Consider the following 60,197-nt stretch of genomic DNA (forward strand, 5'->3'; position numbering starts at 1 on the left):
TGTACGTTTTTGTTCATTAATCGATTCTCCATCTTTCTATCTTTCAAAACTTGGATTTCATCCATGAAATCACCAAGATCTAGGTGTTCTTGGGTGATGTCATCATGTGTTCTTCAAGAACACTAAGTTTTGACATCATTCCACCATGAATAGCTTAGATCTAACCGATTTCCACATGAATAACCTAAAATCTACCAAAGATCTTAACATTTCACGGTGGAAAAGGATTGGAAGATGGGTTTTCATCTATCTTTCAACTCTTTTACACTCAAACCGGTGAAAACGAAGCTTGAACCGATTTACAAATCAATCTAAACAAACACATGGTTCAAGATTCGGGTTCTACCGAGAGATATACCGATTTCGGGTTAAACGTTAAACTTGGGTTCCAAACCGTCTCTGACCGAGTTTGGGTGATTCCTGCTCGAGTCAGTAGGCTAAATGGGGACTTCAGTTTTGTGGTTCAACTCGTAGTCAAAATATCTCTAAAACATCAACAATTAACGGGAATAACCAAGTGTTAAGTGAAAGGTTAACCGAATCGAGAAGCTGGCCGAACGGCTAGGCTGTTCGATCGAACAGCCCAACCGAACGACTATGCCAGCCGATCGACTAGGCTAACCGATCGACTAGCACTTAGTCCCACAAACTCATGAGGTGTAATATTGACGAGGTACTGTTCGATCGACTACGCTACTCGATTGTAATCATTACTACTCGAATCATGAGATACTACACTTCAACACTTAGACTTTTCGAAACATTGGAATGTCACCCGATCGAACATGCCAACCGATCGAGTGACATATTTGAAAACAATGAAGTGCTAGCCGATCGGTTGGGCTAACCGATCGAACAGCTGTTCGATCGGCCAACTTGAAAGGTAGTACAAACCATCATACACAAACACATCCTTCTCATCAAAGGAAGAAACAATCCACTTGAAGAAACCAGCCGATCGAGCCAGCCGGCCGATCGAATGGATGTTCGAACGGACTTTCAAACCAATCGAACAGCCCACTCGATCGAACTGCTGTCCGATCGAATGACCTACTCGATCCAAGTACGTTGTTTACCTTTCCGCGTTACTCATCGTTGTGTTATCAAACTATTCAGGCTAACCTATTCTCAGTGCTCCCTTCAATCCACAATCAACCACTGTGAGTATACTCGATCCCTTTTTGCTTTCAGCACTTTTGGGTGTTACATACGTAATCTATCAAAATCACAAACAACACAAACTATTTGAACGCTAACCTACTTGCATGTATTACTTGTCTAAATGATTGCTGTTTATTATGTTTACACGTGGAGTGCTATCTGCCTGCTTTAGCAACGTAGTACTATAGTTTGGACTCAGCACCCGTTCACACGGGGGTTGCTAAGGACAATTACTTGCATGGATTACGGTGGTAATCATGTATCGCGAACTGTCTCGGACAGTCAACCCGAAGTCATTGGTATCGATGGTCCCATGTTGATAATTTACATGCATCGTTTGCCCTTGTGTACGTGCTTGGTTATGCGTAAACTTTCGAACTTTATATGCTATATCAAACTTGTGTACTCACCTTTACATTATATGTATTGACTTTTATTTTAACGTATGTGACAGGTGTTTAAGCTACTAGCGTGCTAGGGAAGCGAGGCAATAATAAGCTTCTAGGAGCCAGTGACCTTAGGACAGTGTCCATATACCTGCTCCAGGGCCATAATTATCTGTAGATCTTGTACTGGCACCTGTAGTCAGTGAGATCTATAGTTAGCCGTCTAGAAGTCTTAAAACAATATTTTAATTCGGTCTGTAATAATTGAGAATCCGAGTTGTCGGAACAGTTCCCATATTGTTTAGTTGATTTCTATGATAACTTGTTATTGTTTGGGACACGGTATGGGACGTGTTATATAACTGAATTGTATGATAGTTGTTGTGGAAACTTCTGGACAATCTGTTTCGCTCAGTGCCGCGCCCCGATGATTCCGCCAATGGTTGGGGTGTGACAGATTGGTATCAGAGCCATAACTATAGGGAATTAGGTTAGACACGATCTAGTCCGGATCGCTGTCTTAGAGACCTAGACTATAGTTAGGAACCAAGAGACCAAGTTTATGTGCTTATTTTATGTTGTTTCCTTCTATTCTATCATTACATCCGAACTCCGAGCCAAATTTTGTAATTTGGACGGGATTAGGAGTGGAAAAACCGCAAATTCCTGCCTAAATTACAAATTTTTGCCAATTATTTTGTGCAATTTTCTATCAACAAACGGGGGAAAATTATACCAAATCAGGGCTGAAACCCATAATTTGATGAAAACTTTCCCCTAAATTTTCTTAAAACAAGGAAGAAATTGCTGAGCTAGGGGTGAAACCCTAACCTTGGCAGTTATTCCGACTTTATTTTATCTCGCCAAGGCAATTGACGGACTCCAACGACCTGAACTCACGAGTATGGCCTAGAATGCGCATGCATAATGCCCAAGAATCGAGGCAGAAACATGTCCCCTAGAGTCGAAAGTGACGACAAGTCAACTGCGAATAGTTAAATTGCCGTGGTTAGTCAAAGTCTAGTAGCCGCAGACAATCCATTTTCCGATTTTGAGTGTTGCTTTGTTGATTTTATATGATTTACCTGTTTACGTGTTCTAAGATTCGTTGGTTACTCCATTTGTTATCAATCTGCGTGACCTTTGTTGCTATCCTATCTCGGTTCGAATCCCTGTTGATGTGATCTAAACGAAACCAGTGTGCTATGCTACGCTATACGACTAAGTTAGACGATACAATGTGATGCTATCCGATATGCAAAACGAACGACACTCGACTTGTGGTTATAGGTTTCTGTTTTCTGAAAGCCTCTGTGATAAAAATTTCGTACGTGCTTAGGGAATTAAGTGCTCTATTTGCTTAATTGCTTATGTGCTCTAATTGCTTCTGTGCTTATGTGCCTCTATGATTATGTGCTTATGTGATTATATGTGTTACGTGACGTGAGATGCGACGTGATTCTAAGCTTTAGTAAACTAAGACGTGTGAGATTCGAATTCGTTGTGTTGAGCCCTATGGCGATGTCTATTGCAGACCATGTCGTCATCATCAAGGCCTCGCCAACCTCTTACCCGTCAGGAAAAGAGAGATCGACGTCTCGCCGCGATCATCTCAAGGTCTGTGGCAAAAGCCGTCAGTGATGTGTTCGAGAACGCGAGCAAGTCATCTGAGGAATCCCGAACCCTCACGCCCAAAGACTCCAACAAAGCTACTTTTAGTTTCAAACAATTCAAGGCATGTGGGCCAAAAGAGTTTACCGGTGAAGATGGCCCTACGGCTCTGTTTCATTGGTTTGACTCGGTAGAAGTCACCCTTCGTCAAAGCGGATGCCCAGATCACCTCCGTACTCTCAATGCTACCGGTGTCTTCCAGTCACGAGCTTTGGACTGGTGGACCGCAGAAAGGAACAAGCGCGGGAACGACGCTGCATACGAGCTGACGTGGAAAGAATTGAAAGCGATCATGATGGACGAGTTCTGTCCTCCCCACGAACGCCAAAAATTGGAGGATGAGTTCTGGAGTATCAAGCAAAAGGAGGGAGACAACGCTGGTCTCACCGCCCGTTTCAAGCAATTGAGTATCATATGTCCCGACCAGGTCAAGACTTCTGACATGACCATCAAGAAATACATCCGTGCTCTTCCGGATTGTGTCGCAGATTTTGTTCACGCCTCCAAGCCCGCAACGATCGAGGAAACCTACCTACTCGCCGCTGAGATTAACGACAAGCGGGTGAAGGCTGGTGTCTGGGATAAACAAACCAAGTCTCTGCATCAAGTCACCGCAGCATCAACCGATAACACCACTGCCCAAGCCTCCAAGTCTTCAAAAAGGAGAAAGAAGAACAAGAGTTGCGCTGCCGCAACCACTGCTGCTCCCATTCAGTCTGTGCCAGCACAACAGCAACAACCACAGCGCACTGCACCAGTGATCAATGCGCCGCCAGCGAAGCGTGCGTACACCGGCCCCCACCCACTCTGTGCTACGTGTTCTTATCATCACCCGGTGGGTGTGGCCTGCCGTTTCTGTGTCCACTGCAACGTTTACGGGCATTTCACTGCGAATTGCCGCTATGGTCCCCGTCAAGCTCAAGCTCAAGCCGCTGTCCACCAGGCTCTACTCCCTGCTCCTCAAGCTCCTCAAGCTCCTCAAGCTGCACAGGCCCCGGCAAACAATGTTCGGACCTGCTTTGCATGTGGTGATCCTAACCACTTCGCAAACCGGTGCCCGAACAGAGTGGTGAAACAAGAAGCCCAACAACCCCAGCAACAACAACAGCAGCCTCAACAACAAGCCGCTCACGCCAGAACTTTCAACATCAACGCACGCCAGGCTCAAGCTGATAACAACGTGGTCAACGGTACGTTCCTCGTGAATGGTATATATGCATCATGTTTGTTTGATACTGGAGCCGATAACTGCTTTGTGTCATTTGAATTTGAGAAGCTTCTTAGACGTAAGCGCTCTTATCTTCCGTCACCTTTCGAAGTAGAAGTCGCTACCGGAAGAACCATTGCTGTCAATTCTGTGCTCCGTGATTGTACTCTCGAGCTCAACAATCATATATTCCCGATTAATCTCATTCCAATGCAGCTCGGAAGTTTCGATGTCATAGTAGGCATGGACTTTCTTCGTGAAAACCGTGCTGAAGTTGTGTGTTCCGATAAGATGATTCGTTTTGTGCTAGCTAGTGGTGATATTCTATATGTTTATGGTGAAACTACTGCCAAAGATCTCAAGCTCATGTCCTGTCTTCAAGCTCGCAAATATCTCCGCAAGGAATATCGAGCCTTTTTGGCCAACATTGTTGTAGCAGAGACGGACAAGAAAAGGAAAGTTGAAGTCAAGGATGTACCCGTTGTCCGAGAATTTCCTCAGGTGTTCCCTGATGATCTTCCTGGATTACCTCCAAGTCGTGATATCGACTTTCGAATCGACCTTATTCCAGGAGCCAACCCAGTGGCCAAAGCTCCGTATCGACTCGCTCCATCTGAGATGCGAGAACTCTCAAACCAACTCCAAGAGTTACTTGAAAAAGGCTTCATTCGCCCGAGCACTTCTCCATGGGGCGCACCAGTCCTTTTCGTCAAAAAGAAGGACGGGTCGTTCCGAATGTGCATCGATTACCGGGAATTGAACAAGCTGACCATCAAGAACCGATACCCCTTACCAAGAATCGATGACCTGTTTGACCAATTACAAGGTGCTCAGTGCTTCTCCAAGATTGATCTACGTTCAGGCTATCATCAGTTGCGGATTCAAGAGGAAGACATACCCAAAACCGCTTTTCGAACCCGATACGGCCACTACGAATTTGTTGTCATGCCTTTTGGTTTGACCAACGCACCCGCGGTCTTCATGGATCTGATGAATCGCGTGTGTAAACCGTTCTTAGACCGTTTCGTCATTGTATTCATCGACGATGTCTTGATCTATTCCAGATCGAGGGCCGAACATGCGCAGCATTTGCGATTGGTTCTCGAGTTGCTTCAGGGAAACCAACTCTACGCCAAATTCTCCAAGTGTGAGTTCTGGTTGGAGGAGGTTCAATTTCTGGGTCACATTGTGAATAGTCGGGGTATACACGTTGATCCTGCAAAGATTGAGGCAGTCAAGGGATGGGTTACGCCAAGGAATCCGTCAGAAGTTCGCTCTTTTCTCGGATTAGCTGGTTACTACCGGCGATTCATCGAAGGATTCTCAAAGATTGCTGTACCGCTTACCTCCCTTACTCATAAAGACAGGCCTTTTGTGTGGGGAACCGCGCAGGAGACTGCTTTCCAAACCCTCAAACACATGCTGTGCCATGCACCAGTTCTTACACTGCCGGACGGAAGCGATGACTTCGTTGTCTATTGTGATGCTTCAAACCTTGGACTTGGCTGTGTTCTCATGCAACAAGACAAGGTTATAGCTTACGCATCTCGACAGCTCAAAATCCACGAGAAGAACTATACGACCCATGACCTTGAGCTAGGCGCAGTTGTCTTTGCCTTAAAGATTTGGCGACACTACCTGTATGGTACAAAGTGTACGATCTTCACCGATCACAAGAGCTTACAACATATCTTTAACCAGAGAGAACTCAATATGCGTCAACGCCGATGGGTAGAACTTCTCAACGATTACGACTGTGAGATCCGTTATCACCCAGGCAAGGCGAATGTAGTTGCAGACGCCCTTAGCAGAAAGAATTACGTGATAGGTGTTCGAAACATCCAGGCTCAGTATAACCTCGAAGCTCTCATCCGCGAAGCACAACACGCTTGCTTTAACGAGCGTACGTTGAAGAAAGAACGAATCTATCACGATGGAACTCAGCTCGTGAGCAAAGCCAACGGGATATTCTATTATCTGGACCGAATCTGGGTTCCGAGGAGGACAGATTTGCGAAAGATCATCATGAACGAAGCCCACAAATCCCGATATTCCATTCATCCCGGTGCGGACAAAATGTACCAGGACCTTCGTTACAAGTACTGGTGGCCTGGGATGAAAAGGGATATTGCTCTATATGTTGGTAGCTGTTTAACTTGTGCAAGAGTCAAGGCTGAACACCAAAGACCTTCAGGCTTACTCGAACAACCGCCGATACCCGTATGGAAGTGGGAGAGCATAGCTATGGATTTCATAACTAAGCTTCCGACCACGCCATCAGGTCACGACAGTATTTGGGTTATAGTCGACCGTCTAACCAAATCAGCCCACTTTCTGCCAATACGAGAAGACTACAAGGTGGCCAAGCTAGCCCAAATCTACACCGACGAGATCATTAAGAATCATGGTACGCCTCGAGACATCATTTCTGATCGCGATGCTCGGTTTACATCGAGATTGTGGGAAACTTTTCAAGCAGCTCTTGGTACGACGCTGAATTTGAGTACCGCATTCCACCCGCAAACCGACGGGCAGACTGAAAGAACGATTCGTACTATTGAAGACATGCTCCGTGCGTGTGTTATCGATTTTGGTGGTAGTTGGAGCAAACACCTACCATTGGTCGAATTTTCGTACAATAATAGCTATCACTCCAGTATCGAAATGGCACCTTTCGAAGCCTTGTATGGTAGGAGATGTCGCTCGCCTATTGTATGGCACGAGGTCGGTCATTCACAATTGACTGGGCCCGAGATTCTGCAAGAAACGACTGACAAGATCCACCAGATAAGGGAAAATTTGGTGAAGGCCCGGGACAGACAAAAGATGTACGCCGATAAACGACGCAGGCCCCGCGAATTTGCAGTTGGCGACTACGTGCTCCTAAAGGTATCACCTTGGAAGGGAGTAGTCCGATTCGGCAAAAGAGGGAAACTTGCGCCTCGATTTGTTGGACCTTTTAAGATTCTGGAAAGGATCGGTAAAGTTGCCTACAAACTCGAATTACCGGAGGAACTCAGCAATGTCCACCCGACTTTCCATATTTCGAACCTTCGAAAATGCGTAGCCGACCACGACGCAATAATACCACTCGACGATCTTCAGGTCAATGAGACGCTACACTTCGTGGAAAAGCCTGTCGAAATCATGGACCGACAGACCAAGCAACTCAGACGCTCTCGCATTCCTATTGTAAAAGTACGATGGGAAGGCAAGCGAGGCGCGGAGTTCACTTGGGAACTCGAAAGTGACATGAAGGCCAAGTACCCGCAGTTGTTCAGATAGATCTGAAGCATCAAATTGGTAAAATCATACGGCGATGTACGGTTCTCGGCCTAATTTCGGGACGAAATTCCCTAAAGGAGGGGAGACTGTAACACCCCGTGTTTTCCAAAAGTCAAAGTCAAGAGTTGACTGTTATTGGAATTAAAGATTAATAAAGATTAATTTCATTTTAGTTTCATTTTGATTTTCATATTATTTGGAGTAAGTGTTGTATAATCAAACTAATCGGCCGATAATCGAACTGTGAATCAACGACCGACTGTGAATGATAGGAAGTAACAATGCAATAAAGCTAGTCAATCAATAATCAAGCTAGTCAAATCCATCATCAAACTCAAGTGTGGGGATTTTAGTACTTTTTATACGTGTGTGTGTGCCTTATGTGTTACTTGTGCATGTTTACTTTTATGTTATGTTAAAGTGTGTGGTGAATCAATCAAAATCAATCAAGACTCAAAGGTGAATCAAACTCAATGGAAATCGAACCCGAAATGGTTGTAAGGATGCTCGTATGTTAGATATAGTAGTTGAGACTAAAAGTAATTTGATTAGGAATTCTATCATTCTCAAATCATCGTTCTAAGTCGAAATATCAAAAATCGTCGCGAAACACTCAAAACCAGGCAAGCCGATCGAACAGGGCAACCTGATCGAACAGGCTAGCCGATCGAACAGGCTGTTCGATCGGACAGCTGCTCGATCAGGGATGCTGTTCGATCAGCTGGCCCTTTCCTCTTTTGGAAGCCTATAAATAGGGCTGTCCTTGTCAAACTTTCCACTTTTGGAAAAGCTCTGACCGACCAGCCTCTTCTTCTCACTAAATCCCAGATTTCTCTCAAACCGGTAAGTATTTCGCTCTAATCTTTGTACGTTTTTGTTCATTAATCGATTCTCCATCTTTCTATCTTTCAAAACTTGGATTTCATCCATGAAATCACCAAGATCTAGGTGTTCTTGGGTGATGTCATCATGTGTTCTTCAAGAACACTAAGTTTTGACATCATTCCACCATGAATAGCTTAGATCTAACCGATTTCCACATGAATAACCTAAAATCTACCAAAGATCTTAACATTTCACGGTGGAAAAGGATTGGAAGATGGGTTTTCATCTATCTTTCAACTCTTTTACACTCAAACCGGTGAAAACGAAGCTTGAACCGATTTACAAATCAATCTAAACAAACACATGGTTCAAGATTCGGGTTCTACCGAGAGATATACCGATTTCGGGTTAAACGTTAAACTTGGGTTCCAAACCGTCTCTGACCGAGTTTGGGTGATTCCTGCTCGAGTCAGTAGGCTAAATGGGGACTTCAGTTTTGTGGTTCAACTCGTAGTCAAAATATCTCTAAAACATCAACAATTAACGGGAATAACCAAGTGTTAAGTGAAAGGTTAACCGAATCGAGAAGCTGGCCGAACGGCTAGGCTGTTCGATCGAACAGCCCAACCGAACGACTATGCCAGCCGATCGACTAGGCTAACCGATCGACTAGCACTTAGTCCCACAAACTCATGAGGTGTAATATTGACGAGGTACTGTTCGATCGACTACGCTACTCGATTGTAATCATTACTACTCGAATCATGAGATACTACACTTCAACACTTAGACTTTTCGAAACATTGGAATGTCACCCGATCGAACATGCCAACCGATCGAGTGACATATTTGAAAACAATGAAGTGCTAGCCGATCGGTTGGGCTAACCGATCGAACAGCTGTTCGATCGGCCAACTTGAAAGGTAGTACAAACCATCATACACAAACACATCCTTCTCATCAAAGGAAGAAACAATCCACTTGAAGAAACCAGCCGATCGAGCCAGCCGGCCGATCGAATGGATGTTCGAACGGACTTTCAAACCAATCGAACAGCCCACTCGATCGAACTGCTGTCCGATCGAATGGCCTACTCGATCCAAGTACGTTGTTTACCTTTCCGCGTTACTCATCGTTGTGTTATCAAACTATTCAGGCTAACCTATTCTCAGTGCTCCCTTCAATCCACAATCAACCACTGTGAGTATACTCGATCCCTTTTTGCTTTCAGCACTTTTGGGTGTTACATACGTAATCTATCAAAATCACAAACAACACAAACTATTTGAACGCTAACCTACTTGCATGTATTACTTGTCTAAATGATTGCTGTTTATTATGTTTACACGTGGAGTGCTATCTGCCTGCTTTAGCAACGTAGTACTATAGTTTGGACTCAGCACCCGTTCACACGGGGGTTGCTAAGGACAATTACTTGCATGGATTACGGTGGTAATCATGTATCGCGAACTGTCTCGGACAGTCAACCCGAAGTCATTGGTATCGATGGTCCCATGTTGATAATTTACATGCATCGTTTGCCCTTGTGTACGTGCTTGGTTATGCGTAAACTTTCGAACTTTATATGCTATATCAAACTTGTGTACTCACCTTTACATTATATGTATTGACTTTTATTTTAACGTATGTGACAGGTGTTTAAGCTACTAGCGTGCTAGGGAAGCGAGGCAATAATAAGCTTCTAGGAGCCAGTGACCTTAGGACAGTGTCCATATACCTGCTCCAGGGCCATAATTATCTGTAGATCTTGTACTGGCACCTGTAGTCAGTGAGATCTATAGTTAGCCGTCTAGAAGTCTTAAAACAATATTTTAATTCGGTCTGTAATAATTGAGAATCCGAGTTGTCGGAACAGTTCCCATATTGTTTAGTTGATTTCTATGATAACTTGTTATTGTTTGGGACACGGTATGGGACGTGTTATATAACTGAATTGTATGATAGTTGTTGTGGAAACTTCTGGACAATCTGTTTCGCTCAGTGCCGCGCCCCGATGATTCCGCCATCGGTTGGGGTGTGACAGATTGGTATCAGAGCCATAACTATAGGGAATTAGGTTAGACACGATCTAGTCCGGATCGCTGTCTTAGAGACCTAGACTATAGTTAGGAACCAAGAGACCAAGTTTATGTGCTTATTTTATGTTGTTTCCTTCTATTCTATCATTACATCCGAACTCCGAGCCAAATTTTGTAATTTGGACGGGATTAGGAGTGGAAAAACCGCAAATTCCTGCCTAAATTACAAATTTTTGCCAATTATTTTGTGCAATTTTCTATCAACAAACGGGGGAAAATTATACCAAATCAGGGCTGAAACCCATAATTTGATGAAAACTTTCCCCTAAATTTTCTTAAAACAAGGAAGAAATTGCTGAGCTAGGGGTGAAACCCTAACCTTGGCAGTTATTCCGACTTTATTTTATCTCGCCAAGGCAATTGACGGACTCCAACGACCTGAACTCACGAGTATGGCCTAGAATGCGCATGCATAATGCCCAAGAATCGAGGCAGAAACATGTCCCCTAGAGTCGAAAGTGACGACAAGTCAACTGCGAATAGTTAAATTGCCGTGGTTAGTCAAAGTCTAGTAGCGCAGACAATCCATTTTCCGATTTTGAGTGTTGCTTTGTTGATTTTATATGATTTACCTGTTTACGTGTTCTAAGATTCGTTGGTTACTCCATTTGTTATCAATCTGCGTGACCTTTGTTGCTATCCTATCTCGGTTCGAATCCCTGTTGATGTGATCTAAACGAAACCAGTGTGCTATGCTACGCTATACGACTAAGTTAGACGATACAATGTGATGCTATCCGATATGCAAAACGAACGACACTCGACTTGTGGTTATAGGTTTCTGTTTTCTGAAAGCCTCTGTGATAAAAATTTCGTACGTGCTTAGGGAATTAAGTGCTCTATTTGCTTAATTGCTTATGTGCTCTAATTGCTTCTGTGCTTATGTGCCTCTATGATTATGTGCTTATGTGATTATATGTGTTACGTGACGTGAGATGCGACGTGATTCTAAGCTTTAGTAAACTAAGACGTGTGAGATTCGAATTCGTTGTGTTGAGCCCTATGGCGATGTCTATTGCAGACCATGTCGTCATCATCAAGGCCTCGCCAACCTCTTACCCGTCAGGAAAAGAGAGATCGACGTCTCGCCGCGATCATCTCAAGGTCTGTGGCAAAAGCCGTCAGTGATGTGTTCGAGAACGCGAGCAAGTCATCTGAGGAATCCCGAACCCTCACGCCCAAAGACTCCAACAAAGCTACTTTTAGTTTCAAACAATTCAAGGCATGTGGGCCAAAAGAGTTTACCGGTGAAGATGGCCCTACGGCTCTGTTTCATTGGTTTGACTCGGTAGAAGTCACCCTTCGTCAAAGCGGATGCCCAGATCACCTCCGTACTCTCAATGCTACCGGTGTCTTCCAGTCACGAGCTTTGGACTGGTGGACCGCAGAAAGGAACAAGCGCGGGAACGACGCTGCATACGAGCTGACGTGGAAAGAATTGAAAGCGATCATGATGGACGAGTTCTGTCCTCCCCACGAACGCCAAAAATTGGAGGATGAGTTCTGGAGTATCAAGCAAAAGGAGGGAGACAACGCTGGTCTCACCGCCCGTTTCAAGCAATTGAGTATCATATGTCCCGACCAGGTCAAGACTTCTGACATGACCATCAAGAAATACATCCGTGCTCTTCCGGATTGTGTCGCAGATTTTGTTCACGCCTCCAAGCCCGCAACGATCGAGGAAACCTACCTACTCGCCGCTGAGATTAACGACAAGCGGGTGAAGGCTGGTGTCTGGGATAAACAAACCAAGTCTCTGCATCAAGTCACCGCAGCATCAACCGATAACACCACTGCCCAAGCCTCCAAGTCTTCAAAAAGGAGAAAGAAGAACAAGAGTTGCGCTGCCGCAACCACTGCTGCTCCCATTCAGTCTGTGCCAGCACAACAGCAACAACCACAGCGCACTGCACCAGTGATCAATGCGCCGCCAGCGAAGCGTGCGTACACCGGCCCCCACCCACTCTGTGCTACGTGTTCTTATCATCACCCGGTGGGTGTGGCCTGCCGTTTCTGTGTCCACTGCAACGTTTACGGGCATTTCACTGCGAATTGCCGCTATGGTCCCCGTCAAGCTCAAGCTCAAGCCGCTGTCCACCAGGCTCTACTCCCTGCTCCTCAAGCTCCTCAAGCTCCTCAAGCTGCACAGGCCCCGGCAAACAATGTTCGGACCTGCTTTGCATGTGGTGATCCTAACCACTTCGCAAACCGGTGCCCGAACAGAGTGGTGAAACAAGAAGCCCAACAACCCCAGCAACAACAACAGCAGCCTCAACAACAAGCCGCTCACGCCAGAACTTTCAACATCAACGCACGCCAGGCTCAAGCTGATAACAACGTGGTCAACGGTACGTTCCTCGTGAATGGTATATATGCATCATGTTTGTTTGATACTGGAGCCGATAACTGCTTTGTGTCATTTGAATTTGAGAAGCTTCTTAGACGTAAGCGCTCTTATCTTCCGTCACCTTTCGAAGTAGAAGTCGCTACCGGAAGAACCATTGCTGTCAATTCTGTGCTCCGTGATTGTACTCTCGAGCTCAACAATCATATATTCCCGATTAATCTCATTCCAATGCAGCTCGGAAGTTTCGATGTCATAGTAGGCATGGACTTTCTTCGTGAAAACCGTGCTGAAGTTGTGTGTTCCGATAAGATGATTCGTTTTGTGCTAGCTAGTGGTGATATTCTATATGTTTATGGTGAAACTACTGCCAAAGATCTCAAGCTCATGTCCTGTCTTCAAGCTCGCAAATATCTCCGCAAGGAATATCGAGCCTTTTTGGCCAACATTGTTGTAGCAGAGACGGACAAGAAAAGGAAAGTTGAAGTCAAGGATGTACCCGTTGTCCGAGAATTTCCTCAGGTGTTCCCTGATGATCTTCCTGGATTACCTCCAAGTCGTGATATCGACTTTCGAATCGACCTTATTCCAGGAGCCAACCCAGTGGCCAAAGCTCCGTATCGACTCGCTCCATCTGAGATGCGAGAACTCTCAAACCAACTCCAAGAGTTACTTGAAAAAGGCTTCATTCGCCCGAGCACTTCTCCATGGGGCGCACCAGTCCTTTTCGTCAAAAAGAAGGACGGGTCGTTCCGAATGTGCATCGATTACCGGGAATTGAACAAGCTGACCATCAAGAACCGATACCCCTTACCAAGAATCGATGACCTGTTTGACCAATTACAAGGTGCTCAGTGCTTCTCCAAGATTGATCTACGTTCAGGCTATCATCAGTTGCGGATTCAAGAGGAAGACATACCCAAAACCGCTTTTCGAACCCGATACGGCCACTACGAATTTGTTGTCATGCCTTTTGGTTTGACCAACGCACCCGCGGTCTTCATGGATCTGATGAATCGCGTGTGTAAACCGTTCTTAGACCGTTTCGTCATTGTATTCATCGACGATGTCTTGATCTATTCCAGATCGAGGGCCGAACATGCGCAGCATTTGCGATTGGTTCTCGAGTTGCTTCAGGGAAACCAACTCTACGCCAAATTCTCCAAGTGTGAGTTCTGGTTGGAGGAGGTTCAATTTCTGGGTCACATTGTGAATAGTCGGGGTATACACGTTGATCCTGCAAAGATTGAGGCAGTCAAGGGATGGGTTACGCCAAGGAATCCGTCAGAAGTTCGCTCTTTTCTCGGATTAGCTGGTTACTACCGGCGATTCATCGAAGGATTCTCAAAGATTGCTGTACCGCTTACCTCCCTTACTCATAAAGACAGGCCTTTTGTGTGGGGAACCGCGCAGGAGACTGCTTTCCAAACCCTCAAACACATGCTGTGCCATGCACCAGTTCTTACACTGCCGGACGGAAGCGATGACTTCGTTGTCTATTGTGATGCTTCAAACCTTGGACTTGGCTGTGTTCTCATGCAACAAGACAAGGTTATAGCTTACGCATCTCGACAGCTCAAAATCCACGAGAAGAACTATACGACCCATGACCTTGAGCTAGGCGCAGTTGTCTTTGCCTTAAAGATTTGGCGACACTACCTGTATGGTACAAAGTGTACGATCTTCACCGATCACAAGAGCTTACAACATATCTTTAACCAGAGAGAACTCAATATGCGTCAACGCCGATGGGTAGAACTTCTCAACGATTACGACTGTGAGATCCGTTATCACCCAGGCAAGGCGAATGTAGTTGCAGACGCCCTTAGCAGAAAGAATTACGTGATAGGTGTTCGAAACATCCAGGCTCAGTATAACCTCGAAGCTCTCATCCGCGAAGCACAACACGCTTGCTTTAACGAGCGTACGTTGAAGAAAGAACGAATCTATCACGATGGAACTCAGCTCGTGAGCAAAGCCAACGGGATATTCTATTATCTGGACCGAATCTGGGTTCCGAGGAGGACAGATTTGCGAAAGATCATCATGAACGAAGCCCACAAATCCCGATATTCCATTCATCCCGGTGCGGACAAAATGTACCAGGACCTTCGTTACAAGTACTGGTGGCCTGGGATGAAAAGGGATATTGCTCTATATGTTGGTAGCTGTTTAACTTGTGCAAGAGTCAAGGCTGAACACCAAAGACCTTCAGGCTTACTCGAACAACCGCCGATACCCGTATGGAAGTGGGAGAGCATAGCTATGGATTTCATAACTAAGCTTCCGACCACGCCATCAGGTCACGACAGTATTTGGGTTATAGTCGACCGTCTAACCAAATCAGCCCACTTTCTGCCAATACGAGAAGACTACAAGGTGGCCAAGCTAGCCCAAATCTACACCGACGAGATCATTAAGAATCATGGTACGCCTCGAGACATCATTTCTGATCGCGATGCTCGGTTTACATCGAGATTGTGGGAAACTTTTCAAGCAGCTCTTGGTACGACGCTGAATTTGAGTACCGCATTCCACCCGCAAACCGACGGGCAGACTGAAAGAACGATTCGTACTATTGAAGACATGCTCCGTGCGTGTGTTATCGATTTTGGTGGTAGTTGGAGCAAACACCTACCATTGGTCGAATTTTCGTACAATAATAGCTATCACTCCAGCATCGAAATGGCACCTTTCGAAGCCTTGTATGGTAGGAGATGTCGCTCGCCTATTGTATGGCACGAGGTCGGTCATTCACAATTGACTGGGCCCGAGATTCTGCAAGAAACGACTGACAAGATCCACCAGATAAGGGAAAATTTGGTGAAGGCCCGGGACAGACAAAAGATGTACGCCGATAAACGACGCAGGCCCCGCGAATTTGCAGTTGGCGACTACGTGCTCCTAAAGGTATCACCTTGGAAGGGAGTAGTCCGATTCGGCAAAAGAGGGAAACTTGCGCCTCGATTTGTTGGACCTTTTAAGATTCTGGAAAGGATCGGTAAAGTTGCCTACAAACTCGAATTACCGGAGGAACTCAGCAATGTCCACCCGACTTTCCATATTTCGAACCTTCGAAAATGCGTAGCCGACCACGACGCAATAATACCACTCGACGATCTTCAGGTCAATGAGACGCTACACTTCGTGGAAAAGCCTGTCGAAATCATGGACCGACAGACCAAGCAACTCAGACGCTCTCGCATTCCTATTGTAAAAGTACGATGGGAAGGCAAGCGAGGCGCGGAGTTCACTTGGGAACTCGAAAGTGACATGAAGGCCAAGTACCCGCAGTTGTTCAGATAGATCTGAAGCATCAAATTGGTAAAATCATACGGCGATGTACGGTTCTCGGCCTAATTTCGGGACGAAATTCCCTAAAGGAGGGGAGACTGTAACACCCCGTGTTTTCCAAAAGTCAAAGTCAAGAGTTGACTGTTATTGGAATTAAAGATTAATAAAGATTAATTTCATTTTAGTTTCATTTTGATTTTCATATTATTTGGAGTAAGTGTTGTATAATCAAACTAATCGGCCGATAATCGAACTGTGAATCAACGACCGACTGTGAATGATAGGAAGTAACAATGCAATAAAGCTAGTCAATCAATAATCAAGCTAGTCAAATCCATCATCAAACTCAAGTGTGGGGATTTTAGTACTTTTTATACGTGTGTGTGTGCCTTATGTGTTACTTGTGCATGTTTACTTTTATGTTATGTTAAAGTGTGTGGTGAATCAATCAAAATCAATCAAGACTCAAAGGTGAATCAAACTCAATGGAAATCGAACCCGAAATGGTTGTAAGGATGCTCGTATGTTAGATATAGTAGTTGAGACTAAAAGTAATTTGATTAGGAATTCTATCATTCTCAAATCATCGTTCTAAGTCGAAATATCAAAAATCGTCGCGAAACACTCAAAACCAGGCAAGCCGATCGAACAGGGCAACCTGATCGAACAGGCTAGCCGATCGAACAGGCTGTTCGATCGGACAGCTGCTCGATCAGGGATGTTGTTCGATCAGCTGGCCCTTTCCTCTTTTGGAAGCCTATAAATAGGGCTGTCCTTGTCAAACTTTCCACTTTTGGAAAAGCTCTGACCGACCAGCCTCTTCTTCTCACTAAATCCCAGATTTCTCTCAAACCGGTAAGTATTTCGCTCTAATCTTTGTACGTTTTTGTTCATTAATCGATTCTCCATCTTTCTATCTTTCAAAACTTGGATTTCATCCATGAAATCACCAAGATCTAGGTGTTCTTGGGTGATGTCATCATGTGTTCTTCAAGAACACTAAGTTTTGACATCATTCCACCATGAATAGCTTAGATCTAACCGATTTCCACATGAATAACCTAAAATCTACCAAAGATCTTAACATTTCACGGTGGAAAAGGATTGGAAGATGGGTTTTCATCTATCTTTCAACTCTTTTACACTCAAACCGGTGAAAACGAAGCTTGAACCGATTTACAAATCAATCTAAACAAACACATGGTTCAAGATTCGGGTTCTACCGAGAGATATACCGATTTCGGGTTAAACGTTAAACTTGGGTTCCAAACCGTCTCTGACCGAGTTTGGGTGATTCCTGCTCGAGTCAGTAGGCTAAATGGGGACTTCAGTTTTGTGGTTCAACTCGTAGTCAAAATATCTCTAAAACATCAACAATTAACGGGAATAACCAAGTGTTAAGTGAAAGGTTAACCGAATCGAGAAGCTGGCCGAACGGCTAGGCTGTTCGATCGAACAGCCCAACCGAACGACTATGCCAGCCGATCGACTAGGCTAACCGATCGACTAGCACTTAGTCCCACAAACTCATGAGGTGTAATATTGACGAGGTACTGTTCGATCGACTACGCTACTCGATTGTAATCATTACTACTCGAATCATGAGATACTACACTTCAACACTTAGACTTTTCGAAACATTGGAATGTCACCCGATCGAACATGCCAACCGATCGAGTGACATATTTGAAAACAATGAAGTGCTAGCCGATCGGTTGGGCTAACCGATCGAACAGCTGTTCGATCGGCCAACTTGAAAGGTAGTACAAACCATCATACACAAACACATCCTTCTCATCAAAGGAAGAAACAATCCACTTGAAGAAACCAGCCGATCGAGCCAGCCGGCCGATCGAATGGATGTTCGAACGGACTTTCAAACCAATCGAACAGCCCACTCGATCGAACTGCTGTCCGATCGAATGGCCTACTCGATCCAAGTACGTTGTTTACCTTTCCGCGTTACTCATCGTTGTGTTATCAAACTATTCAGGCTAACCTATTCTCAGTGCTCCCTTCAATCCACAATCAACCACTGTGAGTATACTCGATCCCTTTTTGCTTTCAGCACTTTTGGGTGTTACATACGTAATCTATCAAAATCACAAACAACACAAACTATTTGAACGCTAACCTACTTGCATGTATTACTTGTCTAAATGATTGCTGTTTATTATGTTTACACGTGGAGTGCTATCTGCCTGCTTTAGCAACGTAGTACTATAGTTTGGACTCAGCACCCGTTCACACGGGGGTTGCTAAGGACAATTACTTGCATGGATTACGGTGGTAATCATGTATCGCGAACTGTCTCGGACAGTCAACCCGAAGTCATTGGTATCGATGGTCCCATGTTGATAATTTACATGCATCGTTTGCCCTTGTGTACGTGCTTGGTTATGCGTAAACTTTCGAACTTTATATGCTATATCAAACTTGTGTACTCACCTTTACATTATATGTATTGACTTTTATTTTAACGTATGTGACAGGTGTTTAAGCTACTAGCGTGCTAGGGAAGCGAGGCAATAATAAGCTTCTAGGAGCCAGTGACCTTAGGACAGTGTCCATATACCTGCTCCAGGGCCATAATTATCTGTAGATCTTGTACTGGCACCTGTAGTCAGTGAGATCTATAGTTAGCCGTCTAGAAGTCTTAAAACAATATTTTAATTCGGTCTGTAATAATTGAGAATCCGAGTTGTCGGAACAGTTCCCATATTGTTTAGTTGATTTCTATGATAACTTGTTATTGTTTGGGACACGGTATGGGACGTGTTATATAACTGAATTGTATGATAGTTGTTGTGGAAACTTCTGGACAATCTGTTTCGCTCAGTGCCGCGCCCCGATGATTCCGCCATCGGTTGGGGTGTGACAACTAACACCTACAAATGAAGTTGTGCAATAAATAAATGAAAGATTGCTTGCGAAGAACTCGAGTATTTGAGCTCTGATAGCATCTGTCAAACTGAGGAAGCAAAGAATCCATCACACGATAAACTAATATTCTCCCGATGTTCTTAATGGTCTTAAAATATCTGATTTGCCTAATCATCGATTAGTCCTTAAAGTTGGTGTCCTGTAATGTTGATTCGTAATATTGATCAACGGAATGGTTTATGCAACGGTACGAGATTGCGTATTACTAAACTTTATAAACGTGTTATAGAAGCTGAGATTATATCTAGAGGAAACATAGGGACAAAAATGCATATTCCACGGATCAATTTAACGCCATCAGATGAAAGAATTCCTATCAAGTTTCAACGGTGCCAATTCCCCTTATCTGTATGTTTCGCAATGACGATAAACAAAAGTCAAGGACAATCTCTATCAAGGGTTGGATTGTATCTCAAATATCCAGTTTTCTCACATGGTCAACTTTATGTTGCATTGTCAAGAGTAAAAAGCAGAGCCGGTGTCAAGTTGCTTATACTAGATAAAGATAGTAATGTTACAAATAAAACAACGAATGTGGTGTACAAGAAAGTTTTTACCGGAATTTGAATCATTTGTTATGTGTTTTTTATATGTATGTGTTTTTACACGATATTAAATTTCAACAAAAATAATTTGTTTTTTTTTTTTTTTGAAACCGCGTTTAACGCGGGCATTAGCCTAGTTGTAGCTAACAAAATAAATAAATATTAAATGTTTTAAGTGTTCAAGTTTCTATAAAAAATTAAGTAAATATAAATCAAAACCACAAATGCAAACAAGTTAAAAAGACAACAACTCTTTACCACCATTGTCTATGAAGAATACAAAGAAATGAAGAATATGTATAGAAACATAAAAACAAATATAAATCCTAATTCACAAAAACAAAAACAAAAATAATAACATCAAGGAAACTGGAAAGACCCTCCAATTTCATCAGCACCAGCAGGTGGGTTAATAGCAACCCAAAGAAGAGATATTGTGATGGCAATAAGCCCAGACCAAACAAAAACAATAGTGGGCGTCCTCCCTCTTCGGCCCATTAGCCCTTTTGCAAAAGGATACAAATGGGCCAAAACCCAAAAGCTAAAAAACACCCCGCCCAATAACCGGCTCCACTGAGGTATAGCACTGTATATTGTTCTACTCACCCCAACTGCAATAGCTATAAGGTTTGTCATCATGATCACTATTGGTGGGATCATCAAAGATGTCCATTTCAGTATGTAAAGATCTGCAAACTCATCATCGTTGTCGTCGCCACCGGATTTCGATGTCAGCGTGAACGAGATTTCGATACCGGCCACTACTTTTAGCAGTCCTTGAAGAACTGCAGCAAGATGTGCACTTGTACCTCCTATCAGCCAAAACTGTTCATTTCTCCACCATTCTTCTAGCTCGATACCGGACCATTTGATCTCGAGGATAGCGAGTAAGGAGAGTGTTATGGTAATGGAGAGAAGGTAGACAAGAAAGGTGACGTCAAGGCTTTGAACGATGAATTCACCGGAGAAAAGCGAAAGAGCCGGGAGGAAACAGTATACGATTAGGAAAATGGAGGTGAACGGGTAGATACCGACGTTTAAGTAAGCGACTCGTTGAAGGAGGTTCATTTTTGAACTCGCTAAAAGTGCATTGTTTTTGGAGAAGAATATTTCGACTGAGCCGGTGGCCCACCGGAGCACTTGGTGAAGCCGGTCGGTTAGGTTGATCGGGGCGGTCCCACGGAAAGCATCTCGTTTAGTCACGCAGTATATCGACCTCCATCCCCTGTTATGCATACGGTAGCCTGTCACCACGTCTTCAGTTACTGACCCGTAAATCCATCCAACTCGGTTTCCCCATTCGGTTTTATCCTCGTACCAACACGAAATCACGCTGATCGCTTCGGCAACGGTAGATGCATCTAGAAGCTCTCGAGGAATCATGAGTGCGCCAGGTGGACGCCCGTTTTTAACAGCAGGGTGGTCAGCGAGTGGTCGACCTTGGAACTCTGCTATCGGTATTGTGTCTATTAATAAACTCGAATTACCAAACTTTTTTGGGAACAATGAAAGATTCATCTCTTCATCATCCGAATCTCCCATTCTCAAAGCACGGTTTTCGTCAGTTGAAGCAACAGAACCAGCGCTTTTCTTGCGCCGAGGGAAACAACAACTGCAACAACCCGAATGGTAATCCTTGAACCGGGGCGGGTCGAACCCGTAAAGCGCGGTTCGACGAAAGAGGGTTCCGGTCCCAACATAAACCGGGCCTTGAAGCCCATCGAGAGCCCGCATGTTTCCATCGAAGAAAACAGTGTTGTGATTGGCGTAACGATCAGAAGGATCGATCCCTTCGAACCTTTGTGGAAACTGCACGTAACAAATGCGGTCCCCACCTCGGTCCATCATAAAACACATTCCTTCTCTTATGGCTTGTGAGTTGTAGATATAATGATCACAGTCAAGGTTAAGCATGAACGGCCCGTTAGACATGATAGCCGAGGCTCGAACGAGTGCATTCATGGCTCCGGCCTTCTTGTTATGATCATAACCAGGACGTTTTTCACGAGAAACATAGACTAGAAGCGGAAGTCGTATATCAACTTCAGTGAAATCAACCAGATTCCCCTCGTCATCCGTGCCATTAAGAGGAACATCACTCGGTGGCTTCAGCATCACTTGTATGATACCCGCATGATCACCTCTCGAGTGTTCGGGAGATGAAATCATCCATGTGCCGGGCCAATGGGTAGCATCGGCCATCCATGTTGCTTTCGGGATCTTAACGGGCTGCAAAAGTTCATCACCGGCAGTTTCTTTTTGACGTTTCATGGCTTTAATTTCTGCTCTAGCATTATAAGCATCCGAACGTCTCCTAATGGAATCAGGAAGCCCGTTAATCCGGACCTTAAACTCATCATACTCCCTTTTAACCCGCCTGCGATCCTTCACAAAGTCCTGTCGCACCTTGTTCTTAAACGGATCTTTTTTCAAACTAAAATACGACTCCGGATTCCTCGGCTCAATATCATGTTTCCGACAAAACGGGACCCACAAATTAGCAAAGCTTGCAGCTTCTGCCATCGCTTCAAAAGTTAAAAGCGCACCACCATCATCGGAAACGTAACACGATAGCTTATCAACAGGGTAATCTGCAGCAAGAATTGATAAAATGGTGTTTGCGGTAACCAACGGTGGTTCTTTTTCGGGATCCGCTGTAGAAACAAAGACATCTACCCCCGGGAGATCAGACTTTCCCGATGGGTTTTGGGGGCTCGGGGTTTCAAACTTCTCTTTTAACACGTTGAGGTCGGTTGCGCGGTTAACAGGCGCGAGTTTAGGAAGTTGATCAAGAAGCCAAGAGAACGCAAACCAGATTTCGCAGATAACTGACATGAACCAGAGCCATATTGCGTCTTCGTTCGGGTGCGTGATTCTCCAGTGAAGAAATAACCCAAGAACCACCATCCGAATCAAGGCTAGCAGCCTGCAAGCACAGTCGTAATGTTATTACAACGCCTCACGTATTGTACTTTTATAAATGAAAATGTTTCAATTCTTGTGTAACATAAAAAGCAGATAAAGATAAGTAGATAACATGTATAAATGGTAATTTCGAAATTCAATCAAAGAAGGAATATATGAGGCACCCAAAAACGTTAAAAGGATCGGTAACTCGGATTATAGCAAAATAAAATAACATGATGTCATAAATGTACATACCTATAAGGACTTATGATAGCAGCAGGTATCTTGAGTTTGCGAGTAAGAGGCCGCCACGGTTTGTTAAGAAGTTCCAACTGTTCAGCCGGGGTAACCCCTGTTCCATCTTCACTAATTCCTTCATCTTTCGGCCAAAACGCATTGCCATAACCGTAGGTCCCGTTGGTCTCAAACAACCAACGGTTATGATCAAAGTCCCCTGTTTGGCTCCTAACCATAGCCGACTTAGTTGACTTCATCATCGACAACCTCCTCTCCATCTTGGACGACAACCGTCTCTCCATTTTAGAAAAATTCGACGGCAGAGATAAAGGCTGCCGCGTGTCAACGCTATTCTCATCAAGATCCGTTTGTTTATACGGCTCTTTACACCCCGGGCACTTCCCATCACCGGTTTTCACAGCGTCAATATAACAATCCCGACATATTTTAAAATCACATTCACAAGGAAGAATATCCACACCCCTCTCATCACTCATCACACTCTCACCACATCCCGGTACTTGACAACAAGACCCTTTCGCACCAGCCATCTGAGGATGGTTAATCTCGGAGTCAATCACTTTGTCCATCAAATGCGCTCGTGTCACACTATTAAACCCGCCCGTAAAAAGCGAATTCGAGACGTATTGTTCCTCCACCCTTTGTGAAATCGAAGGATCCATGGGCTGGTTATCGGGTGTGGGGGGTATATGAACCGTATAGTTCATAAACTCGGTATTGTCGATTTCACTATCGAGATCTTCCCTTGAGCGGCTGACATACCGGCCCGAAGACGTCCTTCTAGCGAAAGTCACCTGTGGCGGAATCGCGCCACGTCGGTTCTGTTGCTCTACGGATTTCGGTGATCTTGAAGTCATGTTTCACTACACTTTAAGCTGTAAATATATAAATAAACACAAATTAATTAGATTGATGAAAAGCAAGTTAAATGAGTAATTAACACAGATAAAGTAAAATTAAACAAACCTATATATCACCAACCATGAAACAAACCCTAATTTTCTCTCACTTAACAGAGAAAACAGATGAAGGAAACACCAGAGACTGCTTCATATACAAGAAGACTAGATACTTATTTATATATATAACTATTATTATTATAAATAATTTATAAAAATAATAAAGCCGGTTCTTCAAGAGCGTGTGAAATTGTCAAACCAAACACTTGAAAGACTTAAATATATGTTATGACATGTTCCATATTACAACTGTAATTAACGAAGCTTCGAAACATATCCATATATATGTAATATGTATAATAGTCAATGAGAGAGTATAAAGTCAGCTAGAAAGAAACTAAAAGCTGAAGGGCGTAGCGATGCAATTGCCGGCACCGGCTATGCATTTGTAAGGATAAAAGGGCTAAAAACTAGTGTGTGGGAGGGAGATTTAGTTGATTAAAAAATAACCTGAAGATTTAAAATAGTTGGATTGTTTTGGAGGATGAAGTTGACAGATCTTGTCCGGATTCTAGTGAGAGAGAATAAAGAATCTTACACGCGTCGCCGGTAGAAAGGAGTGTTTTGCCGGAATACTGTCCGAAGTAAGTGAATGTGTGTTGTGTGTGAGAGAGAAGATAAAGCTTGGGGTGTGATAATGGCGAAATTGGGGGTAGTACTAGTAGTAGACCAGTACTAAGATGAGGGATACTATTTTCATAATTGTTTTAAACGTTAGATTTTACCTTTAAAAATATCGTATTTATTTGGAAAAAAAATATTATCCAAATTCATTTTCCTTTTTTTTTAATCTCTTGAAGCACAAGTTGTACTTGTTACTGATGACTGTCGTAAGGGTCATGCAAAAACCTAAATAAGCTACGTAGATAGCGTAAGTAGGGTATCGTATCCACGGGGAATTTGTGGTCAGTGTCGCGTTTTTAACTAAGAACTAAATTAACTAGATTGGGAGTTTTGTGAATTTGATTATAAAAACTAGAAAGCTGAGTAATAAAGTTGTAATCAATACGAGAAAGAATAACCTCTACCCGGAATCCCAATTACCCGTTTAACATCAAAACCTGTTTACCGATTCAAAACACCACATAGACATGGCCTCGGAATTAATGAATCTGATTAGTTATCAAGGATAGTTTTTAAGATTCACTATGCAACCTAATGACCCGTTTAATTGTATCAACTACCCACCGATTTACTAACCCGCTAACAACGCAAGGAAGTTGCCAATACGCTTAATAAATGACAAATAATTCAAACACAATAAACGTTTACCAAGAATCCAACACGAGTGGTCAAGCTGTACCAGTTATACGAATCCACAAACAAGAATTAATGCCAAACAATGTAAAAGTTCATCCGAGTAGAAGTTATAAGAGAATTAGCCGCGCATCATGGTCATCGTTGCTTCAGGATTTGTTAGAAATTGATTGAACATGAACAAGTTGCTTGGAAGATGGAAGATGATGGAAAGTAATCGCCCAAAAGTGCTCCCAATCGTCCTCCGGCGGCTGTGTAATGAATCCCCTCATGTTTTCTTCGAAATAGGTTAAAAACACAATTTTCCACGCTGTAACCCTTTCGCGCCACGCTACAAAATCTCCTCACTCCCTCGCGTGGCGCGAGGGAGCATGTTCTGACCATTCCGTTGACTTCAATCTGTCGCGCCACGCGACACCTCACATAGCCTCCCTCGCGTGGCGCGAGGGAGCATGGTTTCCAGCATAACTGCTTTCTCGCTCCGTATTGCCTTGTAACACCCATTTTCCAGCTTGTATGATCATTGTACTGCATTTAAGCGCTGTTAAGCCTGAAAAACCCGACAACCAATAAGTACAAAAATCACTATGAATAAACACACTCAAACGCTTAAAACCGACACAAACTATACATAATATGACGTGTTTACATCCGCATATTACATCCCCACACTTATCTTTTTTCGTCCCCGAAAAATTATTCGCAATGGAATCACAACTAAAACAAATGGCTTTCAATATATTCAATTATTTTATTAAAATAAATCTAACCACACGTTAACCACGATTGTGAATATACTGTCCACTTAAACCCAATCGCCGGTTTCCAAGCCCTTATTTTCGATCTATTAAGTTCAAGTAGTGTATAGTCATCTATGGATCCCACACTCAAAAGACTACGACTCCACCTATTCCCGTTTCAAGCTTATGAGATTAAAGGATATTATATCTACCGTCTTATATAAAAAAACTCTTATGTTAGTCCGCTTAAACTTTATGATGGAAGAATGGATGATATTGCGAGCTTACATGCTTTTGTATACGATCAGTTTAGCGGACATACGCCACACGAGTCACCATCCCCATGGTTAATGCCATAAACTTCACTTTTTTTTTTACATGTGCTCAGATGAATGGATGGATGGAATGATTTTTTTTTCTTTTCGGGCGCCACACTGTTTCGGATTTGTTTTCACAAAAAGAAACAGGTGTGCCAGTTTAATCGGAGAAACTTATAAGTTTCTTACTTATGACGTACCTCTTATACCTTCCACAGTTTCAGTTTTACCCTAGCTCCTAAGGCGGGAACCCACAAGACTCCTATTTTAAGTTATTTTATATCAAGCCTAAGGAACCTTTCAACCGGCTGGGCCTACCCACATATCCTAAATTAGATGTGTGACCGATTTTTTTATTTATTATCTCATATATATAATAATTGAAAAGCCACTGATTTAATTACACCTATCATTTTCCATTTTTATGCGAAAACCTTTACAGGACATTTTCTACTTTTTTTTTATTTTTTTATTTTTTTTTAACTATGACAGAACTACAATGACACGACACCTAAACTAAACGCTAGTTTCCCCCTCCCCACACTTATTTCCTTCATTGTCCTCAATGAGGAAGGAAACTACGACTCAAACAAACTGAAAAATAAAAATAGAAATAAAAATACAACAACAACAAATGGAACAGACTCCCCTGATTTCCTTGCCGCTCTGCATCTGTCTAGTTCCATGCTTTCCAAAACGCACTAGTACTCCAACCACAGTTCCCAGCCGAATACGACCCATTACTAATTCTAGCAACATCACCAAACATAATCATAGCATAATAGATATATATATATATATATATATATATATATATATATATATATATATATATATCAGCCCAACCGGTTAACCCTTACAATTTCCCCAAATATGTCAAATATCAAGTTAAGTACAGACCATCATCAGCTAAAAACAAAATAAGAGGAAAAAATACAAAAGATAACCAAAATCACCGGCGCTGATACTGCTAGAACCATCTACTCGTCATCCCCTCCAGACTCCTCATCGCCCCCAGCAGCCTGCTGTGGTGGTGGAAACCAATCCGGCACCTCTATGTGCTGACGCTCCATAATGTATCTCAATACGTTATTTTGAACCAGCAACATATCCCTCAACGACTCCAGTGTCACTGGTGCTGACGCATGCGCACGTACCTGACGTTGCGCACGAGGATGCGCAGACGGAGGACGCTCGGACTGCAAACGCACTCTCTGTCTGTGAGGAGGACCCTGCTTTACCGCCTCCCAACGAAGCGGCTCGTCCAAACAAATCATATGCGCTCGACGCAGCTCTTCAATCCCAAACTCAACTGTAACTGGACCAGGAGTCAACAAACGCTCCTCATATATATCAGTAACCCCCAAATGCCTTGCCAACCTAGTCACATAAGTACCCAATGGCAACCTGGCTTGACCACCCTTTCGACGACCCCGTGCGAATGATGCCAACATCACTGTCGCCAAATTCACTTCTTTCCTATTCATAATGCAATACAAACAGAACAAATCATTCTGACTCACCTTATCTTCTCCACCCTTCCTACCCATGACTGTGCAGGCGATGATCCTATGAATATATCTGACAAACGGGTCCCGAATCGAAGATGCCACCGCACGTGTAGACCATTCTGAGTCCGCTATCGTCAGCCAAAACTCAGATAACTCTGCTTCCGTCACATGATAATCCTCTCGATTAACTGTAACTCCCCGTAACGACCTCCTAAAATCCACTACGCTTGACTCCTCCCTGGTGTACAACCCAATCGCCTCTGCGAACTGGGGAACACTCATTCTAAACGCTTGACGCCCCAACATAAACTTAACTGTATATGGTTGCATGAACCACTCAGGTGAGTACTTAAAAGTAGAATGAAACTCAACAGTGAGTTCTGCATACTGTGGCTCTGCGCACCGTATCGCCTCTAACCATCTACGTCCTAACAACCCTTCCAATCTCTCCCGCTGATCCATAGCATCAATCATTCCCCAATTCACGGTCCTGTGCTGAAATAACTCCATTTCCAAAAACTTTTCGCATCTCTCATATTCTTCGGTGCCCAACATAAACTGTAACAGTGTGTGATTGCGCAACTCCCGCTGATCAAGAGGCACTGCCACGGCATTGGGTTCCGGACGCTCCTCAGGCATCCTATATTGGACCGGTTGACTCTTTTTCGTTGCTTTGCGCTTGCGTTTTCCTCCTGCGCTTGATGCACCTTCGTCCGACATCCTGAAAGCATGCAAAGATTTAAGTTAGTCTAATGCCGGTGACATTCGTAACCGTACAGCATTTCATTCGCGGTTACGAAGTCAATAACAAACAATAGTGATGACATTATGATGCGAGTCGGAGTATCATGTAAATTGGTCAATTCGTTCGTATGGAGTTTGAGGACAAACGAATCGACCAATTGACTCGAATTACAATTCATAACTAGTGTTTTGAACAGTGTAGAACACTTTTTATAGCTTTTCAGCTTTTATATATATATATATATATATATATATAGAAATATATACATATACACGATGTGCCCCGACTAAACCACCCAAGCTGACTCCGCGCTCAACTTACTCGCCTCGACACTATTATCCCTTTTTCACACCTTACCCTTCCAAATTAGTGCGCACGCTTTGACTATCCGCAACGTACTTACTAGTTGAACTTGCCATGTTAAACCAATACACCTTATGCCTATGTCCGACATAATGTACTAAACGATTATACCGCAATAACTACCAACCCAACTTGACTTAACAGTCTCCCTTCAAAATCCTGATTAACACGGATATCACCCACCTCAAACAACCGAGACAAAAGTCATACCACATATTGTCTATTAGGTCCACAAACTTCACCTATTCCATGAATCGCTTAACCATCTTAACACAGCCCTAATATACACAGCTCACCCTCGTTACACACACAACCCTCAACTGTTCATCACTCAACCTTCTTAATTCTAAACTCCTATTTTTGCTGCATTTGTCAACCCAAAACAAGCCTTGTACCACAATATTTAATACCCTCCTAATTATCTTCACAATTTTACAAACAAATTCGAACCAAACCCCAAAAATCCTCATACTAACTTAGCCTGCATTGAAGTTCCTATCTCTGTACTCTCACACATATTATTATTATTATTTTTAATAATAATCAAATTCAATATCTTCAATCGAACAATGATAATAAGAATTTGCATTCACTAATGAAAAATTCAACTTACATACCTGGTTCAATTGAGACTGAAAACGACAAAAATTATGAAGCTTTTGATCAAAACGGTCTAGTCGTTGTTCGGATGGTCGCTGGCGATGGTGATTGTCGGTGTTTTCCGATCTTTAATCGGAGATGGTGAGTGGTCGGAGGTGGTTGTCGGCGACAAGAGAAGCAATGGTCGGGCGGTGGATGATTAATCGTCGGCGGCAGTGGATGACGGAGGTGGTGAGTGGTCGCCGACGGTCGATGGGTGAATACGGGTGGTTGGTGGTAGTAGAGAGGGACGGTAGTCGGAGGCGATTAGGGTGGGAAGTGAAAGTGGGTAAGAGAGGAGACGGTTCTGGAGAAGGGGTATGAATGATGTTGTGAGAAGATGACTGACCTTTAGGTTAAACAAATTGGGGCCGGAAACACGGACCTTCGCGTGGCGCGCCAGGGAGTGTTACACTCTCGCGTGGCGCGAGGAAGAAGGGTTTCCAGTGAGCGCACTTTTTTTATGGCTTCCATGCCTTAGAAAAAATTTTGATTTTTCTTGTTTTCCTTTCCTTCACCCCCCCCCCCCAACGAATTTTTATGATAATTTAGCAATAGAAACGTACCTGGGGCTCCTCTTCTGATAGTTTTCTTTCTCCGAATCATCTCATATCCTGAAATACTCCGAAAACATACCGAAAACAACCGAAAATTGTGCAAAAATGCTCCAAAAACTGATTTTCCGGCCGTAATTTTTATGTGATCATAAAATCTCTTCGAAAATCACCTTAAATCACATTGTCCTACCCCCCAAACGAGTGTGCGTTGCCCTCAACTTCACTAAAGCTTAACCAAACCACCCGAGCTTCCCCACACTTGATTAATGGCACGGTTATACTCGAAAACTCACTAAAAACAATCTAACTAACTACGAAAGCAAGAAAAATAATTACAAATGAACCTTAGGCTGCCTCCTAAGAGCGCTAAGTTTTAGATCTTCAGCCAGATCGTACCTGTGCGATTACTCAACATACTCGCGGACTGTGCTCACGTATAGCAACTCCACGTTCTTCCCAGGACCGTTATGTAACAACCCGCACCTTCGTGCGTTGTTACTACTCGATACACTCGTTACGCCTAGCACCGGAGATTCGGATCATAATGTAACTATATCAATTATATCGCTAAATCGAAGTACAATCGAATAATTACGCATATTCTATCATTAGTACAAACCTATTTTGCATAACACTCGCGATGATGTCGAATATGGGCCTAAACTACCCTTCTCGATGAGCGTGAGGTGTCAAAATGTGAGTAATCAACGCTAACGAGGGTTATCGGGTGAGTACTATGACTATAACCGTCATGACGATGATGGCAATATGAGTAAGTGGTGCCCCGATAATCATCGTGGCACATCACATCGAAGAACGCACTCGAAGGCACGCGTAACTTGATCACCGCACTGAGAATTGGATACATAAATACGTATATACGGCCCTTTTGTGATTAATTATAATAAATAAATTAATAATTATATAAATATATAAAAATATGGCTTAAACCGTCGAAATCGCACCAAAAACGGGATCAAAAGGCTTCCGAACGGATCAATTCGATCAGACTAGTCCAATTGGTCAGACCGGCCCAATCAGATAGGCCAGTCCGATCGGATGGGCCAGTCCGATCGGATGGACCAGCCGATCGGATGGACCAGTCCGATCGAATGGACCAGCCGATCGACTGGGCCAGCCGATCGACTGGGCCAACCGATCGACTGGGCCAGCCGATCGACTGGGCTAACCGATCGACTAGGCCAGCCGATCGACTGGGCCAGCCGATCGACTGGGCCAGCCGATCGACTGGGCCAGCCGATCGACTGGGCTAACCGATCGACTAGGCCAGCCGATCGACTGGGCCAGCCGATCGACTGGGCTAACCGATCGACTAGGCCAGCCGATCGACTGGGCCAGCCGATCGACTGGGCCAGCCGATCCAACTGCTGTTTTGCCTTCCTTTCCCCTTCCTTGCCTATAAATACCCCTCCATTCACTCCCAAACACTTGTGTTGCTGCTCCTAACCGACCAAGACGTTCCAGCCCTCAAATCTCTCGATTTCTTCCGAATCTTGTAAGTTTTCAACCCGAATCTTGTACTTTCTTGATCCAAATGCAATCCTTCATCTTTCTACCTTTCAAATCTCAATTTTTAACCGTGAAATCAACGGATTTGGGGTGTTCTAAGGTGATGTCACCATAAAGTTCTTCAAAGGTGATGTCATCCCATGAAGAACAACTCAGATTCGGATGATTTACATACGATTCTTCATGAATCTCAACCAAATCAATGTTTTTCTAATCAAAAGGCCACGGATTTGGGATGTTCGGATAGATTTCATCACAAAGTTCTTATGAACTTCAAGTGTTGACCTCATATCATCAAGAACAACTCAGATCCAGGGCATTTCCTAAGTAAAATCAAGGTTTTTACATCAGATCTAGTGATAAAATGATCGATTTCGAGTTAAACACTGAAAAACCGACAAAAACGACCAGTTCCGACGAATGGGGTGATTCCCGGCCGTTAAAACAGGTCGGAATTGACGGGATTTCAGTTGCTTAACACCTCATCGTAACGTCCTAACCCAAAACGCTGAAAAACGCTCGAAAAATCATCGAAAACAGCCGAACAGGATGGCCAATCGAGCAGCTAGTCGATCGAACAGCTAGTCGATCGAACAGCTGGTCGATCGAACAGCTGGTCGATCGAACAGCTGGTCGATCGAACAGCTGGTCGATCGAACAGCTGGTCGATCGAACAGCTGGTCGATCGAACAGCTGGTCGATCGAACAGCTGGTCGATCGAACAGCTGGTCGATCGATCAGGCTGTCCGATCGATCAGGCCCATTCGATCGATCATGCCATCCGACCAACCAAGCCCATCCGACCGACCAGGCCCACTCGATCGAGTGGCCTGTTCGACTGGGCCAGCCCAATTACAATTTTCAGCCCAATTTCACCATTTTGTCCGATTTCAACCCAATTTCGCCCAATTTCACGCAAATCGATACCGTTTAACGCATAGTAATCTATCACTCACACAAATTGTCTGAAATCAGGACATTCTCCGGCACCGATTCCGCAAACCTAACCGAATACGCGCTGTGAGTATACTTGACCCCTTTTATCGAATTTTGGGTGTAACATACGTTCCATAAAAACCAAACTTATCAAACGAATGATTTAATTGGATTATTTATCACTTGCGAATAACTGTTTGCATAGATATACGTGATGCTAGTACATGTATGCTAGGACTTATACTCGTGACGTCCCACCAAGACTAGTATAGTACTATTTCGCCCGACGGGGTCTAGTTATGCCATCAAGAGTCGAGCATCGAGGACTTAGCTGGTAGTATCAGTTTTGTGAGTATATATGTCGTGTATTACGTTTATGCATGTGGAAATTCGCAGCACTTTTAATCTATCACACTATTACATATCAAACCTGTATACTCGCCAATACTTTTGTATTGACAAAGTTTTAACGTATGTTGCAGGTTTAGCCGAAGTTTACATCAAATCAAGCTAGGAAGTCTAGAAACTCATCTAAATTATAGGTTGTCGGATTTGAATTGTTCGAGAGGACAAGAAATCTGTGATAACTTATGTGATTGTATTGTTTGTTAGTATGGGATGACAAATGTAATAAATATTATCGCAATATAGTTGTTATGGATTCTCTTGAGCAATCTGATTCGCCTAGTGCCGCGCCCCGATGATTCCGCCATCGGTTGGGGTGTGACAGATTGGTATCAGAGCCATAACTATAGGGAATTAGGCAAAGTTTGAGACTCGACCTAGTCCGGGTCGATGTCTTAGAAAATTGACCTAGTCTATAGTCTAAGTACCCACAGGCCGACTCTTACGAACTCGTTAGGGTTTGTTTGGGCCAACTTGCTACTCTCGATCGAATTTGTTGAAAAGTTACAACTATTGTGTGAACACCGCATACTACAGCTTCACACAAAGAGCCTTTCCTAAGGCTAGAAGGTTACTTAGCCTTTCCTAAGGCTGACACAATACACATGTTTTCAAAACTACTCGCATAACAAAACCGAGTGATCTAGTCGAGACCAGGTGTGAAAACCAATAACTCTCGATAGGATCACTCACTCAGCGTATTTTTCTAGCACGAGAACTCTTTGTTGAGCTAGGAGTGACATCCACATCTCGACAAAAGGTCTCCATTTCAAAATTCTAGTGGAACTCTCGAATTTATTCGATGATCGCCACCACAAATGGGAACGAAGTTGTTAAGCCAGGGGTGAAACCCATACCTTAATCAACTGTTCCACTCCATAAAATGGTTTACAAAAGCTCTCACCAAGGTCACGACTATAACAACGACTCAGGCTACGCGAAGACTAGAGAGACGAATGTCAGGAGCTGCATCCCAGTGGAAGCATGAGTCCCCTAGGTCAACGCGTATGCCCGAACTTGTTGGGTATAGTCGGGTTACTTGGGTAGTCAACGCCTAAACACCCAAGGCATTCCATCTAAATTTTACGTGTATGGTTTACGTCTATGAGTTTTCAAATTTAAGCTTTACGATTTACCGATTTCTCGATTTATCGAATCTACGAACCTCGATTTACAAAGCGCACAACCTGCACAGCCATCGCAATCTAAAACAAAGACCGAATGATCGCAACAAAACAAACGCCTAAGTACTCGAATTCGCTTACGCCATTTCTCTCGTCGCGTCGTCGCGAATTCTGAATCAAAATCTATGTGTAACCTACAACTATATCTATATGTATTAAATACAAAACGAATCAATTATGTGAGAGTTTAGGAATCTAGAATTTTCCTATGTGGCTCCTATGTGTTTAAATTAAATATCAAGTTTGATCGAATCAAATCGCATCAAAAGTTCAAAAATCATTATGATCGAATCTCATTCCGAATCCTTCTGTCTAGATGCCTTCCAACAACTCGATCTCGAGACGAGTAGCTAGGAGAAGAGCCCAACGACGCGCCGATAAGAGGATTGCATCAATTGTGACCAAGGAAGTGGTCAAGCTCATTCCTCAAATTGTCGCGCAAGTGCACTCTCAAAGCCACTCTCGAGCCCCGGAAGACGTCAAGACGGAATCTGCATTCCTCTACAAACACTTCAAAGCCTGTGATCCGATGCCTTTTACGGGTGAAGGAGATGTTTCTCAATTACTCCAGTGGTTCGATGCCATCGAGGTTACCCTTCGTCAGAGTGGGTGCCCCGAGGACCTTCAAACTACTTGCGCCACCGGAGTATTCCAATCCCGAGCACTCGATTGGTGGACCGCCGAACGCAACAAACGTGGGATCTCTGCAGCTTACGCCCTCTCATGGGGTGAGCTGAAGAAACTCATGAAGGAAGAATATTGTCCCCCTCACGAAGTCCAGAAGCTAGAGAACGAATTTTGGGAAATCAAGCAAACCGAAGGTGACAATGCGAGCTATACAGCAAGGTTCAAACAGCTTAGCATAATCTGCCCAAGTCAAGTCGACACTCCAAAGAAAGCTATCGCGAAGTATATTCGTGGCTTACCAGAGTGTGTGGGTGATTTTGTCGAAGCTGCAAAACCTACTACCATCGAAGAAGCCTACCGTCTAGCCGCAGAACTCAACAGCAAACGAGTCGTGGACGGATTCTTCTCCAAGAAGCCTGTCAAACGAGCTCATCAAGCAATCATCATCAACTCGTCCGACGATTCCTCTGGAGAATCGGTCGATGGATCATCTGACAGCTCCTCGGAGGATTCTTCTAAGAATTACTCCGACAATGCCTCCGCTAAATCGTCAGGCAAATCCGAAGACGACACTGCATCAACTCAAGAAGCCCAACCGAGCCGCAAAAGAAGGACCGTGAGCCCAGACTCTTCAACAACTGGACTGCCGCAACCCGAACCTCTCCGATCAGTTCCAGTTCAGTCTAAGCGTGCTTACAATGGAGCTCATCCCCTGTGTTTCACATGCACGTATCATCATCCGCTAGAAGCAAAATGTCGCTATTGCGCAAATTGCAACTGGTATGGGCATTATACGTCGCAGTGCCGTACAGGACCGTGACCTGGAAAGAAGTCATCAGCAACCGCCGTCTCCGCAAGTTTCCACAACAACGTTATTTTGATCCTAATGTTGTTGTAATAATACGACTTATCGCTATCATTTCTGGAACTTATTTCATATATCATCGTGTGTGGATTCTATTTCTCTTACAATCGAGCACTATCTAGACGCTAGCACTATGTACTATATTATGTATTTTATCCCTATAACACTCTTAGAATGAGGTACGGTATACGTGCAAGGGACAACTAATCACGGGTGCACACGGGATTATCTTGGTCAGTGCACGGAGATCGTAGTGAAGTTCTAATGGTGCCATAACGTTTAAAAGCACGGTCAAGGCCGTGTCAACAAAGTGTGACACCAAAGCACGGGGCATAAGTAGTAGGGGTGACGCGGGGGTACGCTTTACCATACTACCGAAACTTCGTGAAGAAAGTGCCATGTGGAGTTGGACGTTATTAGACCTATTATACTATCATGGTTAATTTGACACTCTACCATCAATCACAAGGCGTAACAAAACTAAACCGCATCACTGCGAGGCTTCTCGTAAGTCTGCGTACACAAATTGCCACATCGATGAACTTAGGTAAGTTCACCCCGAAGAGCAATTGGAGCAACGCGAGACTGGTCGTAAAGTCTAGAACGCAACTTAATCGCAGTTTTGCCGGATCAATCTCGCAATCAAATCATTCGATAAGTGGCTCGAAATCGCAATCGCATCATGTGTTTGTCTAGAAATCTCTAACGCTAGTTGTTGTCAATTGTGTGAACTTCTATCAGCTGGTGTGGATCGTCTATTGTGGATTCGCTAGACGAGTATCGAGAATCACTCGCCGCCTTCCACTCTTAACGCGCCTCGCACCTAATCCACCAACTCGATACTCTTATCATGGTTCGCTATTACTTATCAATGCACGCTTTCTACGTGTCATGTTAGCGCACAAGACCTCGCTTCACGAGACGAAACTAACAAGGTTGAAACATGGTGATGTTTTGACCATATTAGTTGACTTGTGGAAAAAGGCCGTGTGGGCTAGCCTTAGTACCATTCGTGGTGTAATCAGTTCAATCAATCGTCTATCACTCGCAACGCAACAATCGTCGCTTATCAATCTGTTGAAATCTATTGTCTATCGATGTTCGAATGTTACTTGGAAGTCATCGCAGGTGGTGTAACGTTAGGGTGCATGACATTGCTTCACAAGATAAAACTAATATGGAAACATGGTGTTTGTCATATTAGCAAGTCTTGTGGAAACGTGCCATGCGAACTTCGTGTGGAATCAAATCGAAATCTCATTTACCCGAATCAAAATCGTGTCATTCGTTGCCCAACCAAGCATACCATATCAGCGTTGTGCGACCGGACTACTCGCACCCGCTGCCTACGCTTGGTTTGCATCCAACTTATTTCTATTCAAAACTCGGTCTAGCACCTCATCGCTAGGATCAAGGGAATCGAAATTCTATCTGTGTCTTATCGGCACGCATGACACTGCCTCATGAAACAGAGTTAATATGGGTAAAGCATGGTGGATACGCCGCTGGTACTTCCTATATATAAGTGTTTTAACCATATTAACGAACTTTTGTGGGAAGGTGCCACGTGGGGCCCGATGTAAGTTATTTTTCCATAGTATTAAGGAAAACCTATTTTTATAAAATTTTTACTAAAACCGTTGGACAAATGAAATTCCTTACAACATGGAGAAAACATTGAATCAGTTTGGCTCCGTGCCCAATGAAAAATTTCATAAGTCCAATTCTTTTCTTAAAAACCTTTGCAATGACCGACAGGAATCTTCCCGAGAACGAGGGTTCGGCAGTCGAGTTCCGCTCGAACCCACGTTGTAGGAAAACTTTCTTAAAACTTATTTTGCCGCCGAATTCTTTTAAAACGTATAACTCACAACCTATTATCAACTAACAAAAACCCTCCCCATAGCGCTGGGGTGGACATCGATACAGTCAACGCCGCGCCATGAGGAGATTTTCCTAAATAACTTCGAAGATTAATCGAGTATTGGTAAGTTTAAAACGCTATGGAATTGCTTTTTGTGTGTGTGTTATCACTTTTAACTAATCGAATCGTATCTTCTCTCCGTTCTCACTCGTCAAATCTTAATCGATCGCTCGTTACCTAGACGCTATTAATCTCTACTCTCAATCGCATCAACTCTTACGACCCTACTATTGGATTAATTTCGGGACGAAATTTCCTAAAGGAGGGGATACTGTAACAACCCGCACCTTCGTGCGTTGTTACTACTCGATACACTCGTTACGCCTAGCACCGGAGATTCGGATCATAATGTAACTATATCAATTATATCGCTAAATCGAAGTACAATCGAATAATTACGCATATTCTATCATTAGTACAAACCTATTTTGCATAACACTCGCGATGATGTCGAATATGGGCCTAAACTACCCTTCTCGATGAGCGTGAGGTGTCAAAATGTGAGTAATCAACGCTAACGAGGGTTATCGGGTGAGTACTATGACTATAACCGTCATGACGATGATGGCAATATGAGTAAGTGGTGCCCCGATAATCATCGTGGCACATCACATCGAAGAACGCACTCGAAGGCACGCGTAACTTGATCACCGCACTGAGAATTGGATACATAAATACGTATATACGGCCCTTTTGTGATTAATTATAATAAATAAATTAATAATTATATAAATATATAAAAATATGGCTTAAACCGTCGAAATCGCACCAAAAACGGGATCAAAAGGCTTCCGAACGGATCAATTCGATCAGACTAGTCCAATTGGTCAGACCGGCCCAATCAGATAGGCCAGTCCGATCGGATGGGCCAGTCCGATCGGATGGACCAGCCGATCGGATGGACCAGTCCGATCGAATGGACCAGCCGATCGACTGGGCCAGCCGATCGACTGGGCCAACCGATCGACTGGGCCAGCCGATCGACTGGGCTAACCGATCGACTAGGCCAGCCGATCGACTGGGCCAGCCGATCGACTGGGCCAGCCGATCGACTGGGCCAGCCGATCGACTAGGCCAGCCGATCGACTGGGCCAGCCGATCGACTGGGCTAACCGATCGACTAGGCCAGCCGATCGACTGGGCCAGCCGATCGACTGGGCCAGCCGATCCAACTGCTGTTTTGCCTTCCTTTCCCCTTCCTTGCCTATAAATACCCCTCCATTCACTCCCAAACACTTGTGTTGCTGCTCCTAACCGACCAAGACGTTCCAGCCCTCAAATCTCTCGATTTCTTCCGAATCTTGTAAGTTTTCAACCCGAATCTTGTACTTTCTTGATCCAAATGCAATCCTTCATCTTTCTACCTTTCAAATCTCAATTTTTAACCGTGAAATCAACGGATTTGGGGTGTTCTAAGGTGATGTCACCATAAAGTTCTTCAAAGGTGATGTCATCCCATGAAGAACAACTCAGATTCGGATGATTTACATACGATTCTTCATGAATCTCAACCAAATCAATGTTTTTCTAATCAAAAGGCCACGGATTTGGGATGTTCGGATAGATTTCATCACAAAGTTCTTATGAACTTCAAGTGTTGACCTCATATCATCAAGAACAACTCAGATCCAGGGCATTTCCTAAGTAAAATCAAGGTTTTTACATCAGATCTAGTGATAAAATGATCGATTTCGAGTTAAACACTGAAAAACCGACAAAAACGACCAGTTCCGACGAACGGGGTGATTCCCGGCCGTTAAAACAGGTCGGAATTGACGGGATTTCAGTTGCTTAACACCTCATCGTAACGTCCTAACCCAAAACGCTGAAAAACGCTCGAAAAATCATCGAAAACAGCCGAACAGGATGGCCAATCGAGCAGCTAGTCGATCGAACAGCTAGTCGATCGAACAGCTAGTCGATCGAACAGCTAGTCGATCGAACAGCTGGTCGATCGAACAGCTGGTCGATCGAACAGCTGGTCGATCGAACAGCTGGTCGATCGAACAGCTGGTCGATCGAACAGCTGGTCGATCGAACAGCTGGTCGATCGAACAGCTGGTCGATCGATCAGGCTGTCCGATCGATCAGGCCCATTCGATCGATCATGCCATCCGACCAACCAAGCCCATCCGACCGACCAGGCCCACTCGATCGAGTGGCCTGTTCGACTGGGCCAGCCCAATTACAATTTTCAGCCCAATTTCACCATTTTGTCCGATTTCAACCCAATTTCGCCCAATTTCACGCAAATCGATACCGTTTAACGCATAGTAATCTATCACTCACACAAATTGTCTGAAATCAGGACATTCTCCGGCACCGATTCCGCAAACCTAACCGAATACGCGCTGTGAGTATACTTGACCCCTTTTATCGAATTTTGGGTGTAACATACGTTCCATAAAAACCAAACTTATCAAACGAATGATTTAATTGGATTATTTATCACTTGCGAATAACTGTTTGCATAGATATACGTGATGCTAGTACATGTATGCTAGGACTTATACTCGTGACGTCCCACCAAGACTAGTATAGTACTATTTCGCCCGACGGGGTCTAGTTATGCCATCAAGAGTCGAGCATCGAGGACTTAGCTGGTAGTATCAGTTTTGTGAGTATATATGTCGTGTATTACGTTTATGCATGTGGAAATTCGCAGCACTTTTAATCTATCACACTATTACATATCAAACCTGTATACTCGCCAATACTTTTGTATTGACAAAGTTTTAACGTATGTTGCAGGTTTAGCCGAAGTTTACATCAAATCAAGCTAGGAAGTCTAGAAACTCATCTAAATTATAGGTTGTCGGATTTGAATTGTTCGAGAGGACAAGAAATCTGTGATAACTTATGTGATTGTATTGTTTGTTAGTATGGGATGACAAATGTAATAAATATTATCGCAATATAGTTGTTATGGATTCTCTTGAGCAATCTGATTCGCCTAGTGCCGCGCCCCGATGATTCCGCCATCGGTTGGGGTGTGACACGTTAATTTCTCGAGCATTGAAGTACGGCTTCAGTCTGTGGCCGTTCACCATCTGGTGGATATGATCATCAAAGTCCTCAATCTCAAAATCACCGTGTTTTCCGACCTTTGTCACACGATAAGGCCCTGTCCACTTACTCTTCAGCTTTCCAGGGAACAGTTTCAACCTGGAATTGTATAACCAAACAAGCTGGCCAACTTCAAACACTTTCGGCTTGATCTTCGCGTCGTGCACTTTCTTCATCTTATCCTTGTATGCAGCAGCACAGTCGTACGCTTCATTCCTTATCTCTTCCAGTTCACCCAATGTCAATTGTCTCTCCTTACCTGCAGTATCATAATCAATGTTAATCTGTTTAACTGCCCAAAATGCACGATGTGCAATTTCTACCGGTAAGTGACATCCTTTTCCATAGACCAATCGATACGGTGTTGTTCCAATCGGTGTTTTGTACGCTGTACGATACGCCCACAAAGCATCGTCCAATTTATTGGACCAATCCTTGCGGTCGGCTCGCACAGTTTTTTGTAAAATTTCTTTAATTTGTCGATTAGAAACTTCGACTTGTCCACTCGTTTGAGGATGATACGGAGTGGCAATTCGATGATCAACACCATATCTCTTAAGGAGTTTGCCAAAGTTGAAATTTTTGAAATGAGACCCCCCATCACTTATGATCACACGAGGGACACCAAATCTCGAAAAAATGTTCGATTGAACGAATTTGCAAACAACCTTATGGTCATTGGTTTTGGTGGCAATGGCCTCAACCCATTTGGACACATAATCCACTGCCACCAAGATGTAAAGATTTCCAAACGAATTCGGGAATGGGCCCATAAAGTCAATTCCCCATACGTCGAAAATATCGACAACAAGGATCGGTTGCATGGGCATCTCATCCCGTTTCGAAATGCTACCCATCTGTTGACATCGTAAACAATTCTTAGCGTATTCAAACGAATCCCTGAACACCGTAGGCCAATACAGCCCACACGATAGCACTTTTCGTGCCGTTTTCTGTCCACTGAAATGTCCACCACATGCGGACTCGTGCACCAATGACAAAACTGATGGAATTTCTTCATCCTCAACACACTTCCGAATAATCTGATCAGCTCCAACTTTAAACAGATCCGGTTCATCCCATATATACTGCTTTGCTTGTGAAAGAAAGTGTGCCTTCCTAGATCTTGACCAATGATCCGGAATGATACCTGAATGAGCATAATTAGCAAAGTTAGCAAACCATGGTTGAGTATCAATAGTAAGTAAATGCTCATCCGGAAAAGTTTCCAGAATGTCATGTTCAGGTCCTTCAATCTCATTCACCACTCGTGACAGATGGTCTGCCACCACGTTTTCGCTTCCCTTCTTATCTCGTATCTCCAAATCGAATTCTTGCAATAAAAGGATCCATCTGATAAGCCTTGGCTTTGCGTCCTTTTTCTCCATAAGATACCTAATTGCAGAGTGATCAGAAAACACAATTACTTTACTACCACAAATATAAGGTCTAAACTTGTCTAAAGCATAGACAACAGCAAGCAGCTCCTTTTCCGTGGTTGTGTAATTCAACTGAGCATCCGCGAGAGTCTTGCTCGCATAATAGATTGCCACCGGTTTCTTGTCAACTCTCTGTCCCAAAACTGCACCTACTGCATAGTCACTAGCATCGCACATTATTTCAAAAGGAAGTGACCAATCAGGGGATTGTAGGATGGGTGCTTTAACTAACTTTTGTTTTAGTGTCTCAAAAGATCTTTTACAATGCTTGTCAAAAACAAATGGGACATCTTTTAACAAAAGATTACACAACGGTTTAGTGATAACTGAAAAGTTTTTAATGAACCGTCTGTAAAAACCGGCGTGTCCAAGAAAGGAACGGACGCCTTTGACACTTGTGGGTGGTGGTAAGGTTGAAATTACTTGAATTTTGGCGTGGTCCACTTCAATCCCCTTACTCGAGACAACGTGTCCCAACACGATGCCTTCCTGAACCATAAAGTGGCTCTTTTCCCAACTTAATACCAGGTTTGTTTCAACACATCTTTTTAGCACTCGTGATAATTGTTCCAAACAGGCCTCAAAAGATGTGCCAAAGATTGAAAAATCATCCATAAAAATTTCCAAAGACTCCCCGACCATATCTGAAAAGATACTCATCATACACCTTTGGAAGGTGGCCGGGGCATTACACAGTCCAAACGGCATTCGCCTAAACGCAAAAGTACCGTAAGGACAGGTAAACGTAGTCTTTTGTTGATCATCAGGATGAATAGCAATCTGATTATAACCTGAATAACCATCAAGAAAACAGTAAAATTTCTGACCTGCGAGCTTTTCCACAATCTGATCAATAAAAGGAAGTGGGAAGTGATCCTTTGAAGTTGCACCATTCAACTTTCTATAATCTATGCAAATTCTCCACCCGGTTACCGGCCGGGTGGCCACTTCCTTACCGTCTTCACCTGTAACAATCTGGATGCCCGCCTTTTTAGGCACCGTCTGTGTCGGACTCACCCAAGTACTATCCGATATGGGATAGATGATCCCTGCATCCAACCACTTTAAGACTTCCTTTTCCACAATTTCCCGCATGTTTGGGTTCAATCTTCGTTGAGCATCTCGAGCCGGTTTTGCTCCCTCCTCAGTGATGATCTTATGCATAACAATGGATGGACTAATCCCCTTGAGATCAGCGATTGTCCACCCAATTGCGGCCCGGTTGGCTATTAACACTTCCATTAAAGCTTTTTCTTGTTCAGGTGATAAATTGGAAGCGATAATTACCGGTAGGGTGATGTTGTCGCCAACGAAAGCATACTTCAAATGCTTTGGCAATGTCTTTAACTCGACTTGTGGAGGTGATTCAAGTGATGGCTTCAATTGAGTGTCAATATGATCCGGTAAATTCTCGACTTGATGTGTCCAAGTCGGCTTCAATTCCTTAGCAGCCATCACCTCCAACTCTTCTTCCGCGTATTCCAATTCCACCTCTATTTCTGCCAAATCCTGTCACAAACAAAACACGTCTCTATAGTGCATTCCCCACTTTCGTGAGGATAACACCCGTCAATAATGTCCGCCATGAAGCATTCATCATTGACTAGAGAATCAGATGCACGGGCAAAAGCATTTAATCGGACCTTACGATTTCCAAACGTGATGTCAACCGTACCATTTCTACAATCGATTAGTGCATTAGCGGTTGCTAAAAATGGTCTACCAAGTATGACATTAGGTTGTTTAGTATTTTCAATTTGCACGTAGTCTAAAACCAAAAAGTCAACCGGGTAATAAAACTCGTCAACTTTGACAATGACATCACGTAAGATCCCCCGGGGTAGTTTTAACGTCAAGTCGGCCAACACCACGGTGGTGTCGGCTTGTTTCAATGGTCCGAAGTCGTATTGATCGTATAAACTTCCCGGTAAGATGCTAACACTTGCTCCCAAATCCAGCAAGGCTCGACTCATCTTAAATTCACCCACTTGAATGGGGATTAGAGGAGCACCTGGATCTCGGAGCTTTGGTGGAAGATCACCCGACAAAACGGCACTAACTTTTTCGGTTAAAGCTATCTTTTTCGGAAATTTGTTGTGCCGTTTTTGGGTGCAAAGCTCTTTCAAATATTTTGCATATGCCAGAACCTGCTTGATTGCGTCTAGTAACGGAAGATTAATTTTCACCTGTTTAAAAACTTCCCACATCTCATCCTGTTGTGGGCCCCGTTTATTAACAACTTTTGTTTCGGGATTAATTAAAGCCTTAGGAAATGGTACGGTATTACCCTCCATACCCTTCTCCTTTTTGTCACCCGGTTCAGTATCTATCACCCTATTATTTTCGAGATTTTCTTTTTTATTCTTTTTAGGGCTAATAGGTCCCGGCTCCGCATCGGACTCGTTTTCCTCATCAACCTCCTCCACAACACCTTCAACCAACTGTGGAGGAGTCCCAACCTGATTATCATAAACTTTCCCAGAACGAAGAATACTTACCTGATTAATTCTGGCATTAGACGAACTCCCTTGATGCTGTGGATACTTCGTGGTATCACTAGGCAATCGACTCGAATCTTTTCTCCCTTGTGCCATCTCGGTCGCCAGTTGGGCGACTTGCTTTTCCAATGCTTGATGAGATTTAGCTTGCACTTCTGGGTCTTTTTTCATTTGCTTCAACATTTCCATAATCTCCCGATTGGAAACCTCCTCGTTTGAAGTATTTGCCTTGCCCTGCTCCTGTTGTTGCTGATAACTTCTTTGGTTGCCCTTGTTGTAATTTCCTTGAGGGTAATTCTGATTATAATTCGATTGACGGTTCTGATACGGCTGGCTTTCTTGATTCGGTACCTGAAAATGAGGATTCAATTGATTAGTATTACTGTACCAAAAGTTTGGATGATTACGCAAACCTGGATGATATGTGTTTGAATTCATATCATAATTCCTTTGCTCTCCATAAACCATGTTCACGTCCTCCTCAGCCGCTACAAACTGACCCGGGCATGCATCCAACGTATGTCCCAAATCTCCACATGAATCACAAACCGGAAAGGTTTGCGCCACATGCACTGCATCCCGTTCGCCCAAACCTCGAAATTTCGCTAACTGGCGTTCCAATGCCTCCTTTTCTCTCTCTAGCTGAGCAACCCTTGCATTAGAAGCTCCCGCACTTGATGGTGCCACAATTGGATACTTTTTATTCCTATCCGACTGTGCCTGCCTCTTCGAATCTGCTGCAACAATATCCAAGTAATCCCAATCTACATCCACATGATTTTTCAAAAATGTACCCCCAGTGATAGCCTTAATATCCCGTCTATCCTCATTGGAAATCCCATCGTGGAATGCGGTAATCAACTCCCATCTTTGAATACCGTGGTGAGGACAATTACGGATCAATTGATTGAACCGTTTCCAAGCCTCGTAAAGAAGTTCACCCGGTAATTGTTGGAACTCTCTAATTGCTAATCTCCCCGTTTTAGTTCTTTGCGGGGTATAGTACTCATCCAAAAATTGTTGCTGCAGCTCTTGCCATGTATAAATGCTAGCATATGGAAACGATGTAAACCAATCCCTCGCAACATCCTTTAATGAAAACTGAAACAATACCAACTTAACCTGATCTGGCGTAAAACCGTGTCCAGCAATCATACCACACACTGCCTCAAAATCTGCTATGTGTGCATATGGCTCTTCAGTACCTTTCCCGTGAAAGGTAGGTAGCATGTTCAGAATATGTGGTTTTGCTTCAAACGAACGTTCCACATTACCCGGTGCTACTGGCATCACTATCGGGGATGCATGCTCAGCAATGTGCGGCCTAAAATGGCTCTCAACTCCTCGAATATTCGGATCTGGAAATCGAGGGTCTCTTTGTCTTTGGCGAGGTGCAACCGGTGCCTTATGAACCTGTGGCGGGGTCTGATAAGCATCTACTCCCCGTGGCTGCCTCTGTTGCTGATACAACGGCTGATTACGATTAAGTGCCTGATATTGAAACCCACCTGGATACCCCATATACCCCTCATTTATCCCCCACTCCTCGTCTCCATAACCATCATCCCATGTCTCTGTTCTCGCCCTATTGTCCACTCGCTCAAACATAGCACCCGACCGGTTCGGGTGTGGTATTAAATTCGGTTGATTCGTGGCCCGCAACGGCTCGGGCTGTGGTGGTAATCGGCTTTCTAGAGAATAAAGTGGTCCACCAACAAAATAAAACTCTCCAGTTGGAGCAGAGGTTGGTTGGGTGGTTGTGCTTGCTGATGGTGCATTGGGTGTGGTTTGTTGTTGTGGTTCAGATGTAAATGGAGGTGGTATTGGTGGCACTTCAGTGGTCGATGTTTGTTGTGGTGTTGGTTGTTATGGGGTGGATTAGTTTTCTGAAGGATTCATGGTGTCTTGAATTGCTTTTCCCTTCAAAGCTGAACGAAGAAGCAGGTTTTGGCGTGCGGTCTTTTCAATTTCGGGATCAAACAAGAGCGGGGAAGATCTTCCTGAAAACCGAGTATGCATGCAAAAAGATCACCTGCACACAAGGAAACAAGAAAACGAAGCGTAATACCGAACAAGACAAAAATAAACAAAAAGAAATATTTTTGGGTTTTTATGATTTTTTTCAAAAACAATAAAAGAAACGACTACTACTAAACTAACACTAAGCGCACGAATTCCCCGGCAACGGCGCCATTTTGATGACTGTCGTAAGGGTTATGCAAAAACCTAAATAAGCTACGTAGATAGCGTAAGTAGGGTATCGTATCCATGGGGAATTTGTGGTCAGTGTCGCGTTTTTAACTAAGAACTAAATTAACTAGATTGGGAGTTTTGTGAATTTGATTATAAAAACTAGAAAGCTGAATAATAAAGTTGTAATCAATACGAGAAAGAATAACCTCTACCTGGAATCCCAATTACCCGTTTAACATCAAAACCTGTTTACCGATTCAAAACACCACATAGACATGGCCTCGGAATTAATGAATCTGATTAGTTATCAAGGATAGTTTTTAAGATTCACTATGCAACCTAATAACCCGTTTAATTGTATCAACTACCCACCGATTTACTAACCCGCTAACAACGCAAGGAAGTTGCCAATACGCTTAATAAATGATAAATAATTCAAACACAATAAACGTTTACCAAGAATCCAACACGAGTGGTCAAGCTGTACTAGTTATACGAATCCGCAAACAAGAATTAATGCCAAACAATGTAAAAGTTCATCCGAGTAGAAGTTATAAGAGAATTAGCCGCGCATCATGGTCATCGTTGCTTCAGGATTTGTTAGAAATTGATTGAACATGAACAAGTTGCTTGGAAGATGGAAGATGATGGAAAGTAATCGCCCAAAAGTGCTCCCAATCGTCCTCCGGCGGCTGTGTAATGAATCCCCTCATGTTTTCTTCGAAATAGGTTAAAAACACAATTTTCCACGCTGTAACCCTTTCGCGCCACGCTACAAAATCTCCTCACTCCCTCGCGTGGCGCGAGGGAGCATGTTCTGACCATTCCGTTGACTTCAATCTGTCGCGCCACGCGACACCTCACATAGCCTCCCTCGCGTGGCGCGAGGGAGCATGGTTTCCAGCATAACTGCTTTCTCGCTCCGTATTGCCTTGTAACACCCATTTTCCAGCTTGTATGATCATTGTACTGCATTTAAGCGCTGTTAAGCCTGAAAAACCCGACAACCAATAAGTACAAAAATCACTATGAATAAACACACTCAAACGCTTAAAACCGACACAAACTATACATAATATGACGTGTTTACATCCGCACATCAGTTACCCTCGCTAGTTAGCAGAGTATTGATTAGATATGTGATTTTTTTAGTAACATGTTCTCACGTTTATGAGAAAAGGAGTGTGAAGTGTATAATGAAAAATAAAACGGTAGGGGTGTTTAAATTAGAATCGAGAAATATATTGAGAACTATGATAACTATATAATACATATTTGTATGTGAAGTTTTAAATAATAGACATAACTCATCCCCATAGTAGTATAAATAATTGTTGGAAAAACACAACTAGATATCAAGATAGGTTCTAAAAGAATCAGGGAAAAGAATTGTTTGGAGTTGAAGACTTGTCCAATACGAGTCCAAAATTACATGGCCGATTTTGACTCGTATTTGTGTATATACCTATATATGGGAGGACTAATTTTGACAAGTAGGTTAAAATTAGTCTTATTGTAGTGGGATTATAACATGTTGGTTGTAATCTGTAATTAGATCTAGGCTAACGTGTTTAGGTTAGATAATAAATACCAAGTTAGGGTATTATGAATTGTAATCAAGTTTTTTTAGTAGTTTTCTTGATCAATAATATTGTGGGAGTCAGTCATAATTTTACGCTTGTTTGAGTATCGACTGGGACTTGAATAAAAGCCATATTGTATCTAAAGAAATAAGTAAGTATGACTTTTTGAATGTAGCTTTGATATTAATATAATTTTTATGTTAAACATGATATATATGTTTACATGTAATTGCTCTAAAAATTAAACAACACGAAAAGCTCACTAAATGATACTTATATTTAGCATAAAAGGCCCAAACTATATATAGCATTTATGTATAGCATTTTAATAAAAATCTTATATAACATTTGTAAAATAGAAACATGAATAGTGTGACTTCATTATTGTTTTATAAATGTTGGTATTAAATTGAGAAAGCCAATAATTGAATGGGCAACAACGGTACCCTAAATCCATACACGAAGGTATTCAAACAAACCCAGTCTTGGACAATAAAGGACAGGACCATGTGAATACCCAAACTGCCCTCGTCTGGTCTTTCCTTTTTAGGCGAAATGAATGGGAAAACAACGGGCAAAAATAAATGTGGGCCACCCCACGCGGGTTTAAAAATTGTTGGTTTCCCGTTGTTTAAAGTATTTGAAATATCCCGGCAACTGTGCCGACCCAGCAATATCACCTTTTGGCCGAATTGCATTTTTATTTGTATTAATTTAAGGAATGTTTTAAATACTGGTATGAACTGGCTGGTTAAACCGAATATCAGACACGAGTTCGATACGATAAAGGCCGGTAAAATCCGAATACGGTATGTCTTATGTACCGGCGGTAAATCCGGTTCTCTTAAGATTTGATTTTTTAATTTTAATAAAATAAGATATTAAGGTAATATTGATCTTCTATATTTCCGGTAATTAACATAGTGTCTTCTATTACAATACTAGTATTAAGCCCCTGCGTTGCAGCGGTTGTCGTAAAACTGTGTCAAGTAGTATCAGTGCTATACCATTATCAGCGATCACAAACACCGGAAAACTCGTAAAAACAAAATAAATAAAAAAGAAAAAAAATAAAACCGAGCGAAAAGCAGACGTAAAATCTTTGAATTACGCACGCTCGTTATAGAGAAACTAAATCGAAACGTAAAACATAGAAAAAATAACTAAGTTAGTCCAAAACTAGTGCGTTGCGACGAACGTGTCAAACGGAGAAAAATAGATGTGTTTTGACAGGCCAAACGGGACAAATATACGAAAAATGTTGAACCCCACACGCACGTTGCGGTGCGTTAACTCACAAAATTTAGAATGAAACGAAAAACTTGGGAATGATGAAAAGTATGGTGGAACAAAATTGAAAATTAAAAAGAGTTGGGGTTAAACTAGAAAAAATGAAAAGCTTTAGGTTAATAAGTAGAAAAAAAAACAAAGGGTCTAAATTGCAAAATTATAAAAGTTTTGGGTAATATTATTAATAAGTAAAAAACAAAGGGTCTAAAACAAAGGATATTAATAATTTATTAGATATTAGATTTAGATATTTATAATATTATTAATTGGATTTATTAATATTAAAATAAAGATAAAGATAAAGATAAAGATAAGTGATATTTATATATATTGGATACTATTATTAAAAGAAATATATTAATTAAATAAATATAAATATTTTTATGTGGTTGAAGGAGAGAATGTCACGTGGCATTATTTGTAGTCTTTTATTAATATTTAGATTTCATTGTTGTTCAAATTGTTACTCACCTCGTACAATGCAATATTGTTTATAACTAATAAAAATATTTTTAAAATGCTTAATAGTTTACAATAAATCCAAGTTGAGATTTGATTGTTTTTTAGATGAATTTGTATTTTATGGAATTTACAGAGTTAACTAGTAACCCGGTTCAACCGCCCAAAACAACCCGGTTCAACCGTTTAACCATTTTAGAGCCCAACCCGGTATGACTTAAAAACCAGTTTTTAAAACATTGAATTTAAGTGATTAATCGTTACAAATTACAAATTGCTAAAACTTAAAGTCCGTTTATGAGTGAGTAGGTTAGTGACTTGATTTTTTATTTTTTAAATTTCAATTTCACTTGTTAAAATATATATACTACGCGTCTCTAACCTATTTAACTAGTTCTAGATCCGTCCGATGAATGGGTATATTAATGGTATAATAACAAACAAAATTTGTGAGATAGTTAGATAAGACATAATTTGAAAGCTTTTATTGTTTACAAAGATAAACACAAAAAATCCCAACATTAGTCTATAATACTTTATAATCCACTTTATCAGTTTTATTTCTAAACATTAAGTGTGATGTTTATATTTTTTTTATTAAGAGTTTTCCTTATTTTTAATATATTTTTTATTATGAGTTCTCCTTATTTTTAATAATTATATTTTTATTAGGAGTTTCACTTATTTTAATAAAGAGTTTGTTTTTCTTATTTTTATCACCATCATCACCCTTCACGTCATCACCACATCACTCCATCCTCCATCACCACACTATATGGTGTAGTGATGGTCCTCTTCTCAGCAACCTATCAAATGCCTCAACTTTCGGAAAAGTGGACCGTGTTGAGCATGGATATATCCATGCTTTCCACGCATGGCAAAGGAGGAGACGATGTACCACCATTACCATGCCTCTCGTGGCATTCCATAACCCTCAACATAATCTCACACCCACTAGCCTGAACATACCTACATAGGTTGTAAGGTTGTAAACTTTTATAAACCTCTATGTAGGTTTCTATGTGTCATCACACAATTGAGTGCTCATTGAGTTTTAAGATTCGTACGGATCCATTTAAGGGTGAAGGGAGTGGTTACCTATTCCAAATAGGTAAACTCCTGATTCACCCAATCACATATTGCCATGTCAATTCATCTAAATAAGTTACCTAATGCTCAAAAACATTGGCGGTGGTTTACCTAATGGGGTTTAGGTAAACTATTTTAAAAAAAAGGAAAAAATGTGTGATTGATTGAGAAGGAATGGATCCCACCACACACCCATCTCCCCCCCCCCTCTCACCGAATCGGTGAAGGTTCACCGAATTCCTCAACCAAAATCGGTAAAGGCTTTGTTGGCGGTGGTTTACCGTTTTGGTAAAGAGGTTTACCACCTCTCACCGAGCTCCACTCCGCTCACCCTAACAATTGTACAAAAGAATTTGATTAAAAAAAAGTTATCCTCTTTATTTATTTTTTTTTAACTTAGGGGCTGTTTGGCAACTTCTGGATGGTTAAGTGCTGAATCAGTAAGAGATCTGACCCATTAAGTGCTGAACCAATAAGAGGTCTGAACCATTAAGAGACAGTATAATGCTTAACTGTTCAGAGGCAAATGTCTGACCAATTCAGATTAGAGGTCTTAACCATTTATACTCAGTATAAAACTTAACCATTCAGAGGCAAATGTCTAAACCATTCAGACATCTGCTCGCGAAACAAACAGTCTGAACCATTAAATGTTGAATCAGTAAGAGGTCTGAACCATTAAGAGACTCATTAAGAGCTAAACAGACAGCCCCTTAGTTAGACCACCCGTAGTGGGGCGTGATTTTTGAAAAAAGTTGAAAAAAAACGCCCCCAACACCATTACACTAAGCGTTATGGGGCATTATTTTTCAAAAAAAATTGCTTAGGCGTGTTTATTAAAACGCCACTTTTGGTTTGTGATGGGTTGACTTGGTTTTTACTAGCCAATGAGAATTTAGTTTGGTTTTTTTTTTTTGTTTAATGATTGGAAGGGCATTATTTCCACTACGCCACTTTTGCTATAATACCCCAACGCTGACTGGACTGCCACATGTCGGATAATGCCCCATGGTGGGGGCATTATGTTACTACACATGGTCTTAGCTTATTGTCACACTCCGCTAAAAATTCAGATCGCATACTCGGGATTCCAAAAAATTTTCTCAGCTTAAAGACGCTCTTTAAGGCTGATTTTTCCTTAGAAAATTCTGGATTTTCAATCATAGAAATATCACAAGTCCCTAGTGAGATTTTTCTCACGAGTTGTAATGGGGTTATGAGTTTTCTAATTTTATTATTATTTTATTGTTAGGGTAATTTAGCCATTTGATATCAACTTAATTAGAAAATCTAACGTTCACCTGGCTAGGTAATAAGTTTAATTATATATAGCATAAGATCTTGTTGGTTAGTTCTAGATATTAAGCTCTAACTTAACCTTAAACATATATACTAGAATATTTAATTTTATAATAATGATGTTCAGATTTAGTTGGTATTTTTTTATATATTTATATTATTAAAATAAATTATTTATTAAATTGAAAAAAAAATCTAAACATTTGCGTGCTATATTTGAACATCTCACCACCAAAGAAATTTTCAGAAAGTTGTTATGATAAGACGTCACAATATTTAAACTTGATAAAATAACGTTTCAAGTGTTCAAAAGTGATGAAATTGGCCCCCTTTTTAAATATATAATGTGTCAAGGTGATATAAATTTTTATTCAACAAAAAGTGATTAGGTGGTAGTGTGGTACTGCATGTTAACAAAATAGTCAACCTTCTATCTACCATCCCCACAAATGTAACTATTACACTGCCAATTAACGTTTATAATTGATTTTAAACAAATTCGTGGACTTCAAATTACAAATATTTGATTATGAGACTTTGTTTAGAATCAAAAAACAAAAAATTATTATGTTTGAAAATCCAGATTAGAAATTGACAATTTCACCCATTTTTACATGGATATTTGACGAGGATGTCAACTCCATCAATATCAAACATTATATTTGACGAGGATGTCAACTCCATCAATATCAAACATTGTTTTGATAGTTTATAAGTTGAGCAAAATTGAATTCAATTTTAATTATATGTTGCTCATTGAATCATCTTTATAAATTATTATTTTATTATGATTCAAAACTAAGTCCAAGAATAGCAGGAATGGGAATTGGTTTGTTTTGACAACTTGTGTTTAGTTGGTTTTGCCTAAAGTCCAAGAATAGCATGAATGGGAATTGGTTTGTTTTGACAACTTTTTTGCCTAAACGTGTTGGACTAGTGTACCTTATTGACATTAGAATGGGAACTACCATTGGCGCAGGTTAGAAGGGGCCGGGGGAGCGTCTGACCCCCCGAACTATTCGCTCAGTAGTGTAATAATATATGTGGTTTTCGTATAGAAATTTTTGGGTATATACGTTTCGACCCCCTGGTTCTATAGAAATTTTTGGGTATATACGTTTTCGACCCCCCGTCGGAAATCTCAAGCTTCACCACTGGGAACTGCCACACCTATTTTTCCACATGTATAAATGAAATTTAAGAGAATTAAACTTTAGTAATAAACATTATCAATTAAGAGATATATTTTTAGGAGGTAGGGGCATCTATACGTGAAGAATCGCTCAATACATAACCAATTTTAAACAATGAAGCGCAATGAGCACTTAATTACCTATACATAGCGGTAATGCTGATTACATGTAGTCAGAGAGAGAAAGGGGTAGTTAGGCGGTTACATAATCATCTCATGTATCGCCCTTTAATGCAACAAGTACATGTGTTTCTCAGGATTCAATGGTCAGAATGATGAAACTAACATCAACAAAGAACAAATATACTTGAACTTGCAACTAAGAGAAATTACACCAATCTGTCCATGACAATGTGCTAACCGGCGTGTGAGAGAGGGGAAAAGGAACACATCTAAAATTCAGAGCTACCTTTATAACCAACCATGTTTATAATCTATGAATGAAATGGGTGAGAAATGCAACATTAATAATTTGTAACAGAAACTGTACACCACCATGCATACCTTAAAGATGATGGAAACCTGTATTGCTTTCACCTGCTTCTTCTGTAGATTATATACACCTGCATTTGAAACAACACCATAGAAATACATTCTTCTGTCATGCCATTTTGCCACCTGCAAGTAAAATTGTAAAACGATCAATCTATGCAAATTTCTTGAAGTTAGTTTTGCCATATGTAAAACGATCAACTCACAAGTGAAAGTGCAATCTAGTTGAGTAATTGCCAGGGTTGAGTCAGTGAGACACTTGTGGTTGATGCGTCTGAGCCTTGTGCTCCATGTATGGCGGTTTTTAACACGTTATATTGCCGACAGACAGAATCATAAAGTGCTCGTGAATAAGCTTCCTTGGCCTGCAATAATACACATTTGAAACATTATTATCTTCTTATGAAATCATATCAACTCGAAACCAAGGCTTATAAACTTATGTAATACGGACCTCGTCAGGGCCTCCACAGGAGGCGGTAATTTCGTTGAAATCGATTTTGGGAGCGACTGATAATCCGGCGCCATGAAACGAGATCACCCGTCTCTCTCCAATTTCTATCTCAACCTGTTGGAATGCATTTTGAAAACAAGAGTAAATGGAGTTGCTAGTAAAAAAAACATATGAATCGGAAAGATACCTGGGGAGGAGGGGGCATGATGTCATAACATAATAGGGATAGAGGATATATATGGCCCGGCACACCAGCATGCTCCACAAGTCTTCTCATGTTGTCCACGGCAGAGGCATCAAATGGCGCCTATACATCAAGCAATTAAAAAACACTAATTCTATGTTTATACAGAATTGTCAACAGTATTGTCAAAGGTGGTTCTTTTGTGGCGTCCATTTACAACGAAATATCTTACCGGAGACCACTGATTTGTGATTGGATCGGGCCTGTCCCTGCCGCCACTTGCTGCAATCCATATTAGCTTAGATCCACCCCTAATTATGAACAGACAAGATTGATAAGATAATGTGATGACACCATTTAGTACGGCAAAGCATGTAGAGTGACTTTAGAAGTATCAATACGAGATAAAGCCCGGCATCTGGGAGGGTAAAACAGGTAAAAGAGTGCTTCAAATATAAAGAAAAATGCCATTTTCGTCCTTGAGGTTTGGCCAGTTTTGCGACTTTCGTCCAGAGGTTTGTTTTTTCACATCTGGATACAAAAGGTTTGAAATCTTGCCATTTTCATCCTGCTTGTTAACTCCATCCGTTTTCTCCGTTAAGTCAGGGGTGTTTTCGTCTTTTTTTGTTAACCTAAAGGGCAATTCGGTCTTTTTCACTTTATGTACAAGCATTTAGCATAATGTAAAAGTATTCAAAATACCCTTCCTAAAGTGAAAAAAGACCGAATTGCCCATTAAAGTTAACAAAAAAGACGGAAATACCCCTGACTCAACGGAGAAAAATAGATGGATTCAACGAGCAGGATGAAAATGGCAAGATCTCAAACCTTTTGGATCCAGATGCGGAAAAACAAACCTCAGGACGAAAGTCGCAAAACTGGCCAAATCTCAGGGACGAAAATGGCATTTTACTCATTGAGCTATAATAGCATGATACCTCAAAAGCAAAGCCATCTCCTTTAAACTTCTTGTGTTTGCTCTCCTTTTCATCTCAGCAAGCTCAGGAACGTCATTCATATGTTTTTTTGAATACACACATAACAAATTCCTAAAAAAACATATATGGTTAAAAAGTGTGAATTACATTAAAAAAATTAGGGGAAAGATTGCAGAAAAGAATTGTTGTTATAACCGGAAAAAAAAAGTATATACCTGCCCATGCTGAAGGGCTTGCAAAGGGGATCTGTAACAACTCTATCACCTGCCACATAGATCTGCATTACAGTTTTCAAGTGGGCTCGTTAATATATATAGGACACGCGGGTTTAAAATATATCAAACTTACTGCAGTTTCAGAAATATGAGGACTTGTGGTTTCAAGCAGCAAGGAAATGATAACTGGATCTGCTTCAGTTTGGTGGTTTGAGATCAAAATCACGTTTTCGCCCTTATTAGTGGTAAAGAAATGCAAATATTAGACTCTTGACATAGCAAGATCTAATAAAAGAAGAAAAGGAAAAGAAATAATGTTAAGCAAGAACAAGTATAATAAGTTGCAGTTATATAAATATGATTTTTTTTTATCAAAAAGGTTCCTTTTTTCGCAGAGAATTGCTTAAACTAAAGATGATTATGACAATCTGGCACCTTCTTGAGTTGTTCTTCCATCTCGTGGAAAAGAGAAACGTTGCCAACATATGACTCCCTAACAAGATAAACGAACCATGGTTAGAACGCCAACAAGAAGTCATTAACTTGGTTATTAAGATGGTTAACTAACCTGAAGTTGATTAAAGGACGGATGTAATTTTGAACAAACATATAGTAGTTAAAAGGTTCTCGGATAGCCTCATGATATGGTGAGAATTCAAACGGTTCCTGCAAAATCAATTACAACATTCCGACAAAAAATGACTTAGTTGATTCGGTATAATAACTGCAAGCTGGACATATCAGTATGCATCAGTTAGTCAAACCTTCACATCCAACAAAATACGATCCAATGCTACACTCATGTTTGACAGGACAATTTCTTCTGCGTGAGGATTTCCACTTTGGAAAACCTGAAAAATAGAGAAAGTCGAGGCTCACTGGAATATTTTCTTGAAATTGCAAATGTTGACGTTATATATAATATATGGTGGCAGTATGCCGTTGAGTATGATCATTAGTATACCCTTTCGGTACTACACACATAATTATATAATTCTTTCCACATGCAAATAAGAAAAAGCCACCCCAAAGACGTACGGAACAACTAAATGAGCCCAATAAAAACAATTTACTGCGTTTCTGTAATTCAGATACAGCTCCTCCATCAATTGAGCAACAGGTTTTGGCAGAGTTCCAGTCTCCATCTCCTTTTGAATTCCAGAAAGCAGATCTGCCAGGAATAACATCTCTAGATAATTTAATTCAAATTTTATGAAATAAGATCGTGCCACATGCATTACAATAAAGAATGCGCTTAAGATTGTTCATATGATCATTAGAAACTCCTCAATGTTAGAAAGTACAATAAGGGTATTTTAAGTCAGGCTATAATTGCTGAAAACATAATTACAATGAATGAAGTTTTATACGAGACTTAAATGACCACAATATCTATGATTCAAGAACTTCTGTCAACAAATAGTGATTATTTTCCACAAAAGAAAATCATGATCTTGATTTATAAAAGTGCGCCCAGGCGTGAGGCGCCATAATTCACAGGCCTCAGCGCTTCAGCCTAGCCTACGCGAGTCGTATGTTTTCCAAGAAGCGCAACTTGGCTGAGGCATGTTTGTTTGGCAAAACGTTGACCCTGAGGTGCGAGCCACATGTATTTTTAACATTTTTGCGCGGCAGAATGTTGTACATGTATTTAATTTCAATATTAAAACATAAATAAGCTTATTGTATTAAATATTGGGTAAATGATGATAAAAACCTATAGGAAATATATAAATAAGTTATATAATAATTTACACCTAGGGTCCGCTTTTGGGTTTGGCGCTTCGCATCTCAGTTTTAGGCCATCCGTAGTCATAAAGCCCCTTGTGGGGCGTTATGCGACACGTGTCGTGCCACGTCACACAGGGGCTTTATGGGGCGTTATATCACTAGAGCCCGTAGTCATAAAGCCCCTACCTATCATTACCTAATTATTAATTTTAAATTTTATTAATTAATTAAAAAACACTTGCTTTTTTTTATTGGTCCATTTTTGAAATCCTCCCCCCCATCAAGCGCTATATATATAGCGCCACCCACCATCTTTTATCTCATAAAGCCCCCTGTAATGGTGTTTGGGACTTTATAGGGGCTTTATGATGGCATATAGCGCCCCACTACACAAGCTCTTAGACCTTGTAGCTTTTGTGCGTTTCTCGCTTTTTTTAAACCAATATAATAATAGAACACTACAATTAAGGTCAATGTAAGACCATATGGTGTGGTGGCGTGGTGATAGGGGCGGTAGAAATCTCACCGGCATGGAGGCAATGTTCTGGGCTACGTGGAGGCTTCTTTATTGATTTTCTTTGTTTTTAAAATATAAGATAAATATAAAAAGTGTATGTCGCGTCGCGTGTCACACCACGCCTCCCATCCCACCCGCGTTTTTGGCACCACACCACCTTTTGAAAGGTGGTGACGTGGCTGCCACATGACGGTTCATGCCGTCTTTCCAGGCCGTACCATGTAGTGTAATTGAAAATCATAATTTAAGGGGAAATCAAGTATATTTCCATCTAAATTTCATAAATAACTATGTACAGTCACAGGATGTTAATCAAAACTAAATATGCCGAATTTGAATCTGGCATATTACGGTCAACAACTCTACAGATACAAAAGTTGAGTGTTATCTTCAAAGGATGAAGGAAGATACTGAACTTCCACTCATCTGCAGAATTTGTAGTCAGGTTCAAATTGTAAAGCTAATTTAAAATTCAAACGAATTGAAAAGCAAACACAGAATAACATACCTTGTTGAGAACGAGCATCTAGAAATGTAGGAGACTGCCGAACTTCGGTAGAAACAAGGAGGGGCGGTAGAATTGAGGACGATGAAGAGTTGACCATGCTTCCTCCGGCTGCTGAAGAAAGCACCGGAAAGCGGCAGAAAAGCGAGCGAGCATGAGAGGAATGAAGGTAAACCCTGGGGTTGATGGTGCAGAAGGAGAGGGTGGTGGAGGAAGGAGGGAGGATCGACATTGAATGTGTGTGTGTGTGTGAGGGAGAAGAGAAGAGAAGAGAAAGGAGCCGTCCGACGTGGCTTATTATTATGTTGTAGTTTTGGAAGTGGTGATGGGATAGGATTCATCACACCATTCTGGATGGAGGGAGAGAGGGAGGGAGGATACACGCACGTGTTTATCGTCGCGGATACATATGATGGGACGTCTCATATAAGTATAAAATTTTAAATAAATAAATACTTTTTAACCTCTAAACATAGTGATAAATCTATATCTTTAAGACAATATGTTTTTCTATTGTTCTTTGAGTAGCTATCGCATAAGTATGCTTTTATTTGACTCTTATGTCCAGATATGTTTTTAGGGGCGGAGTCTTACAGGAAGCAATACCACTATCATTGGGATAAAGGTAAGGCATGCCTACATTCAACATTTCATGCCTTATCAATAACTTTTATAACTCTGGGTGTGGATTGATTGATTTGCTCGCCAAAGTGATGAACAAGAAGGGGTTAGGAATAGACAGAGTTGGGGTTCAAATAGAACATAGTCAACCATCTCATTAATATTTATCTAATATAAGTATGATGTTTGAATTAAACTAGTAGAATATACTGCGCTCTGCGGCAGTTTAGTTTTGAACATGGAAACGCAGATACAAAATCACGCTGCTAAGGTATATTCTAAAATGACGAAAAAATTGCGTCATTTGTAAAAAATGAATGTTTAGAAAAATGAAAGTGATCGAAACGTAGATACAAAAAGTATGACACAATGGTACATTTGAAATTCAAGAAAAATGTCGTGTCGTAAACATGAATGTTAAAAATACGAAAGCGTATTTTAAAATAAAGCAGCAAAAATATATCATACTGACCTGGCTCGGTTTCAAATAAAGTTTACCTTGAAATGTAGACGTGCTCGGTTTCAAAAAAAAATATGCCGAAACGTAGTCACTAATAAGCATGTCTCATCGATAGATTCGGAGTGGACGAAAATGTTGTATGTTATTAAAGAAAAACAACATATATGTAAAATTCATTATAAAGATTTAAACCAAACAAATTAATAAAAAATTTCAAGGCCATGTTTTCTAATAAAAAAGAACTATTCACAAATCTTAAAATTGTTATATTTACTAAAATACTAAAATATATAAATAGTCATTCAAACCATGTGCATTGCAACCTCAATTAACGGATGAATCTAAAGTCCATTAGATCAAAGGACGAAAGGGTGACAACATACGAGCTTTGGGGATGCTTTTTGTACTTATTTATCTTAAGAAAAAAAACGAAATCTGCAAGTTACATTAACATAAAAGACGAAGATCAAATTTACCCCAGATATGTT

General features: G+C 41.8%; 3 protein-coding genes across 8 annotated transcripts; all 3 read right to left on the bottom strand.

Moving 5' to 3' along the window:
• Positions 1-19,995: 19,995 nt before the first annotated feature.
• Positions 19,996-24,569, bottom strand: LOC110865003 (cellulose synthase-like protein D3). 3 transcript variants are annotated; one of them, XM_035974443.1, is made up of 3 exons: positions 24,423-24,569; positions 22,923-23,800; positions 19,996-22,686 (listed from the first exon to the last, which is right to left on the bottom strand). In XM_035974443.1, exons 2-3 carry the CDS (start codon positions 23,780-23,782, stop codon positions 20,121-20,123), a joined length of 3,426 nt encoding a protein of 1,141 aa, XP_035830336.1. In that variant the 5' UTR covers positions 23,783-23,800; positions 24,423-24,569; the 3' UTR covers positions 19,996-20,120. The 3 variants fall into 3 exon arrangements, with proteins under 3 accessions (XP_035830336.1, XP_035830335.1, XP_035830337.1); XM_035974442.1 differs by having other exon boundaries at positions 24,335-24,560; XM_035974444.1 differs by lacking the exon at positions 24,423-24,569 and adding an exon at positions 23,892-24,307.
• An 18,913-nt stretch (positions 24,570-43,482) lies between these two features.
• LOC110944531 lies at positions 43,483-46,095 on the bottom strand. Its single transcript, XM_022186191.1, has one exon. It carries the CDS (start codon positions 46,093-46,095, stop codon positions 43,483-43,485), a length of 2,613 nt encoding a protein of 870 aa, XP_022041883.1.
• Positions 46,096-53,759: 7,664 nt separating this feature from the next.
• Positions 53,760-59,122, bottom strand: LOC110865002 (glycerol-3-phosphate acyltransferase, chloroplastic). 4 transcript variants are annotated; one of them, XR_004860299.1, is made up of 14 exons: positions 58,632-59,022; positions 56,914-57,046; positions 56,640-56,726; positions 56,444-56,541; positions 56,311-56,368; positions 56,009-56,110; positions 55,876-55,937; positions 55,661-55,771; positions 54,955-55,033; positions 54,726-54,845; positions 54,539-54,652; positions 54,291-54,449; positions 54,097-54,210; positions 53,760-54,026 (listed from the first exon to the last, which is right to left on the bottom strand). XR_004860299.1 is itself a non-coding variant. In XM_022114183.2 (13 exons), exons 1-12 carry the CDS (start codon positions 58,858-58,860, stop codon positions 54,306-54,308), a joined length of 1,302 nt encoding a protein of 433 aa, XP_021969875.1. In that variant the 5' UTR covers positions 58,861-59,022; the 3' UTR covers positions 53,982-54,210; positions 54,291-54,305. The 4 variants fall into 4 exon arrangements, 2 of the variants coding, with proteins under 2 accessions (XP_021969875.1, XP_021969874.1); XM_022114183.2 differs by having other exon boundaries at positions 53,982-54,210; positions 56,949-57,046; XR_004860300.1 differs by having other exon boundaries at positions 53,986-54,210; positions 54,539-54,642; positions 58,632-59,122.
• Positions 59,123-60,197: the final 1,075 nt, after the last annotated feature.

The sequence above is a fragment of the Helianthus annuus genome, chromosome 6 (genome assembly GCF_002127325.2).
Source record: "Helianthus annuus cultivar XRQ/B chromosome 6, HanXRQr2.0-SUNRISE, whole genome shotgun sequence".
Classification (NCBI taxonomy): Eukaryota; Viridiplantae; Streptophyta; class Magnoliopsida; order Asterales; family Asteraceae; genus Helianthus; species Helianthus annuus.

Coding starts and splice junctions, on each gene's coding strand:
- LOC110865002 (XM_022114182.2), bottom strand. CDS start 58,969: ATGAATCCTATCCCATCACCACTTCCAAAACTACAACATAATAATAAG. Junction 56,369..56,443: donor CGTCCTTTAATCAACTTCAG/GTTAGTTAACCA, acceptor TTATCTTGTTAG/GGAGTCATATGTTGGCAACG. Junction 54,846..54,954: donor TCACAAATCAGTGGTCTCCG/GTAAGATATTTC, acceptor CTTGATGTATAG/GCGCCATTTGATGCCTCTGC.
- LOC110865003 (XM_035974443.1), bottom strand. CDS start 23,782: ATGACTTCAAGATCACCGAAATCCGTAGAGCAACAGAACCGACGTGGC. Junction 22,687..22,922: donor GCTATCATAAGTCCTTATAG/GTATGTACATTT, acceptor CTGTGCTTGCAG/GCTGCTAGCCTTGATTCGGA.
- LOC110944531 (XM_022186191.1), bottom strand. CDS start 46,095: ATGTTTGAGCGAGTGGACAATAGGGCGAGAACAGAGACATGGGATGAT.